The 65,657-nt window shown below is 46.0% G+C and overlaps 1 protein-coding gene, 1 long non-coding RNA gene and 1 pseudogene across 3 annotated transcripts; 2 read left to right on the forward strand and 1 right to left on the reverse strand.

Moving 5' to 3' along the window:
* Window positions 1-2,565: 2,565 nt before the first annotated feature.
* On the reverse strand, window positions 2,566-13,861 carry LOC123480490 (uncharacterized). 2 transcript variants are annotated; one of them, XR_011651473.1, is made up of 5 exons: window positions 13,581-13,861; window positions 13,094-13,248; window positions 11,254-11,425; window positions 3,839-3,934; window positions 2,566-3,030 (listed from the first exon to the last, which is right to left on the reverse strand). It is a non-coding gene; the product is annotated as an uncharacterized lncRNA (long non-coding RNA). The 2 variants fall into 2 exon arrangements; XR_011651472.1 differs by lacking the exon at window positions 13,094-13,248.
* A 345-nt stretch (window positions 13,862-14,206) lies between these two features.
* On the forward strand, window positions 14,207-46,069 carry TTC9 (tetratricopeptide repeat domain 9). The gene is made up of 3 exons (XM_053928469.1): window positions 14,207-14,807; window positions 41,737-41,919; window positions 44,150-46,069. Exons 1-3 carry the CDS (start codon window positions 14,402-14,404, stop codon window positions 44,227-44,229), a joined length of 669 nt encoding a protein of 222 aa, XP_053784444.1. The 5' UTR covers window positions 14,207-14,401; the 3' UTR covers window positions 44,230-46,069.
* A 10,410-nt stretch (window positions 46,070-56,479) lies between these two features.
* LOC112311911 (small ubiquitin-related modifier 2 pseudogene) lies at window positions 56,480-61,599 on the forward strand (annotated as a pseudogene).
* The last annotated feature ends 4,058 nt before the right edge of the window (window positions 61,600-65,657 follow it).

Here is a 65,657-nt window from a genome sequence, read left to right on the forward strand (position 1 = left end):
CAAGCAAAACTATTTGTTTTGCTTAAAGATTTCAACATGCTATCCAATGTAGTCTAATGAATCTGAATTATCCATTCTCCTTTTCTTAAAATAGTTGAATCTTGCTAGAGTGAAAAGAAAAAGTAGAATCTATGGCATGTATAATAATAATAAAAAAAAGCTCTTGTTTCAAGAGCTCAAAGCCCTTAATAGAAGAGGATTGGAACGGAATAATCTCATACCTATTTCAAAGAGAGGGAAACCAAGCAGATGTGTGCCAAGCTGCCAGGTGTTGAGGTGGTCAATTAGGATAACAAGCCAAAATGAAAGTAAACCACTTTATTCACTGACTTTGACAGTGCAGGCAAGAGAAAGAGAAAGGCACTGGCTCTCTGGTATTCCATTCTTCCCCATGGAAGAACACCAGGAAAGGATCAAATGGAAGCACAAATTGGGGGTGTCATCTCACTGCTGAGGAGCCCTGAACAAAAAGCTCCTGCTTTTTTATGGACCTGTGGGGCCACAGGAAGGAAGAGGGGGAAAAACTAGGTGTCGAAATGTAGTGAGTCAAAGTACAGAAAACTGCCTCAGCCAAGGGCCTCTGACAAGTTAACATCATTACAATTATGGTAGTGAATGGTTGTGTTGAGTTATCCAGTTTAACGAATTTTTGTCTAGCCTTAGTATTGAAAGGCAGAGCACGTCACAGATTGGCCCAGGGCCAAGTTAAGGCAGAGAAATGTATTTTTCAACCCTGAAGATGCAGGAAAGGTGCTGAATTTCAAGATCAGATATTTTACTCCCCCCACTATAAGATTATCTGGTAATGTAAGAGAAATGAGTATAAATGAAGCTATATGTTCATCTTAATTCTTTTTCTCTACCCTACCCCCTTTATGTCCAAATACCTCCATCCCAGGCCCACAACTCAATCCTGAATTTACTGACAAAGATTCTGCAGCCTGCGTGTGGGAGGGTTGGGGCAGAATGTAAGGCAAGGAAATAAATAGTGGATGATAAGCTTGGCTGGTGACAGATTGTTGCAACAGCAGCAGAATCTGCAGGTGTTTAGATGCAATTCTGCAGGTCTGAAGAGATTTTGGGTACAGGAGAGGGAAAGAAAACCTGGCTCTCTTTAGCAGCTCCATGATTATGAACCCACACTTCGCTTACCACACGGCCACGGGAGTGGTGCCACACATCTAAACATTTGTGGTGGTCAAGAGGGTGATTTGAGGCGCATGAGAACAGCCACCTGCTCAGAAAAGGCTCTCTCTCTCTCTCTCACTGGGTCTGCAATGTCCCATTCATTCATTAAAACTTGATAGTTTCTCAGTTCTAATATCATGACACCAGGGAACCATATTGTACCAGTCAGGTACTCAAATTTGACGGATTGGAGTAGGAAAGGGATTGATTGAAAGGCTATGGGGGAGAAGTGATGTCAGCCAAATGGCGGACTAAGAAGCTACAGGCCCTTCTTCCCCAGAGAGATACCAAGTTCACAAAATATGGACCAGAATACCTCTGTGAGAAATCTAGAGACCAGTCAAGAAGTACAGCACTCATTGTAAAACAAAGACAGATTGCCCCCCGGCTGGTGTGGCTCAGTGGATTGAGCACCGGCCTGTGAACTGAAAGGTACCGGTTTGATTCCCAGTCAGGGCACATGCCTGGATTGCAGGCCAGGTCCCCAGTTGCCAGAGACTTGTGAGAGGCAACCGATAGATGTATCTCTCTCACATTGATGTTTCTCTCCCTGTCTTTGTCCTTCCCTTCTCTCTAAAAATAAATAAATAAAACCTTTTTTTAAAAAAGGTTCTGGAAGCTAAAAAATACTATTAAAAGAAAAGCAGCAGAAGGGATTCCACCAAAAGAGATAGGAAAATTTGCACCATTTGCCATGCCCATCCCTGTTTTTCCCTTATGCAATATGGTGCTGAGCAACCAGGAGGAAATCCCTCATACCAGGGCTCCCCCTCAGGAAGGAAACAAAAAAAGTAGACCGTGTGTCCAACATTGTAGCTTGTTTGGGGGCTACCTGAGGGACTGGTTTCTACCTAGCCTGATTTGGACCACTGAGAGGACTGACACCAGAGTTGGGCTGCAAGTAGCATGTCAGAGCTGTAGAACCACAGGTAAACACCAGGGGGAGCAATAGATCAGAAAAGATTTGAGATGTCCCAGAATCTGTTGCTGAGCTGACTGGTGAAGGTCTTCCCTGGCACAAAGCCAGTATGTGAAGACTGGGACAGATGGTTGGTTTTTCAAATGCCCAAATCCCAGCAAAAGATTATAAGGCAAACAAAGAAACATACAAACATGGACCAAAGGTTCAAAATAAAATTCAGACGCTGACTCTAGAGAAACAGATCTATGAGTTGTCCGACAAAGAATTTAAAGTAACTGTCATAAACATGCTCGATGACCTAAAAGAGAAAAAGAATAAACAACTAAATGAAATCAGAAAAACAATGCATGAACAAAATGAGACTATCAATAAAGAGACATAAACTATAAAAATTAACCAGACAAACTCCAGAGCTTAAAAATACAGTAACACTACTGAAAACTTTATTACAGGAATCCAACGTAAGACTTCATAAGGCAGGAGAAAGAGTCGTGATCTTGAAGAAAAGACATTTGAAGTCAGTGAGACACTAGAGAAAAAGGAAAAATGAAGAAAAGCAAAGAGAATATAACGTACTGATGGGATACTATCAAGAAGACCAACATACACATTAGGGAGTCACAGACAAAAGAAAGAGAAAGGGATTGAGGGCTTACTTGAAGAAATAACGGCCCAGACTTCTAAAATCTGAGGAAAGAACTGGACACCCAGATGAAAAAATTGCAACTAGGATAAATCCAGAGAAAATCGCACGGAGACACATTACAATTAAACTGTCTAAAGCCAAAGATAAAGAATCTTGAAAGCAGCAACAGAAAAGCAATTTCTAACATGCAAGGAAACTTCCATAATATTATCAGTGGATTTCTCAGCAGATACTTTGCAGGACAGTTCAGACGTGGCATGATATACTCAAAGTGCTGAAAGGAAAAAACAGAACAAAATAAATCTGTCAAGCAAGAATACTGTATTCAGAAAAACTATCCTTCAAAAAATTAAGGAGAAATTAAGTCTTTCCCCTTAAATAAACAAAGCTGAGGAAATTTATTACTACTAGACCTGCTCTACAAGAATTTTTTAAGAGTCCTTCAAGTCACCGTTGCAAGAAAGTGAAAGCATTCTATTTTAAACTGGTAACAACTTAAGTCCAATATGTTCATGTATTTATGTTTACTAGAGAATTTTATATTTTCACACATTTTCATGTTATAAATGGACATGAACAAATACAGTAACCTGTGTTGTTGTAATTTTAGTACCTAGAATTTAAATAACAAAAACATTAAAATTAACAACGAATCTGTGTCAACAGGTATACATATATAAAAACATAATTTGCGACATCAATGGTATAAAGTGGGAAGGGTGGAACTGTAAAGGAGTTTTTAAATGCAATTGAAGTTAAATTATCAGTTTTAAATACAATGTTACCACTTTAAGGTGTTTTATGGATTGCAATGGTAACCACAAAGAAAATGTTACATGAATCATCTAGTCAAGTTTCTAAAAACCAGAAGTGGAATAGTAGGCAGCAGGGGCTGGGAGCTGGGGGTGGTGAGCTGTTTAATGGGTATTGTAATGGGTATTGAGTTTCAGATTTGCAAGATAAGCAACTTCTGGAGATCTGGTTCAACAACAAAGCATATTAACATAACTAAACACTACACTTGAACAACAATTTAAGAAAAGGCTGTGGGGGCGAGGTGAGATCCCATATTTAATGCATACCAAGTAAGTTTTGCAAGATGAAGAGAATTTGGAAGGCGGACGGTGCTGATGGCTGCGTGGTAATGTGCACATACTTCACGCCACCAAAATGTACACCTAAAAATGGTGAAGATGGTAAATTTTATTTTATGTATAGTTTACCACAATTAAAAAGAAACATTGAACCCAAAATAAGTGTGACCATGACAATGAATTCACTTCAGTCTAAATAGTGTTTCACTCTGCCTGGCATAGCACCTTCCGAATCTGCTTCATAAATATTCCCAAGGATTTGCCAACATAAAAACACAAAATACTACCAAAAAAAAAAAATGTCATGGGATAGTTCACTGAATCACCAGGGCTAGACTCAGGGCTTCACAGGCAAGAACAGTGTCCCAAATCATGCCATTGAATAACTTCGCACTGAGGGCAGCGTGCTGCCACTCCCAGGCACTGGGTGCTGCAGCCTGCACCACTATCACCGGGTTCTGTCACTGGCGACACCTGTCAAAGCAGCTGGCTACTTCCCGCAGAAGACTAAGAACGATGGACCATGAGGTAGCAACTGCTAGAATAATCTCCTGGAAATTTCCTACCAATGGAGTCACTCCGAAGCAATGTTTCAGAAGCCAATAATATTTCACCATCTTAAAAATGCATTGGAGATACTTTTAAATTTTAAAATTGGGAAGTTAAATTTACAGAAAAACAAAACAAAAAACCTAAGGAGCTTTGAGTTCTAGATTTTATTTATTTGTTTGCTTATTTATTTATTTATTTATTTTTAGAAAGAGGAAGGGAAGGAGAAAGAGAGGGGGACACAAATATCAATGTGTGGTTGCCTCTTACACACCCTGTACTGGGGACCTTGCCTGCAACCCAGGCATGTGCCCTGACTGGGAATTGAACCGGAGACCCTTTGGTTCACAGGCTGGCACTCAATCCACTGAGCCACACCAGCCAGGGCCTAAATTCCTTTCAATGCCCTAAGTTTCATCTGACCTTTGTAATAAAAACACAGGTTTTTATACACACTGTGATCCATGGTCAGCTTATTTCATTTTATTTTTCTTTTGATACTACACTAATGCCCTCTGATGCTCCAGCAGGCTATTAAGTACAATAAAAACACAATACCTACTTGTCTCTTGAGGTAGCCAGTCTCTAAAATGTCCCCCCAGTAATCCCCACCTTCTGGTATTTATACCCTGTGTTAAGCCCTACCACCTTGGACCAGGGTTAGTCTGTGTGACCGATAACTATGTCAGAAGTAATGGTATGCCAGTTTCAAGGTCAGGTTTTAAACAACGACGAACCTCTTAGCTCTCCCGCTCTGGCAGAAGTCAGGTACCGTGTCCTGAGGTTACTCTAGAAGCCTTTGGAGAGGCCTTTGGTGAGGAACTGATATCCAGCCAGCAGCCAGCAAGGAACGAAGGCCCACCAACAGCGATGGGAGCAAGCTTGGCTCTGGCATCTCCTCCAGCAAAGAGTTCAGATAACCTCAGGCTGGCCAACAGCTGGCCTGCGACCTCCTGAGAGACCTGGAGCCAGAGCGCCCAAATAAGACACTCTCACAGAAACCGTGAGGCTGCTTAAAGCCGATAAGTGATATTTTGAGCTGCTAAATTTGGGGATGATTTGTTATGCCACTGTAGATAATTAATATATCTCTTCTGAAATTCTACAGGGAAAAAAAAGATGGGGAGAGAGGGAGAGAGAGAGAAGGCTGTTAATATATTAAATGCCTAGTGATGCATACATAAAATTATGAGGAAAAAAATCCACACACAATCTCACATACCAATAGCAGAGCAATCTCAGCGCTTGGCCAAAAAGGCTACTGCCAAGCAGACAGAATTGGAGAGTTAAAAAAGGTACTGGTTAGCTCTAAATAGCTCACCACTAACTGAAAATTTTCCATTAGTAATAAATTTCATTGAGTCTTTTTGTATGTTTTTTAAACATCTCTTAGAAGAAATAACATGTTAAAATATTATTTATAATAGGATCATGACAGGAAAAAACTAGCTGTAATGGTTCATCTGAAGAGACTCTTAATACAGAGACCACGTGCCAAGAGCATGGACGTGATTATAGGAAGAATACTGAATACTGAAGCATCCAGAGACTAGCAAGGGAGGGAAGATGTCTGGGCAAAAAGCAGAAATTGTGTTACCTGGTAGACCCAGGGAGGAGTGGGCACCTAACCATAACTATCATAAAGACAGGACACAGCCACCCTGCAAATCACGGTGCCAAAGTGGGGAGGGAGAGGGAAAAATGTACATTACTCCCCACCCCCATCCTCCAATCTTCTGCTGATGCTTTCCTTGGAGCAAAGCTGACCAGCAGTAAGAGGGCAGAAGAACCCAGTTGGTTCAGGGGTCAGTCTCCCAGGGCACAAAGCCAGACAAGAAAAGGCAGAGAACAGATGGTGGGGGGCGGCCCAGTGTTAGAATACTTCCACATTCTTAAAGAATGTTAAAGATCATCTCAGACAGCCCACCAGGTCATCTGTGTAAGTCTTCTTTGTTTCATCCCCAGCAGAAGCGCCAAAAACTCCAATGGTGGCAAAAAGCATAGCCTTTGGAGTCAAGCAGGCCTGCTCCCTGCGTCCACACTGTGTGACCTTGGGCAATTTACCTGACCTCTGAAAACCTCAGGTTTCCTCTTTGTAATGTGAGCATCATAATAACCTCATGGGGTTGTGGTGAAATTAAATATACACGCAGAGGTGGGGAGACTGAGCTCCTCCCCACGGGGAGGCGTAGACTTCCTTCTGCAGCAGTGTGCGTGCAGCCTGGCTTCTCAGCTTAGTTGAGTGGTTCCTGAAACATCTGCATTACAACTTAAACATCTCACTGAGGCCTGGTGAAACACGCTCTGTTACATCCATGCAAATACCACGTAGCTATATTTTAGAAGGTGGCAGTTCTTTACATACAGAAATGTGATGATTTTCAAGATAGTATGTATAATTGAAGATGGATCGATGACAGATAACCTTTGCAGTGATGTATGAGAAACTAGTAACAGCGGCTGCCATTAGGAAGGATTCGGGAGGGTTGAGAGTAGGGTTAAAGGGAAAATTTATTTTTTATCATACACTCTTTTATGGAGAGCACTGTTTGAGTCTTTCCTGTGTTTAGCACTGTCTTTTAAAAAACTTCCTTTACACCAGAAGTCTTTCAAGTTTATGTCTTATATTCTTCTATTCATTCCACAATTATTACAAAATGCTTATCACTATAGTAGGTACTGGGGCTGCAAAAAAGAATAAGACACAATCCTTGCTTTCAAGTAGCTGTGGTCTAGTTTTAGAGACAGAAAAACAGCAGATAACCACCATGCAGCGTAATAAGTATGGCCTCCTTGATTTTCCTTATTTAACACTCAAAGACACACACACAGATATGCCCAATCCCCTTTATAGTCTCCTTTTTCATTGCATTTACCGCATTCTAAAATCCTATATAATTTATTTATTTACGATATTTATTGTTAGTCCTCCTCCACTCTGTGAAGGTGATGATTTTTGTTTGTTTTGTTCATTGATAGATCTCTAATGCCTGAAATGGTAACATTTTTCAATATATGTTTGATGAATGAATAAGTAATATGAAAGTAGGTGAAAGACGCTACCAGAACACAGCAGAAGGAATACCAACCTTTGTGAACGGAGGTCAGTATAGGTTCACAGCAGAGGTGACAGTTGCGCTAAACCTCGAAGCAAATCTGGGGGACTGTGCTGAAAGAGCGAATATTCTAAGACCAAGCAAATGAGAAACACAGAATGATGAAACACACAGGGAACCATGAGTTCAAAGGCGCAGAGATCTAGGAGAGAATATAGCACATATGGGAAATTGGACATATGGGAATAATATTGATTGCTGTTCACTGTTTCTGCTGGCTGATGAGTTCTTAAAGATTCATTATACTATCCTTTCTTTTGTGTCTGTTTCAATTTTTCCATAATACAAAATTAAGAATAAATTAATAAGTAAACTATTTTTTACTGAGTATAAAAGAAATTTTTAAATGAATGCTTTCTAGGCAGAGGGACACGGCTATAGTTATCAACCACGTGTGACATCAGCCAAACTGGCGTGGCAGCAGGGGGAGGACAAAGAAGTAAATACCTGAGAATAATATATGTCAGTAGTTTTTCAACTATAAATGATAACTCAGACTAGCTCATATATAAAAAGAAATTCATTAATTCACATACTAGGAAGTCTGAAGATGTAGCTGGCATTAAAAACTGCTGGATCTGCCCTGGCTGGTGCGGTTCAGTGGATTGAGTGCTGGCCTTCAAGCCAAAGGGTAGCTGGTTCAATTCCCAGTCAGGGCACATGTCTGGGTTGCAGGCCAGGTCCCCAGTAGGGGGCACTCAAGAGGCAATCACACATTGATATTTTTCTCCTTCTCTTTCTCCCTCCTTCCCCCTCTCTCTAAAATAAATAAATAAAATGTTTAAAGAAAAAACAAACTGCTGGATCTAAGAACTTAATTGTTACTACCACAGCTCTGTCTCTTCCTCATATCCTTTTTGTCTTTGTTCAATTTCATTTTTCGGATAGGTTCTCTCCAGGTGGGAAGCAGCACAGCCATCGTTAGTGCTCACCTCCAATCCCCCCAACTTAAAGGACTTTCCTCTCCCAATGTCCATACATAAATCTCATGGAAATTCCTCATTGTCTCTACTTAGGTCATATGTCCTCCTCTGAACAAATCACTGTGGGGTAAGGGACATGGAATAATATGACTGGCCAAGGCTGGGATAACGCTAGCAAGTGGGGGGTGGGGGCTCAGACACCATGATTGACAGCTCCACCAGGACCACGTGAATAGGGAAAGGAAGAATACCTAGAGAAGGAACCCCAGCAGATCCAAATAACTGACATCATGGCCCCCACGGAGGGCTACAATTTATACTGGAGATGGGAAGGTTGGGGGGCACAGAACAGATTGAGCAGTAGGAGAGTAGGGATAGGCAGAGAGGCCTTATTTTTCTAAATAAGGCCAGACTGAGCTGGACTCTGGAATTATAGAGAAATTTGTTGTTGGGGTAGGGGTGAGGGGTCAGATGGTGGGATGAATGGAAATACGAAACTCACAGTAGACTTATATGGTTAATGCTACATCAGGGCATGAAAGAGTTAAAAATCTTCCACTTTTCCAAAGAAGAATAATTGAAAATTGGACAGGGATAAAAACGGGTGATGGAAATTCTGTAATTTTCTCAGGTAAATTGTGGAGATGAATGAAATTAGAAAAACATCCTCAACATAGTTTTGTTTTGGTTGGCATGTGACCAAATCCTGAACAGCTTAGATTAATATTAAGGAGATTCAAATATATGTCTTTCATACGTGCTTAAGAAACTGAACTGAAGGAAGAGGAAAAGCAGCCCATGCCATCTGTTTAGGAGGTATGTAGGCCCCAGAGTGATTTTGGAAAGAAGGGGGCTTCAGTCTTTTAAGACCATTCGGCAGTGAGAGAGGCAGAGACTCAGAGAGGCAGAAACAAGGTCAAAAGCCAGGGCAGACACAGAGCCTGAGATCCATAAAGCCAGCAGGAGCACTGTGCCTTCTGCTGTGTACCACACCAAGTTCATTCCATCAAGATAACTCCACATACATCTTCTCCAAGAAATCTCCCTGCATATCTTGGCAGTAATGAGTTATTCCATTAATGGTACGATCACCCAGAGGATGAATTAATTGAGCTGTATCCTGTGCTTGCTCTTGATGAATGAAGGGCGAGGTTTTGGTGACATTGGGCCAAAGGACCACGAGTCCTAGAAACCTACTCTGGCTCAATCACCTTTCTCCCCAGTGAGGTTCATAAGCAAACAATACAGGCAAAGGCTGTCAGCAGATAAGAAATCAAAATACTACTTTATTTTCACCTGAAAAGATGCCCAGGTTTTTAGTACAGAGTTCCCTTGTAAAAACAAGGTTGGAGCAAGCAGTCTACAGTAAAGACCCACACCAGCCTCCCTCTCCCCCACGTACCGAAAGCTGCATACCCTCTGCCCTGTCACATTTGAACCAGAAATGGAAGCAATAAAAATATGCTTGTTGATGCATTTGAGGAAGAGAAAACGAGATGGCCAGCTCCCAAGAGGAGGCCTTGGCTTAGCATACTTATTCCCGCTGCATGAAGTAGAAGAGAAAGCTGCCTGCAGGTTTATACCCCTGCCCTTTAAATGTGGACGGATTAATTTCCTGGAATCTGACCAATCTAAAGAACAAGTCCTCTAGGGGAAGGCAATGGCCAGGAGAGAAGGGGGCAGATGGAATTTCTCTTTCATCTAAATACTTGCTCTTCAAAATGTGGGCCATGGACCAGCATTATCAGCATCACCTGGTAGCATGTGAAAAATGCACCATCTTGGGCCCCACCCCAGATTAATGGAACCAGGGAATGGCATGGTAATAAGATCGGGGTTCATATGCCTGGTAAAGTTTGAGGAGCACTAAGTTTCTGAATCCTAAATCCATGCCCAAATTGTCTGTCAGTTGGATCTTTGCTCATTTCCAAAAATAGTACTCTGCATATGGTCAATAGTTACCAACAGGATATTTGAGAAATTCTCTTTGGCACCTACTTAATTGCATTTGAAGGGAGGAAACAATTTCTGAGAAACCAGCACACATTTATCAACAAGTGGCTTAGACAGAGACAGAAACATACTAAAAACAAGCAAACAAAACAGTACTACACACACACACAGCTCTGCTGAGCGGGACAGATGGTCATAGTAAGTCTCCTCTCACTCCATCCCTCTGCCTATAACATTCCCTCCCTCCCTCCCTCGCGCTCTCCTTCATCCAAGCTAGTATTAAGCTCTCGTGTGGAGCTCTGTTTCACACACAGGAAAGTGCCACGTGGATTACATGTCTCTTGCAGCCCTGACCCCCAAACCAAAATCTATTTATGAGGTACTGTACCACTGAGCCAGGACAGAGCAGGAAAATGAAAAGCAACTTGGCACATCAGTATTTCTCATGTTTAAACAGGTACGATTATCATGACCCAATTTGTGTCTTAACTGATGAGAGTCGCCAAATCCCACGTCTGGATCTTTGTGCAGTGTTAATCTTCAGTGGCTCTTCCTACCTGAGTAGGAAGTTAACGATAAAAACTCACAGCACCCAATCCCCCGTGTCTTCTCTTTCCTCTACCTGACAGAATACCTTAACGGGGGTGGGGGGGGAGGAAGGGCCAGGGGTTGGCAAATATGAATTAACAGACTCTGCCATAACATTTTTATAGGATCCAGTAATGACGGGATTTAAGAGTAATGATTAAACTTACCATCTGTTCAGCATTTACCGTGTACTTCACAACAAGTCTATGAAGTAAGTAGCATCCCCGTTTAATGAGGGAGGAAATTTGAAGTTTTCAGAAGTTGAATAACTTGCCTAGAAAGCCGCAAAGATAGAATTCCAGCTCACACCGGTCTGAGCCCAGAGCCTCTCAACTGCTGGAGTAACGTGATGGCTCACGAGCCAGAAGCCACTCTGTGGACAGAGAAGCATTTTCCTCCTCTGGGGCTGAAGCGACGATGAGATGAGAGTAAAGATGTTCACGCACCTAGGAAAAGGAGGTGCCGGAACATATAAGGTGTCATTTAGTACATGAAGTCGTGTCCAGATAAAGGCCCTCAGTACTATGTAAATGCCAACTTTACATGTGAAAAATGTCCTTTCCTATAATTAAAGAGATCCTAGTTCACTCCATATAGAGTTCTCATTTACGGAGTTAGAAAATATTTTTTGAAGTTTAACCCTCAGTGTTGGCAAGGATGTTGTGAGACTAGTACATTGCTGGAGGAAGCACACGTCAGTACGACCTTTCTGGAAAGCAAAGTGACAACAAGTTTCAAGACATTTTTAAAACTGACATCAGGATTTCTTGCAAGCAAAAATAATTAGGACAAAAATGAAGTATAAATATAGTTTAGTGTAGAATCTGAAAGCAGATTGCTTGCATTGAAATCCCAGCTCCACTACTTATTAGTGATGTGAACTTGGGCAAGTCTCAGTGAGCTGCTGTTGAAAATGGGGATAATAATAATGCTATTTCACTGGGTTGTTATAAGAGTTAAATGAATTATTATATGTAAAGTGCTTAACCCAGTGCTAGGCAAAGTAAGCACTAGATAGAAACGGTATCTATTATTTTTGTTATCTCAGTATTTTATATAATAGCAAATAACTGGAATCAATTTGACCATAGAAAATGGTTCAGTACTCGATGACACAGACATGAAATGAATAGTATGAAGCCATTGAAAATGAGGCTTTAAGAGACTAATCACATACAATGTAAAATAAAAAAGATCAGGAAATTGTATTTGTTGTCTCATACCACTCATGCTTGTTAAAAGAGGTCTTGGTATCAACATAGATGTGTAGGAAACAACCCATAGGGATTTTACATCAAAACATTAACAAAGACTGTATCTGGGTGACGGAGTAGGGCCGGGGATTTCATCCACTGCGGCACTTCGCAAATCCTTTGGAGCAGTGCTTCTCACACTCAAATAGGCGCAGGAATCACCTGGTGATCTTTTTACACTGCAGCCTGTGGGTCAGCAGGTCTGGGATTTTACAAAGTCTGCCTCTCTAACAGGCTCCTGGATGGTGCTGATGCTTGGTCCAAGGCCTACACTTTATGAGCAGACAGGTTTTGGAGCAGGGGCTCTCAAACTTGTGAGTGCATCTGAACCAGCCAGGGAGTTGGTTAAAGTACAGGTGCTGGACCCCATCCCAAGTTTCTGATTTTAATAGAGCTGGAGCAGGGCCCTCGAATGCACATTTCAGACAGTTTTCCAGGTGATGCTGATGCTGCAGGTGTGGAAACCACCCTTTGAAGACCACTGCTTTAGAATGTGTGTGTGTGTGTGTGTTTCCTTAGCATCATGAAAGAGTGGGGGAAGCACTAAGAAAAGGTCAGGCTTCTCCACTGCTTACAAAACAAAACACGCTCTTCATCCAAATGCCTCTATGATCTAACCCACTCATCTCCCACTGCCTCTGTTTAGGGCACAAAATCAAACCACTCTGCCCTGGAGATTTCAAACATCAGAACTTCTGCTCTGTTTCCTCTCTCTGGCTGATATGTCAGTTCCTTCTATTTCCTCACAGCCAAAGGCTACCACCCATGCCATTTCCTCCATAAAGCCTTCTGACCCATCCCTGAAACAGCCCCCCCATCACAGCTCCACAGCACTTTTTGTTCCTCCCTGGTAATACCTACCGGACTTGACCTGGCAGAGTGGCTCTAAGGGTGGGTGCTGTCTCTCTCCAGCAGCACACTGGGAGTTAGGTAACTGAGAACAGGGCAGCCACTTGCCTATCTTTGACCTTTGGCCTCAACAAATCCCTGGCAGGCAGCTGTCACTCAAGGCTGACCTAAGGACGAGTGAAGCACCCTGGTTGGTGTGGCTCAGTGGACTGATTGGATTCACAGTCAGGGCACTTGCCTGGGTTACGGGCCAGATCCCCAGTTGGGGGCGAGCGAGAGGCAACTGATGTACAGTATCTCTCGTACATGGGTTTCTCTCCTCTTTCTCACTCCCCCTCTCTCTAAAAATAAAATTATCAAAAAAAATGAATGAAGGAAGGAATGGCATCCTGGGGAAGGGCCCGAAACCCTCCCGTAAATGGAAACTAGAACACTTGCACGCCAAGCCTGATGACCGACAGTAACAGGTGTGTTGCCGTCTCTGCTGTCTGTGACTCACTCTGCACGGCTGCCGGCGCAGCGCGGTGTCCGCACCGGCGGCTCCTGGAGTACAACGCCGGGCAGGCTGGAATGCACTGCGTTCTGGGCGCTCAGGCGGCCACACACCTCAGCAAGCACCTGGATCCACAAAAAAGAGGCCCTGCCACCTCAAAAATATTAAAGCCTTATTGAAAAGAACAAGCAGCTATGGCTTGTGCCTACGCCCCTTGGTCCTCGCCGCACCTTTTTAGTTTCTAAGAAATCTGTTGAGGGTGAGTCTGCCTGCGTTTTGTTGCTGGCGTCCCCTGTCCCTAAACACACACACACCCCTGTCCCGCCGCCCCCCTCCCCCTTCCCCTTTGGTCTCTCTCCGACTAGGCGCCTCTCCCTCCCAGGGCTGGGTTGAATGGGAAAGAACCGGGCCCCTTTGTCGCCAATCCTCCCCTCTTGCAGGCGAGCCAAGCTTCTTCCGGGTCAGGGACCATCCCCACCACCCCAATTGGGCCCTCGGTCCCCCACTCCGCTGGCCCCGAGCGCGGGAGGGCCCATCCCACCCCCCTGCAGGTTGCGGGAGGGAAGGAGGGCGAAGAGGAGGGCGGGCGGCGCGGAGTGGGGGAGGGAGGGAGAGAAGGAGGGGAAGGCAATCGGAGGAGGAGGAGAGACCGAGCAGCCTCCCGCAGCTGGCGAGGAGAATGGGAGTGCGGGGCGACAGACCGCCGCGGGGTGTCACCGCCGCGGCCGAGCTCGCCAGACGCCGGGCAGGCGCCCGCCGCTTTTAAACCCGGGAGGGCGCGGCGGCGGGCGGATCGCGGCGTGCGCGGGGCGCCAGGCGGCAGCCGAATGGAGAGGAAGGGCACGGTGGCCGGGACCAAGGGGAACCCGAGCCTGCCGGTGGCTGGCGAGGGGCAGCGGCCGCAGCCGCCACTGTGCGCCCCGGGCGGTGGCAGAGGGGCTCCAGCGCGGAGCCAGGCTGGGGCGGTGGCCCAGCCTGCCGAGTTCATCCAGCGCGCGCACGAGTTCAAGAGCCAAGGGTCGCAGTGCTACAAGGACAAGAAATTCCGCGAAGCCATTGGAAAATACCACCGGGCGTTGCTGGAGCTGAAGGGGTTGCTGCCGGCCCCCGGGGAACGGGAGCGGGACTCGCGTGCGGCCTGTCCCGCCGGGGCCCCCAACCCCGGCTGCCTGTCGGAGGAGCAGAGCAAGACCGTGGAAGCCATCGAGATCGACTGCTACAACAGCCTGGCAGGTGAGCTGCGCGGTGGTGCGGCGCCCGGCCCCTCCTCCCCGGGCCTCCCTGCCTCCAGCCCAGCGCGGGTCCCAGTTCTGCGGAGCGTGTCCCAATTCCGTGGCTGGGCCTCCTGGTCACAGCCGCCCCCTGCGGCGCGCCCGCGATGCACAGTGCTCCACTAGGACCGCGTTGCTCAGGGAGAAAGAACAGGGGTGGGGGCGCTTTGGAGAAAGTGTGACTTTTAGCATTGCACCTTTCCAAACTCATTGTCATCCCACGTCCATTCCCCCGCATCCATCGTAAATCTCACCTATAAATAACTGGACAGAGACCGATGTTACCTACTATCGCTCCCCAGCGAACCTGGGTCTAATGTGGGAAGCAGCGCCAGGGTGGGCCACCCGCGCCCACTGCATGCCCAGTGACTGCTCCCCGCGGGTACCGTTGGTGCCAGAGCTGGCCCTCACCTTCCCCCTAACTGACCGCATCCCTATGGGAGAGGTCCTTCCCCAGTTCACTTGGCCCCAGTAGCAAAGGGCAGTTTGCCAAAATGCCTTCAGCATCTTGGGCAAAATGGATTCCAAAATGCCACATTCTTCTCTCCCAGCTTTGTTGGGGCCCGGTTGCCAGGCGAAGAGAGTGATCGCAAAGGGAGCCTAGTTCATAGCTGGGCCAGAGCGGGGCTGCATTCTCGCTCCCCTCCCTGCCTTATTCTCGCTCCCTGCGGTGCTGGTCCTCACACCAGCTGGCTGCTAGGTGGGAGGAGAACGGGAGCCCTTCCCCTGGGATGAGAAGGTGAGGTGTACACTCCAGAGTTCACTTTGGGAATTGAAGTTGACCATTTGTCAACATTCAATTTCGGCACAGGAAAATTTTAAAAAATATAAAGAAGGAGGAGTGTGGGTTTTCTCAAGGCCATCCTGCGAGAAGGGGAGAGATGTTGACAGACAATGGACCTACATGTTAGAAGCATTCTCTCCTCTACTTCCACCCCATTTGGTGGGATTTGGGCATGCTCCAGCTCCTGTGAGCATGCCCAAAAACAAAAGGCCATTCATCACTCCTAGTCCCTAATCTTGAAATCGCCTGAATTAGCTGTGGACAGCTGGCGCTGAGTAGAGTTGGGAGCCTGACTGGGTGTGGCTGGGAATGTGTCCGGGGGCCCAGGCAGTTGAGGGATGAAAAAATATATATATCGACAATTCTGCTCTATTCCTAAGTGCAGATCTGTTCTGTTCCCTTTGAGGCTTCTAGTGCCAGCCTACCTCTGCTTTCCCATAATGCCATGGCCACTATCATTTTTCATCGGGCAAAACCCAGGCACTTTAAAAACTGTAGTTTACAAACTTAAAAGTAATAGTAGGAGCAGTTGTAGAAATGGTGCTGATAGCAGTAGCAGTAATAACAGCATAGATAAAGTAGTAGTGTAGCAAAGATGGAACATTTCGACCCCTCATAAGGTACAGCATAATTTCCTTTACTTCCTGTAAGTCTCTGGCATACTCATTACTGCCTGATGAATAGCTAAAGGGCAGAGTGGGTGTGGGTGGAGGAAGAGGCAGTTTGGATCACTAATGTGGTGATTTCAGAGTGGTAATGGACTCTTATATTCAGTATTATCCATGGACATTCTAGGGTTGCCCCTCACCCCATGCTTTTGGCTGCTGGCCCGTGGCTAGCCCTGCCTATCTGCCACCCCAGAAGTGGTGGTTATATTTCCATGGTGAAACCAAAGATGTGTCCTTGGTGAGGCCAGCCTAGTCAGGGTGGCGTTAAGATCTGGACAGCTCCTCCACTTCGCCCCTACCCCCCACACACACACGTTGGAAAACTTGAGTGGTGAGAGATTTCCCCTCCTCTGCCTTCTCCAGTGCTCACCGCTAATATTAATAATTTACTGTGTGCACTATGCTAGGCCTACATACATTGTCTTTTTTAATCTTTAAAACAACTTGATAAAAGATACATGATTATAGTTTTGCAGAGAAAAAAAAAAAGTCCCTGCAGTTCTAGAGCCACTCAACTCCAAAATCAATGCTCTTATCATCACACCTTTGCCGCACAAAGCCAGCATCCTCTAGACTCCCGTCTCCTAGGAGTCCAGTCTCAGGTAGGCTCCAGAGGCCTCACACTTGGATAATTCTGTTGGGAGCTCTCAGCCCTGGTTACCAGGAGAAAAAAATACAGTGTTTTGATTCATGGTTCTCATAGGGCTATTTCCAAATATTGTCAAGTATCACATAAAAAAGAAAAGAAGAGTAATTACAAGCTGAATAGTCTTGTCAAAGCTAAAATAGGTGTCCTGTATAGAAAATTCAACTGAGAGAAAGGATCCACATAGAAGTCAGCTAGAGAAGTAGAAGTGTTGGTTTTCTTTTGGACAATGCATAAAATCAGTTACTACTATTACAGAAAACCTAGCAAATAGAAAAGCATCCTTCCTTGCTGGATTATAAAAGTAATACATACCTATACAAATGTATTGTCTTTTAGAAAATACCAAAAAGTTTAAGGAAGAAAATAGAAAATTACCTTTAACCCCACCACCTAAAGGGGTCCATTGTGATATATTTTCTTCCTGTACTTTTTCTATACATAACTATAAACTGTTTGTAAAGCAAAGGACTTCTCTGGTATCCTGCTTGTATTTCCATTTACCATTATGTCAGAAGCATTTTACATCTCATTAAAATATTTCTGTGGAGATTATTTTAAATGGCAACATAAATGTTTTAGATGCATATTGACAATGATTATTTAATGGAAAGGGAAGGAAAGATGATCACTGTTACTGTTGTGAGAGTCGAAACAGTGCAGTGTGGCCCACAAGATATCCTTTCCCTCTCTCGTCTGCCAAAAGGAAGCAGACAGCACTGCAAATTCATTCTGGCAAAGAGGCAACCGACCTTTCCACTGGGGCTGCAGTACCAGCTGAGCAGCCCAGCAGGCTCCAGGCGGGAGCAGTCTGAAGATGTTCTCTCAAGGACCCGTCCTCCTGTACACAGCTGTGCATAGAGGAAGAAGTTTGGGGTTAGAAGGAATTTGGACGAACCCAGAAGTACCTGGAGGTATAGGCTATGTTGCTAAGGGCATCTTAGCACTAACAAGGCTGTTGTGAGGTGTTGGGCGGAAACCTAGGTTCAGTGGACCCTCGTACTCTGCATGGAAGGCTTCAAGACAATAGCCAGGATGCAGCTAGAATGTGCTAAGAGATGTTAGTCTAAAAAATCCACTTGGATGACTTCAGGGGACCATAGGAAGGGTAGGCAGGCAATTTGCAAAGTGCAGGTGGTTGTTGTAGTCTGTTCTGGATTGGGGTTTCTTCTGATTAGTAGGGACCTGCCAGTGGTACAAGATGCCTGGACTTGATTTTGCATATTTTATTCCCTAAGAAAATCAAGAATAGAATTGAGATGCGAAGCATCTTGTTCCTTAAGAATTTCTAATGACTTTGCTACAATGATTAGAAAGGATATTCTGACTTGCCTGGGGAGATAAAGGAATCCAATCCTTACCAAGGCTGTAGAGGAAGCATATATTGGCCTGTTGATCAACTCCTCTTGACCTTGAACAAACCAGGACTCCCCTGGGGCCTTGGAATGTTCTGTGCAGAACCTCTTGAAGGGCAGAGCCTTATGCTCTACATCTGTTCCTGTGGGGCTGTGGTGGCCCCAGCTGGGGTGCGATCAAAAGGTTACAACACATAATGACTTTGTTGGTATTTTCAAATGATGTTTGAGACTCAAATGCCAGTGGAGGTGGGTGCAGACAGGCCATGGCATTGGCTCTAAAGGCAAGATGAGAGTCAGCTTATGCCTCTATCCATGGCATGCCCTGTGACTTTGGATAAGCCTTTTACCGCATCATTTTACCTCCATTTTCCCATCCACCTAGAGCTATGTTTGGGAGACTTTTTTGTTTGTTTGTTTTTCCAAAGGAGCGGCCAATATTCATGGGTCCTAGCTGAAGCCCAGGGCAGGGCCTAGAGAAGTCACACTGGGAAAAGGCCTTGGGTGGGAACCATTTTGTCAGTGCTTGTAGACATGACTTCAAGCCATGGGACCAGCGCCAGTGGCATAATTTGTGAGGCCCAGAGCAGAATGCAGCTGTGGGGCTCCTTGTTCAAAAGCGGGGAAGAATGGTCATTACAGGTCTTAGAAGACAAAGCTTTCTTCTTTCTCTCATGTTCTCTCTCTCTCTCTCTTGACTTGTTGTGATGTTTTTATTTACTATTTAATGTCAGTATAAGAACATTAGCCCTGGCTGGTGTGGCTCAGTGGATTGAGTGCCAGCCTGTGAGGCAGAAGCTCGCCGGTTTGATTCCCAGTCAGGGCACATGCCTGGGTTGTGGGCCAGATCCCCAGTTGGGGGCCTGAGAGAGGCAGCTGATTTATGTGTCTCTCACACATCGATGTTTCTCTCCCTCTCTTTCTCTTTCTCTACCCCTCTCTCTAAAAATAAAAAAATAAAATCTCAAAAAAAAAAAAAGATAAATTGTGCTCAGATGAATGCCTGGGCTTAGCTGCTAAACAAACAAACAAAATCCCAAACATTAAAATTTTTAATTTTTGGCATGAATTTTAACGTTCATCTTTATATGGTGCAATACCACTTTTAAATGGAAATATTAGAGCACTTGTATATGGAGTCACATAAATTATACAATTCACATTTTGTAGTTTATATATGCATATGTAGTTTTTTCTTGTTAGAACAGTGGAAACGCTGACAAAACAAACTCAGCTGTTTTTATTTCACTTCTTTATATACATACTTTATGTACACACTTTCTCCCAAGCTTGGCTTTCTGATGAGTAAGAAAAGGAAAAGGAACTATAGGTTACCCTACTCTTCCTTTCTATGGCGTTATTTTCAGCCAAAGTGGCTGGCTAGTAGAGGGAAGTGACAGTAGGAAAGGATGCAGTGGGGTTCCTAGATCATTTGTGTTTCTTAGAACATTAATGCTTTCTTTCTTTATTTGAAGCAATTTCTGGATTGAATGGAAAGCATAGCCACTTGGGGCTGTCAGCATGTCTGCTTGCTTATAGAGCTAACACTCTTACCTTGTGCTTGAATTGGGTCTTACTGAACTTTCATGCCTTATGGATCCATTGGAATTCTGTGCTCATGGGGCATCGTGATTGCTCTATGAGAGTAGGGCTGCAAAGATGGTGTGCCTATCTCCTCTGCTCACAGTCATGCTCCGTTGTCCCATCAGACTTCATTTATAAAACACAATTTCAGCCCTAGCTGGTGTGGCTCAGTGGATTGAGCACCAGCCTGAGAACCAAAGGGTCATGGATTCAATTCCCAGTCAGGGCACATGCCTTGGGTTGCAGGCCAGGTCCCCAGTGAGGGGTGCACGAGAGGCAACCACACATTGATGATTCTCTCCCTCTCTTTCTCCCTCCCTTACCCTCTCTAAAAATAAATTTAAAAAATATTTTAAAAAACTCACAATTTCAAAGATAAAGTTGTTAAGAATTTTAAGAAGACAACAGCACAGCATTAAGCCAAATACAGGGTCCTTCTGTACATGGATCCTATGTGACTGCGTACGTCACCCATCCTTGAAACCAGCCCTCAAGGGGACACTGGAAGATGACTGGATGAATACAACTAAGGTGGGCAAAATTAGATATAGACTCTGAGGCAGATTCTAAGGCAAAGAGTACTCAACAGAAATTGGTGTGGAACCAAAGAACCAAGGATAAAGAGAGATCAGTTACAAATGCAAGAACTCATTGGTGAAAAGGAGGTCAAGAGCTAGAGACAAATGATAACGTGATAGCCAGAAGACGGGTTGTTGGGTTAAGAATCGGTCAAAGTAAGAGGAAAGAAGAGGCACTTCATGCTGAGATGTTCAGACAGTATCTTGCCATCTGGTTGGGAGAATTCGACTGGCCAAACCACTGTTGATCTGAGGGCATTCCTTGGGCAGCACCTTGACCAATAAATCTTAAGCCTGTAAATGTGGCTTGTAAGACCATCTTCAAAAGAAAAGGGTGTGAGAATGGAAACTTGTAAAATGCTTTCAAGGAAAGAACATTCTGAATGTAGATTTTGGGCAGAGTTTCTGACGTGGATTTATGAAGCTCCTTAGTTCTGAGCTAGAAACTCTTCGGGACATCAGACTTTCTGTAGCCAGATACAACCAAGTGCCCATCCATGGCAAGGGGGTTCAGCTACAGCGCAGACAGGAAAGCCGGGATGTTTTCTCCTTCTGTCTCTTCTCTTCCACCGCCAGGCTGTGCCTACTCCAAGCAGCTGGGATGAAAACGGAGTATTTCAACAAACCAACCAGCAATTTCCTAATTAACACAAAGGAAGTGTGACTTGGTGAACAGGGACTTGAACTATAAGTTCTGTCTCCAATGTGCTGGGTGCCTTTGGTCAAGGAATTTGACCTCTTGGGCCATGGTTTTCTGATTTATAAAAACTGAGGGTTGGATTCCAAGATCCCAATGGATCTTTCTGGCCCTTAAAAGAAAAATTCTCTCTAGATGTGAAAGCAATTTGGCAGCGACATCTGTCACCCCATTGATCGCCAGGATCGATTAGGCTGATGTGGATGGCTAGGAGTGTCCCCTTCGTCCCTCACTGCTCCTTGTGTGTCCCTCCTATAGCTGCACACTGGAGGAAGACCTCCCCGGCTAAAGGAGGGCCATTTTTCAGTCAAGGGTTTATGACTAGCCGCACTCCCCTGATAGAGCCTCCAAACAAGCTCTCAGGGTCCATTTGTAGGGACACATAGGCTGGCCAAGCTTCCAAGACTCCAGACACATCCAAATGATACGCTGCATGTGGCAGTCTGCCTTTCCTTTAAAAAAAGAAAAGAAAAAGAAAGGAAAGGAAAAATTCTCCATGCCTTTCTTTATGAATACTGTGGTCCTTACACAGAATGGGGTAGTTCTGTATGTGCTGCTGTGGGCCAGTATCCAAAATCTGTTATTATATGAAAAGGCAGAAATGCGGGACAGTGTTTAATAGGATTCCCTTTGTAAAAAAAATAAAACTGTATAAACTAGCATAAGCATGTATGATAGTACAGTGTTTGCATTTGAGACGATCTGAGCAGTGCCACCAGCTGCAGTCCCCTGGATCTGTCCCTTGCTTCAATGGTGTTTGGGTGGAAGGAACCCAGGGACACCCCTTCTTCCAGCTCCAACCACTTCCTCTTCTCCAGTCACCACTTTCCAAACCACCTCAGCCATCCTCAGCCTCCGAGAGCAGCCAGCACCATTTTTTGAGCTTACCTCCTTATTGCCGAGCAACCGTGAGCTCCCAAATTCCTCAAAATTATTCCACTGAGGTGAAGGCTGCCTGGTCGACCTGCCTCTGCTGCCGTCCTGCACCGACCTTCTCTGGGCTTCTATCTTGACTGCAATGATGTGGCTCTGGAGGGAGTGGGCCACTTCCGTGAGGGCCCCGAGCGTCTCTTAAAGATGCAAAACCAGTGTGGTGGCCACATTCTCTTCCCAAATGAGTGGGGTGAAACTCAGGGCACCAGGGAAGCTGTCACGGTCATGGAGAAGAACCTGGACCAGGCCCTTTTGCATCTCCATGCCTGGGTCCTACCTGCACAGACCCTCATGTCTGTGACTTCCTGGAAACCACTTCCTGGACGAGGAGGTGAAACTCATCAAGAGGGTGGGAGACCACCTGACTAAACTCTGCAGGCTGGTCACCCCCAGGCTGGGTTGCACTAGTGTCTTTTTGAAAGGCTCACCCCTAAGCATGACTGGGAGCCTTTGGAGCCCAGAGGCCTTTGAGGGGCCCTCTGCAACCCCCCGGCATCTGGCTTCTACCTGAGCCTCTCCCTGCAACTTTTTAAAAAGTGTGATTTTTGCCCTGGCTGGTGTGGCTCAGTGGATTGAGCGCCAACTTGTGAACCAAAAGGTTGCTGGTTCAATTCCCAGTCAGGGCACATGCCTGGCTGGGGGCCAGGTCCCCAGTTGGAAATGTGCAAGAGACAACCAATCGATGTTTCTCTCCCTTTCTTTCTCCCTCTCTTCCCCTCTTTCTAAAAGTAAATAAGTAAAATCTTAAAAAAATAAAATAGGTGGATTTTATTTTTTTTAAAAAGTGTGATTTTGACCAACCTGGTGCTTTCTCCCATGCATTGAACCAGATGGAAATAATAAAGCCTTTTGCAGCAAAAAATAAATAAATAAAAATCTAAAATCACACAAGCAAAGCTGTTAACTTCATTTGAAAAAGGGCCTGGGAAGAAGAATTGAGAAGAGAGACCAACTTTTTTATTATTAAGATTCTATTGTTTTACTTCTGGCCAAGATGGAGGCGTAGGTAGATACACTTTGCCTCCTTGCACAACCAAAAGAAGGGCAACAACAAATTTAAAAACAAAAAACAACCAGAACTGACATAAAATTGAACTGTATGGAAGTTCGACAACCAAGGAGTTAAAGAAAATACAATCATCCATACCAGTAGGAGGGGCAGAGACAGGCAGCAGGGCAGAGAGGACGCAGCAAGGCAGTGGCTTGCAGACTGGGTGGTCCCACATTCATGTGCAGGTAAACCAGAAGGAACAATTGGAGAGCGAGACAGACCGCACAACCCAGGGCTCCAGCATGGGAAATAAAGTCTCAAAGCCTCTGACTGAAAACACCTGTGAGGGTTGAGGCAGCAGTGGAAGAAACTCCCAGCCTCACAGGAGAGTTCGTTGGAGAGACCCACAGGGGCCTAGAGCGTGCACAAGCCCACCCACCCGGGAATCAGCACCAGAAGGGCCCACTTTGCTTGTGGGTAGTGGGGGAAGTGACTGAAACCAGCGGAGAGCGGAGCAAGCACCATTGTTCCCTCTCAGACCCCTCCCTGACATACAGTGTTACAATGCAGCGCAGTGGGTTGCCTGACCTCGGTAAACACCTAAGGCTCTGCCCCTTTATGTAACATGCACGCCAAGACCAAAAAAATGGCCCAAATGAAAGAACAGATCAAAGCTCCAGAAAAAATACAACTAAGCAACAAAGAGATAGCCAACCTATCAGATGCACAGTTCAAAACACTGGTTATCAGGATGCTCCAGGAACTCATGGATACTTTGACAGCATAAAAAAGACCCAGGCAACAATGAAGGTCGCATTATGTGAAATAAAGAAAAATCTACAGGGAACCAACAGTGAAGGGAAGGAAACCTGGACTCAAATCAACAGTTTGGAGCAGAAGGAAGAAAAAAACATTCAACCAGAACAGAATGAAAAAACAAGAATTCAAAAAAATGAGGAGAGGCTTAGGAACCTCCAGGACATCTTTAAACATTCCAACATCCGAATCATAGGGGTGCCAGAAGGAGAAGAGGAAGAGCAAGAAATTGAAAACTTATTTGAACAAATAATGAAGAACTTCCCCATCTGGCAAAGAAAATAGACTTTCAGGAAGTCCAGGAAGCTCAGAGAGTCCCAAAGAAGTTGGACCCAAGGAGGAACACACCAAGGCATATCATAATTACATTAGCCAAGATTAAAGATAAGGAAAGAATCTTAAAAGCAGCAAGAGAAAAGGACACAGTTACCTACAAAGGAGTTCCCATTAAGACTGTCAGCTGATTTCTCAAAAGAAACCTTACAGGCAAGAAGGGGCTGGAAAGAACTATTTGAAGCCATGAAAAGCAAGGACCTACATCCAAGATTGCTCTATCCAGCAAAGCTATCATTTACAATGCAAGGGCAGATAAAAGTGCTTCCCAGATAAGGTCAAGTTAAAGGAGTTCATTATCACCAAGCCCTTATTATATGAAATGTTAAAGGGACTTATCTAAGAAAAAGAAGATAAAAAATATGAACACTAAAATGACAACAAACTCACAGCTATTAACAACCGAACCTAAAAAAAACAAAAACAAACTAAGCAAACAAGTAGAACAGGAATAGAATCACAGAAATGGAGATCACACAGAGGGTTGTCAGTGGGGGAGTGGGACTGGGAGAGAGGGGGAAAAGGTATAGAGAATAAGTAGCATAAATGGTAGGTAGAAAATAGACAGGGGGAGGGTAAGAATAGTATAGGAAATGTAGAAGCCAAAGAACTTATATGTATGACCCATGGACATGAACTGAAGGGTAGGAATGTGGGTGGAAGGGGGTGTGCAGGGTGGAGGGGAATAAAGGGGGGAAAATGGGACAACTATAATAGCATAATCAATAAAATATATTTTAAAAGATTCCATTGTTTTAAAGCATTTTAAGATTCACAACAAAGTTGAGGAGAAGGTGCAGATATTTCTTATTTTCTTCCTGTCCCCACACATGCATAGCCTCCTGCATTATCAACATTCCTCACCAGAGTGGTACTTTCTGTTACAATTGATGAACCTACAATGACTCATAGGAATTATTCAAAGCCCATGGTTAACATTAGGCTTTCCTTTTGTGTTGTAAATTCTATAGGTTTAGACAAAACATGTGACATGTATCCATCACTGGGGTGTCATAGAGTATCTTTACTGCCCTAAAAATCCTCTGTGCTCCGTCTGTTCATCGCTCACTCCCCGCCCCTGTCCGCTGGCAAACACTGGCTTTTCTTTTCACTGTCTCCATAGTTTTGCCTTTTCCAGAATGTCATGTAGTTGGAATCGCACAGTGTGCAGTCTTTTAAGACTGGCTTCTTTCATTTAGTAACGTGCGTTTAAGCTTCCTCCATGTCTTTTTTAACTTTGTATTTTAAATCTTTCATAGTGTTTGACTTTTCTAACTATATGCAATATTGCTTTTATGTTTTAAGAAAAATGATGACAGAATTATCTGTGTAGAGAAATTATGGCTACTTTCGCTTTCTTTTTATTTTCCTGAAGAAAGCCCACTTTATAAACATAATTTTTAAAAGATTTTATTTATTTATTTTTACAGAGAGTGGAAGGGAGGGAGAAAGAAAGACATCAATGTGTGGTTGCCTCTCATGTGCCCCCGCACTGGGGACCTGGCCTGAAACCCAGGCATGTGCCCTGACTGAGAACCAAACCAGTGACCCTTTGCTTTGCAGACCAGAGCTCAATCCACTGAGCCACACCATCCAGGGTATAACCATAATTTTTAATGTTATTCTGGATATTACCTGCACCTCGTCTATCCTTGTTTGATAGTGACACCAAAGATGTTAAGCAAAATTATCCCAAGCTTTCTCTTAACATCCCATAATAGGAGTCACCCCCCTTTCTGCAGTGGCCACCACCTCAATCCACACACAGGGCTAGATCCTGGCAGCATGGTAACCCAGAGTAGGGGGACGCCCTTCTGGGCTCAGTAGCCCATTAGTGACAGCTTGAATCTGCTGGTGAGTCAGGGAAGATCGTTGGGTCAGAGCTTGTGATGTAACCTGGCCCTGACCCCTGGTCACATGCCTCTGCTGTTAGTGAAGGTTCAGGGTGGGTGCTCAACATCCAGGATTCTTGTTGGCCCCTGAGCCTAGGGAATCCTGCCCATTGGTGGCTCAGACACAGCAGCCAGAGAGCATCAGAAGGAAACTCACTCATTCGTAGAATCTTTACTGGACGCTCGCCATGGCTCTCCACAGGCCAAATCTAAATCCTTTCTGTTCTCTTCAAAACATGGCATGGGCAGTGGAACCAGGGTTCCAGCTCAGAGTCTGCTGCTAACCTGCTCTGTGACTCTGGACAAGTCCCATCGCTCCCAGCTTCCGTTCCCCGTATGTAAACAGTGCGTGTCGGGTCAGATACCCTGCAAGTCTCCCTTTAGAAGAGTTAAACTGTCTAGGGTTCGGAAGGTCGTCCAGGCCCCTCCCCTCTGGTAGCAGCCAGATTTGGGAAGGAAACAGGACCCAGCTGCCAGGGTCTAGCCCTATGTGTGGATTGGGGTGGTGGCCACTGCAGAAAGGGGGGTGAGTCCTATCATGGGATGTTAAGAGAAAGTTTGGGATAATTTTGCTCAACATCTTTGGCGTTACTATCAGACTAGGATAGACAAGGCACAGGTAATATCCAGAATGGCATTAAAAATTATGTTTATTCCAGTTTACTGGTATGTGCTGACAAATAATCATTACAAGATCTCAACTAAGATTTCCAAGGCAACCCTTGCAAATGTGAAGGTAGACCAAAATAAGGTGTCAGCCTCCTAGGGTGATAGAGGCAGACAGAGGGTCTCTGAGAGGTACCGGCGCAGGGTGAGGGAGCCTATACACATTATCTGGGTCCCAGAATTTAAATTAATGGCATCAGATACCAAATATTACCTATTGCTGCTATCTCTTCCCAGATTATTCCAAAATTCAGACTCCAATTGTGAGCAGCTAGTCATTCGCCATCAGAAACCTGGTAAGACTGGCTACATTAGACCAAGAAAGCTGGTGGCAGAAAAAAAAAGCTTTTACAAAATGGACTGGCAGGACCAAGAGGTTCAGGGAACAGTTGCTGGCTCAATTATAGCATCTCAAAGAGTTGCCACCCTTGGCCCAAGGTTGGAGATCGCTGAGGATGAGCATTTTAGGGATGTGATTCTGGGCCTATTGCTCAGGCTGAGTCAGAACTCAGCTCCTTTCTCAAATGGACCTGCACCTCCTTGTTGTGGAGGCCACTCAGTCTCGGGAACTTGTGCGGACTCTCCCCTGATGTCTATAAGAGGAGAGGACTGTATCCCCGCGTGTGCCAGTGAGCACAGGAGGGAAGAGAGAGGACACAGGAACAGACAGGCAGCAGACCTAGACCGAGGAACCCTGTGGGGCAATGTGGCCTGATGGCAAAGAACTTTGCTTCGCATAAGAGGATTTGGGTTTGAATCCTGACTTCCCATCAACTCCCTCATTAACCTCGGACAGGTCCCAACCCCTACGAGCGTCTGTTTCCGTTATGGCACAGAAGTAATAACATGTACCACACGGATTGTGATGGTGAGTGACATTAAATCATGCGTGTACACATGCCTAGCAGAGCTCCTGGCACATAACAGATGCTTAATAAATGACGGTTACATGTGAATGTGACTCCTGCTGCAGTAGGACCTGCGGCAGGAAAGCATGTGAAAGATGAGGAGAAAAGGACTTAGCAAAGGAAGTTAGGGGAGCATATGGGAAGCAAGTGAGCACACAGAGGAGGGCAAAAGAGGGCTCCTGGAAGTTTCAGCTCCCTAAGTGGCTACAGGATAGGGGTGGTGAACAAGGTGTGCACCAACAAGCTTTCCGTGTGGGTATTTCCTACCTGGTACATTCCTGGGCCCAAAAGGCTGAGAGAACAAGTGACTGACCCACAGGCTTCCCCTGATGGGCAGCTGAGCTCCAGCATAACCAAAAGCTCTTGGCCCAGGGGTCTGTGCCTACTTCCAGCTTCTCAGGATACAGGCCGGTCCAGGAAACACTTAGAAACTGCTGGGTTCTAGGCAGACACATGTCTGGCCTGAGACGGTGCAAGTGAGTCAGCCTCAGTTAGACAGCATCTGCTCCCTGCCACCTTCCCTCCGCTGCCCCCAGGGCTGTCTGACCTCTTCTTGGAACTGAACGAGCAGCAGTGAAGAACCTCAGGCTCTCTCGCAAGTCAGGCCAGTTCAGAGTCTGAGAGCAGGGAATAAGCATTTGCCGGGAAGTGATCAATTGAGTTCCCTGGGGAGCCTAACGAGCAAGAGGCTCACTGGTGAGAATGCAAGGGTGAGAGGGCAACGGAGGAAGTCAAGCCTCCGTGAAAGGGAGACTGGGTGGGAGAGGCTGCCGGGCTGGCTCTGCCTGCCCTCCTGTGCCCGCGCCAGCTTACAGAGCTCCTTCTTGGGGTCAAATGAGGAAAGCCCCTGGCGGGACCAGAGGTCCTGCACGTGGAAGCACTAGCAAGTGTGTCCCTAGGATCCTCCTTTTAATGCCCCCTTCCAGGGGCTCTTCCTCCATGCTTCGCAGCGTCCTTTCTTGAGCCTGGGTTTCCCCAGGGCAGTGCCCCATGTGAACAGGCTGTGCTTTCTGCTCAGGAAACCTTCAGAGGCATTTCCTCACCTCTCCTCCCTGTTCTCTTTGAAGACATAATGGGCAGGGGTGATTTTTTTATAACTGATTTTAGAGAGAGAAAGGAAGGGAAGGTGGGAGGGAGGGAGAGAGAGAGAAAGAGAAAGAGAAAGAGAAAGAGAGAAACATCGATTTGCTGGTCCACTTATTTATGCATTCACTGGTTGATTCTTGTATGTGCCCTGGCGCCCTGACTGGGCTTCCAATGCACAACCTTGGTGTATTGGGATGATGCTCTAACCAACTGAGCTACCTGGCCAGGGTGGGCAGGGGTGACTTTTAAAAATAGTTTTCTAATTACAGAAGTAAAACATTGTAATCGCAGAAGGTAATTGAAAATAAATGAAATTCAAAGAAGAAAATAAAACTCAACTTGTCATCCCCCATCCCAAGATGCCCACTCTTTCCTGTCTGGGGTTATTTCCTTCCCATCTTCCTCCTACGTGCATGTAAACCAAACATCGGCCAGCCCACTTCAAGGTCTACCTTTCTCCAGTTTATTTATAAAAGTAGAGGGTTTGTCTCACACGTGCTGGGAACCCCAGTCTCCTTTTTGCCCCCTTTGCCCCCACAAGATGCTGCTTGCTCCACCTGGGTGTCAACCAAGGGCCAGTTCTGCTTCCCACTGTCCCTCTTCCCTTTCATGTCCGCTGGCACCACATCCTTGGGCTGTAGAGTCCTACCTGATTGGACTGAAGGTTACAGGATACAGAAGGTGTTTACATCTCAAAACCAAATATTCGAAGTTCTTCTTCCCAAAACTCCTTTGACCATTAGACTAACAGGAATTTCTTATTGACTTCTCACCCTCTTTGGCAGGTTCCAGCGACCCACCGACCTACCTACTGTGCCTCCCCCAGGCTTTTCCCCGCTCCAGCCCCTCTGCACCTCCCAGGTGCTGCTCCTCTCAGATTCCTGCCATCTCACCTGCAGGGCAGTTTGGCCATCTTTTCATCTACCTAATTTTCCTCCGACTGATCTCAAAGCAGTTGATGAGGACGCTCTAAAAATAAGGCCATTTCTTCTCTTAAGAGGAATTCGGATGCCTGCTATTACAAATTCTTCACAGACACACACACTCATATTTCCCACAAGATTCGGGTCATACTGCACAAACTTTTACAAGCTTCACTTTTTCCACCAATATTTTTCACGGAAAATATTTTTCAGTGTTATTATAAATTTTCCTACAGCATGATTTTAATGTCTGTGTCATGTTCCATTATACCGATGTCCTGTTATTTATTTTACCAATTTCCTACTGAGGGACACCCAGGTTATTTCCAACACTTTGCTATCCCGGACAGTGCTGCCACAGAGAAGCCACAGAAGCCCTTTTTCTGCTACCCCTGTGCCTGTTAACTAGCTTGTCCCCAGAGATAGCTGGTGTCGTGATGGTTGCTCTGGTGTCATAGAGGGATGGTGGGAGGGGCCGTGGGAACAGGAGAGATGTTGCTGGGGCCACAGAGAAGTGATGGGAGAGGTGCTAGGAACAGGGGAGGCATTCCTTAAAGTTCCAACAGGGAGCAGGATGGAATTTTGGCTTCTGAGATTTTTCCCCCATCCTGGCTCAGAATTCCTGCCAATGGGCATGGCATGCGTTCCTGGCCAGAGCCAACAGGGAAAAGATTATATCAGGCAATGGATTTCTTCTGAACATTTCTGGCCATATACTCATTATTACATTCCAAATAGCCCAGCTGGCCCCTTTAGAGTCCCACTTTCAACACAAGAAAGGGGTGTTAACGAAGACTCAAACAAGAATAATCCTGTCCTACCTTCCTGCCACTCCTGTCTCTCTCCACGTGTACCGCCTCAGATCAAGAGTGCAAGGGGCCATGGATGGGATAACTTGTAAGGATGCTGCCGTAGCTCCAGGTCTGTGCCTTTCCCTATGGACAGTGCCACATGACAGGAACCAAAACACCGACTTGACCTCAGGCTTTGGCATTACAACTGTCTTGAGCAGATTCCAATATTCCTTGAAGGAGTATATCAACATAAACCTTCAGCTTTTTGAAATTTTTAGATTAGCTCTTTTACCTGACACCTTGACAGCTAAGTACTAGCCAACAAAGGGGAAATGAGAAGAATATAAAGCCATAGAAGATATCAGCATCTTTTGAATGCTTTCCATTTTCCTCCCAAAGCTCCGGGCACAGGCCATGATGAATGAATCCTTATTGAATACGTCTAGTAACAGCCTCTGCCCAGGGTTGTGCAGGGATGGTGAGAGGGGTGCAGCAGGCCTTGTTCAAGCAGCCCCGGAACACGGGTGGCATCCAAGGGAAGAATTCAAAGGGTGGGAAAACAAAGAGCAACTCAGGAGCAGTGAGGGAATGGGGAAAAGAAGAGGTCTCCAAGGACAGAGTTGCTAACTGAAACAGAGAAAACAAAAGAAACACTTGTTGGTGTTTGCCTGAATCAAGTGCAAGACGCGCTGGATCAGAAGAAATGGGTCAGAGTGAAAGTGAATGGAATAGGAGGTGCTTCGGTCCACTAGATGTAAAGCCACGCAGCCGTGGGAGAACTCTTCACCCGGGTGCCGGGCTGGGCGGGGATGGCGTGAACAAAGACGCTGCCATCCTCCTTTTGGTAGAGCTTCTTGGTGCTTCGGCTGGGAAGAGACCTTTAGAGATCGGCGAGTCCAGGTTTCCACTCTGTCACCAGCTCTGCAGGAATGGAACCACCCTGGGGCTAGGGCTTAGACAACCCTGGCTTTTCCCCTAAAGGTCAAATGGCCTCAGCACATCACTTAACTTCCCCAGGCCTCTGGAAGCTTCTGGAAGCAGGGCTAATGATAACTATTTCCCAGAGTCACTGTGAGGGTGAAGTGAGTTGTAAAACACCATGCAAATGTTAGGAATTGCTACTTTCTGAGCACACAGTGTGTGCAAAGCGCTATGATGTGGTTTCACTGGTGGGGGGGTGGGATTTAAAGATGCTCAACAGGTGCTTGCCTGGAAGGGCAAAGCAGACATGTTTCATTGATAACTGCAATGATGGGAATCCCTGATCCTAGTATGTGGCTGTGACAAATAATGTTATTCTTTGGAAAACCAAAGGGTCCACTGGTTGATCGTACCTATAGATCTGACCTCGTTAGAAAAAGACCGCCCAACATGGTCTGTGAAAGCTTTCCCATTGGGTGGGGATGTGCTAAAATCCGTAAGTAACAGAAAAATAATCATTTATCAGCAAGTTAGAAATAGAAGGGACATATCTGATCTTGATAAAGAGTATCTACAAAAAAAACTAAAGCTAACATCATACTTAATGATGAGAGACTGAACACTTTCCTTCATGACTCAGGAATTGTACTCTTGGGCATTTGTCCTAGAGAAATTAAAGCTGTCTGTGAATGTTCATAGAAGCTTTATTCATAATAACCCCAAACTGGAAAGAGACCAGACGTCCTTCCTCAGACGAGTGGTCAGACCGTGGACAGCCGACCATGGACTACTGACTACTCAGCAGTTCAAAGGAATGAACTACTGGCCCATGAAACAACTTGGATGATCTCAGGGTGATTATGCTGAGTGAAAAAATGCCAATTCCAAAAGAGCTCATACCGTATGATTCCATTTATGTAACACTTGGAAATGTCAAAATTTTAACAATGGTGCACGGATGAGAGGTTGTCAGGGGTTAAAGAGGAAGTGAGATACAGGATGGACACAGACGTCGTTATAAAAGGGCATCAGGATGGCCCTTGGGTGATGGAACTTTCTGTACCTTAACTTCGGAGGCAGAGGAACCTACCTCTGCGATGAAATAGTGTGTAACTGAACACACACTCAAGTTCAAGTAAAGCTAGGTAAATCTGAATAAGATCTGGGGACTGTGCAAGTGCCAGTATGTGTAATCCATACATGGTACTGTGGTTTTATAAGATGATACCATTGGGAGAAAACTGGGTGAAGGATACAGGGGATCTCTGTATTATTTCTCACAACTGTACGTGAAGCTACAACCACCTCGACAAAATCTTCAACTTAAAACAATATTGTGGGGGTTAGTTCACAAGTACAGGTAAGATAGGAGCCGTTTCAGGAAGAAACCTGAGACGTGTTATGTCCGCTGTATTGGGGTAACAGTAGGCTCTCAATGAAATCGGATATCTTGGTAGTTTTGGAACTTTAAAAAAATGTTGGTGAAAACTCTGCACTTGGTTTCTCTTTGAATGTAGAGAAACAAGTAGGAAAAAGGGTTCCGGAGTGTCCTATAGGAAGCTTCCAGATGAGAAGTATACATACAAAGTGAGCATAGTCTGGCACCATCAGGTCTCACACATAAGCCCCACAAGAATCAGAATTCAGGCCTCAAATCAACCGAATGAAGGAAGTGAGTTAAAATTCACTACAGGAAGTTAAGCACCTTAGGAGGGCAGTGTGCATAATGCTTAAGAGCACAGCCTTAGGTGCCAGAAGGCTTAGGTTCAAGTCCTAGCCCTGACTCTTATTAGCTTGTGGCCTTGGGCAAGTGAGACTGAACTTCATTGGGCCTCAGCTTTTCCATCTGGAAAATGGGCAAAACACTAGACCCTCAGTGCCTGGCCCATTCATGCTTAGTAAAAGTGACCTGCTCTCACTCTTATTACCCTTCTGGGAGAATGGATGGAAGCTGCCTACAGGTGCCAGGCTAGGAGCTCGCCCTGGAGCTCGTCCTGCCTTCCCATTTCCCGGGCCTGGGTTCCTCTTCTCCAGTGAGAAGTCTCCAGTCACTAAGAGGACAGCCTGACATGTCACACGTTCACTGACTGAGAACAATTGTTTGTCTGCATGTATACATTTCCCAGCTCTAGAACTTGGCCATCTGTGGCCTATTTGCCTGGTGGGTAGTCCTGGAGCTCCCCATGGCTGTCCTGGGTTCTCATAGTTTGACCAAATGGGTGATCCTTAAGAAGCATATATCCAAAATGCTAGAATGTACCAGCTCAGGAGGTAAGGTTGCCCACCTACAAGTGCCCACTGGGAACTTATTAAAAATGTGGCTTACTGGGCTTCCCCTTAACTCTTGGGAATCTGTAAATCTTCACTGCTGGGCATTGGGTATGGGAATCTCTATGTTAAATAAGCTTCCCCAGATGCTTTAATGAGAAACACTTGTCATGGGGTTCCCATCAGGTGTCAGGGTTTGGTGCTTGGGAAGCACTGACTTTTTCCATGCTGCCAATAAGCCTTCCAGGAGAAGGTAGATAGTGACCATAATTACCTTCATTTTCACCTACTTCAACATTGAGACCCTGAGAGGAGAGGTGTTTTAACTCAGGGACACGTGAGTGAATTCCAGTGCTAGGGACATCATCCTGAGTCAGCCAGCTCGGAGGCACCAAACCTGGCCAGCAACCTCTCCACTAACACATTTCCCTTTCCCTTCATAGGCTGTCTCCTGCCCTATAGACTCAGAGACAGACCTATTGATTTTCCCACCGCACTGGCTTTTAGAGCTCCTGGCTCTCTTGAATATTAGAGGAGATTCAGGGGGATATGGCTGGAGATTCTCCTGAATATTTGGACTCCAGAGGAGCCCAGCAACTGTGGGTCCATCCCCCCACCCCATCCATAAAGCTGACAGCCAGATACTGGCTGCGGGATCCACTCATCCATTTTCGGTGAGGGAAGCAAAGCGGCCGAGAGCAGGGAGTAGACAGCACGAATGTTTGGGGTGTGGAAGGGTGGCGGTAGAACCAGCTGTTGACTCAGAGGCTGTCTAATCTATGAGAAGAAAACAGGCCCAGAACCCCACCCCTTCTTTCCCTCCAGCCCCCTTTTCTGGCTGCAAAGCTGCTTTTGTAATGTTCTTTGCATGTACCCGCCCATCCCAATAGGGAAAACGCACCTTTGAAAGGAAAACTGGTACGTAAAACCAGGCATCGAGCCTAGGTTTGGGAAACATTTGTGGCAAGTGTGAGTTTATGTACATCCTACACCCTGAAACAACAATGAGAAATCAAAAGAAAAGAGTTGTCTGCAGAACTCTGGAGACCCAATCAGCACCTCCCTGGAGAGGGGGGACTGAGTGGTTGCTGTGGTCCTGGAGGTGGAGCCTCCTGAGTAAATGTTCCCGGCATTTCACCGCACGCTCTATTTTCCCATGGCTCTGCCATGCAGAGGTCTCTCAAATCCTCCCCCCCCCCGCCCCCGCAGTGTGTCCGACCTAGTCTTGACAGTTTTCTTTCAATTCAGCTGTAGCTTCATGAGTGTATCATACCTCGTGTGGAGGACTCAAAAGGGAAGTTTTCTCTGACATGAAGGTACATGTTGCTGGAGAAACCACATGTGACCGATGGCTTCCTGAAGAACTAGCATCGGTGAGAATCAGTTTGAGTGCTCAGCACTGTGTGAGACACATAACACATTAATAATTATCTCATCTTATCATCACAAGGGTTCCCACAAAGTAGGTATTATCTCCATGTAACACATGAGAAGAATGAGACCCAGGGAGATTAAGTAACATGCCCAAGGGCCTGGGCTAGTGGGTGGCAGAGCTCGGCTTCCAGCCCAGGACTGTAACTCCAGACCCACCACTGATGTCCAGCCAGGACACCCCAGGACTGGCACAACATTATGTGCCTGCTCAGTTTGGTTACAGCCTATACCAGCTGCCAAATACTCTGAGTCCCACCTCTGCCCAGTCCAACCTCCTTCTGCGTTACTACTGTGCCGTTGAAATAAATTTGAAAGTGAATCAAATAAGGTGTTAACTTCTGGGGAAACATCCCCCAGCAATGTAACAGCCACTTCTTGGTCCCACCTCCCAAAGGAATGACCAGCGAGGTGTTTCCTAACGCTGCCGTAACAAAGTGCCACTGGCTGGGTGGCCTCAAATAGCAGCAGTGTCTTGTCTGACAGTTCTGGAGGCCAGGATTCTAAGACCAAGGTGTTGACAGGGGTGGTTTTCCCGCCGGCTGTGAGGGAAAATCTGTTCCTTGCTCCTTTCCTACCTTCTGGTAACCTCGGCTGTTTCTTGGTGTGTAGATGGCTGTCTTCTCCCAGTGTCTTCTCGCATCGTCTCTCCTGTGTGTGTCTGTCTCTGTGTCCAAATGTCTCCCTGCTTATAAGGACAGCAGCCGTTTTGACTTAGGGTCCACCCTAACGACCTCATTTTGACTGATTACCTCTGTAAAGACCCTCCCACCGAACAGGTTCATATCCTGCAGACTCCAGCATGTCTTTGGGAGGATACAGTTCAACCTGCAACACTGAGGTAGCCTCGGAGAGAGGGTTCCTCCTCCTCCTGGCCCCAGGGGGGCCTCTCCTTCCCTGCCTTGTAGCCCATGCTTCCCACCTGTTCAGCAGGGAAGGGCAAACTGCAGTGAATCAGCTGAAAACCAGTGGCTACAGAACTTGTTCCTCCCCCTGTCATCCACTTTCCCTTCATCTCGTGCCAGTGCGCGGCACTTTGCCTTGGCAGTCACTGTGCCCTGCGTACCCCAGGAGGAACAGAAAACAGGTGCCAGAGCCAGGAGAAGCTGACGTGGCTTAGCCTGAGGTTTCAGTGTGGTTGCTTTGGGGAACATCAAACGATTTCCTTTGTGTGAGTGCATGAGTGTGCAGCAGGGTTCTTTAAGTCGCTGCTTCTCTACCTTTTCCTACCACAGACCCCTTAAGAAAGCCTGCCTGCCCTTGCCATAGAAACATACCCTCCCCACCCAAGATGGGCAGTGGAAGAGGAATCTCCACATGGGGGTGGTGGTTGGAGATTTACAGTCCTTATTCTTGTCCTCCAAGACTTTTCTTTCTCTGGTAAGTGGCCCTGGCCACCACTGCTGTCACCCCGCCAGGCTCAGGGAAGGCTATTTCTCTTCTAGCACTTCTTTCCAAGCATGAAGAGAAGCTTGCCTTGAATCTCCACAGCTTGGCTGATTCTAAGCTGAACCATTGATTCAATCTTGTCAAAAGGCCCAAAGACCAGAAGGCTGATGATGTTTTTTTCAAAAGAGCTTGTCTGGGAGCCCAGGTCTATCTTCACGTGTCCACTGCAGGTGTGTCTCCCCTCCCTGCACCCCTTCTGTGGCTGAAGGACCGCATCTTCAAGTCCAAGTATATACTTAGAGTCAAGGCCATAGACGGGAACAAGTTCCCTCTCCATTCAGCCTGAGATCTGCCTTCCCAAGTCCATAGCCTCCTCTGCTGGGACTGATTCACGTGTGGTGCTTACTCCCTTCGGGGAAGATCCTGTGGGAAGACCACATCAGAACATAATCCAATCTCTACGCAAAAAAAAAAAAAAACAAAAAAAAACCTCTCTGCATAGCAGGAGAATTGTCTTAATATTCAAAGCCTTTGGATGACTGTTCTGCCAGTTCTGACTGTCATTTCCAACAGAAGGTGCCTCCCCATGAGTAACAGGGAGAACAGAATTCCTTCTGAAGGAAGGGAAGAAATTGTTTAGTGAAAGATAGGCCCCTCGTTATCTAGATAGGAAACTGAGGCCCCGGCAGGAAACGCGGTTTTCCGAATGCTGCCTACGTGGCAGAGCTGGGGCTCTGATCCCAGCCCACTCCTCTTCAGAACACTGACCCACGCTGCACAGCGGGGGACAGAGACTGTCCTTCTATAAACTTTAGTTCAAATAGACAGCAGGTTACAGCAACGGATGCACAGTCCTGGATCACCAGCAAACCCACAATGACAATCCTGGAGGAAGGGCGCTAGCCACATGATGTAACAACAGAGGGAAACCTTTCAGGGTTCCCCAACGCTCACCAGTTCCATCTCCCAAACGGCACTTAAGTTAATCCCTATGTCCCGCCTCTGCTTGAGTCGACCTACTCACCACCATTTCATCATCCGAATCCACTCCTGCCCTAAGAATAAAGTCTCAGGCCCTCAACGGGACCGTAAGAGTCTATGCCTTAGTTTCATCTTGCTTTTCCAGCTTCTCCTGGCTCTGCCTAGAAACCTTTCTCCCCTGCCCACCTACATCAGTGGTTCCCAGACTGGTGTGATTTTACCCCTTAGGAAACATTTGACAATATCTGGAGACATTTCTTTGGTTGTCACAGTGGCATTTAGTGGGTAGAAGCCAGGGACGTTGCTAAACATCCTACCATGCACGGGACATCTCCCCATAACAAAAATCATCCAGCCTTAAATGTTTATAGCTGAGATTGAGAAACAATCTCTGGAACTCAATTTAAATACCACTTCTTCCAGGAAGCCCTCCCCTGCTACTGTATACTGGCTGAGGGCTCTTCCCGCCACATATCCCTGCTCCTTCACAGCTCTTGGCACATGACTATCTACAATAATGACGTGACATTTGCCTTCCTCCCCCCCAGTCCATCAGCTCCAGGATGGAGTATTTGGTTCATCACCTGATCCCAGTGCCCTGTAAGGTGCCCAGTACAGTTTGGGATCACTTTTTGCCTTGATGACTGTGGAACACAGACAAAGGCAGTTTGTACAGGTGGCCTGTCCTCTACCATGGTCATGTGGACTTCCAAAGGCTCCAAATGCAGACCCACAGGTACTCATGGTCAAGAGCACAGTCTTGGGAGCCTGGCAGAAGCGGGTGGATCTCCTAATTCTACCACCTCCTAGCTGAGTAATCTTTAGCAGGTTACTTAATTTCTATGGAACTGGGTTTCATCATCTGTAAAACAAACAAACATAAAAATAGAACCTGTTTCATGGAGTTCCCGTGAAGATTAAGACACAGCGCATGTAAGGTATCGAGTGCCACCTCGGACATAGGGTAAGGGATTAAAGCTAAGATGAAGGCGCCGCAGTGGCACAGCCTGGCCTGTTCTGAGTGGCCACTGCAGCCCCCAGACCCTGGTAATGGGCACGGGGACAGGGAAGGAATGTCACAAGACTGCTGGTCAACCTCTGCTTCTTAACTCTCTCAGCTCTAAAGTGTGCCTTGAAAATACCCGTTTATCTATCCTGTGGGCTTGTCAGATGGACCCCAGAGAGCTCCCCAGCCACACTAGAGTGGTGCCTAAAATTGCCTGTATGTAGGGCTGGGGGTAACTTTCCAGATTCTCTCTTACCCCCTCCACTCCAGACCCCCTTAAGAGCTCTGGCCTGGCACCTCTGGCACCCCTGGCACCCCCAGTTTCTTAGCTGGATGGCAGCCCATTTGGACCCCAGCAAACTCTAGATTTCTCCATCTTCCTGGGCTCTGCCCCTGGTGCCAGCAGGGACTCCACACCCTGGAACTTGCCTGGCCCCACCTCCCACCGGGTCTGAACCCTGGACCACAGCCAAGTATCACAGTTCCCACCAGATCTGTAGAGGAATTCGAGACATTTTCACCAAATGAGTCCCAGAAATTGATTGCTATCCCAGAAATTGATTGCTGTCTGTTCCTTTTGCCCTGGGGGAGGAGGGATCTTTTCCATTTCCAGGCCGCTTTGCTCCCCCAGCCCCCACAATTTTAGATGTCCAAAACCTATTTTTTAAAAAAACCCCGAAGGGCCATATCCTAGACTGCTAAAGTCAGCAAACAGAAGTGTCTGTTTGTAGGTGGAGGGCTGGACGGGAAGAGGCTGAGATCACATCAGGGGAGCATGGGGAAGCTACAGACAGGAAATCCTCTAGTTCTGGGAACACTTTTGAAGCCCAGTCCCTCACAGGTAGCAGCCAGAGGTTCACACGCAGGAACCTCATGACGGAAACCCCTCCCAGCCTGCAGAGCTCTCTAAGCACCTGGGCAAACTGATGGGGGAAGAGGGAGCAGGAGTGAGGGGGCTGGCGGCAACAGCAACAGCTCCACAGGGATAGTCCCCTGGCCTGTCAGCAGATAGAGATGTCTGTGCCTACAGCCACCCACGCCCAGGCCCCCAGGGGTTAGTTGCTTCAGTCACTTTGGTCGACTTGTTTGGCTCTCTGCCCTGTGGCCAGTGAAACCTGACAGGTCAGTTTCTAGATCTGGGCCCATTCTCTTCCACTTCCTGGTTCTCACACCTGCATCTGGAAAAACTGTGGTTCGCCTCCCCCTCACACTGAAAAAGGATGTGGTTTTGTTGTTTGGTTTGGTTTGGTCCACAATGCCAAATGAAAGGCCTGGTCTCCTAATTAGCCATTCTGATCCCTGGGAAGTTATTTAAGAGATCACAACAGCTGAAGTTAAACCCCTGAAGATGAAAATCAGTGGCACAGGGGGCCCTGGGCAAAGAAGAGCAGCACCAGCCCTTTCCCCCACCCCACCCAGCCAGGTCTTGGCAGGAATGAGTCATTTCGCCTCCTAAATCTGTTCTTATTCGCTTAGGAGAAGCCAACCTGTGCCTCCAACACAGTCCACGCTCTTAGTCCACGATCTAAGTCCATGCCTCCTCGATATCTGAGAGATCGAGTGGAGGTGGAGGTAGGTCAGCAGGGCTGGGGTGAGGGTGAGGCGAGTGAGGCTAGTAGGGCTCCAAGTTTTGGGAGGCGCTCCCTCTCGAGGCTCATACAAGCTCCCCCACCCTGGTCCCTGTCCTGTGGCTGATCAGTGAGAGAAAGCTTCCAAGGGACGTGGCTGACTGGAACAGAAAGGAGCGCCCCCATAGGTACCTGCCAGCCTTAGCTTCCTCATGTCCGCAGGGGTGCCCTGTATGGGGCCGGCCACTAGCCTATCAGGAGGCCCCTGCTCCCAGGAACTACAGAGACAGTCGTCCCTGCAGGGGTGCTGGGGCTGAAGAGAATTATAATAATATTAAATAACACTTTGGGTGCTTACTATGTGCCAAGTCCTGTGTTAAATACTTTATGACCATTATTTTATATAATCCTCTCAACAAGTCAATAAAGAACTTGGCTCTGGAGTCTGACAGCATGGATTTAAATCTCAGCCATGCCGCTTTCCTGACGTGTGACCTTGGGTAGTCACTCAACCTCTCTGAGCCTCAGCTTCCTCTTCTGACAAATGGGAATAATAATAGGACCTCCACCATAGTCGTCCAAGGATTATGTCAGGTAATGCAAGTAAAGCAATGAGACAAGCATCTGGCACAAGGTAAGCACTAGACAAGTATTAGGATTGTGGTTGCCTCGTACAGCTTATTCCTAGGGTTGCCACAGCAAATGTCTCGCAAATTGGTGACTTAAACAATAGAAATGTATTGCCTCACACTTCCGGAAGGTAGGAGTCCAAGATCAGGTGTTGGTAGGGCTGGCTCCCTTCTGTGAGCTATGAGGGAGAATGTATCCCATTCTTCTCTCCTAGTTTCTGGAGTTTGTTGGCTTGTAGATGTCTCCCTATGCCTTTCCTCTGTGTGCCTGTCTCTGTGTCCAAACTTCCTTTTGTCTTAGTCCATTTCGGCTGCTATAACAGAAATATCATAGACTGTGGGGCTCAAACAACAGCCCCTTATTTATCACAGCTCTGGAAACTGAGAAGTCCAAGGTCAAGACACAGATAGCAGACTTGGTATCTGGTGAGGATACCTGCTTCCTGGGTCTAAGACGCCGTCTTCTCGCCATGTCCTCACAAGGCAGAAGGGGTGAAGGAGCTCTCTGAGGTCTCTTTTATAAGAGCACTAATCCCAATTACAAAAACCCCACCATCATGCCTTAGTCACCTCCCAAAGGCCCCACCTCCAAGTTGGGAATTAGTTTTCAACTAATGAGTTTGGGGGTGGGGACATAAACTTTTAGCCTATGGCATCCTTTTTATAAGGACATCAGTAATATTGCATTAGAACCCACTCTAATGGCCTCTTTAACTCGATTACTTTTGTAAAGACCCTATTTCCAAATTCGGTCACATTCTGAGGTCCTGGGGGTTCAGAATCCAACATATCTTGTTGGGTGGGGAGGCACAATTCAACCCATAAGACTAAGTAACTTGTTCAAGCTTATGCAGCTTGTCGCTGATGAAACTGGGTCCTAGAACCCAGGATTATTTGATGACATAATTCATGGCACGAACCCCCATGTAAAGCCCCAACACTCCTAACTCTTCTCCGGATGGGGAGAAAGAACCAAAGAGAGGCATTCAGAGCCTACTGTTGTGTGTTGATGGCATTTTCCCTTCTTTCTCTCTTCTTCTATAGCCTGCCTGCTCCAGGCTGAACTGGTGAACTATGAACGAGTCAAGGAGTATTGCCTCAAAGTCCTGAAGAAGGAAGGGGAGAACTTCAAAGCCCTTTATCGGTCTGGCGTGGCCTTCTACCACCTCGGGGACTACGACAAAGCACTCTACTACCTGAAAGAAGCGAGGACCCGACAGCCAACAGGTAAGGCAGAAATTGAGGTTCTCTAATCGTTAGCCCCCTCTGGCAGCTCCAGGGGCTTTCTCATTGAGACGGACAGCTTTCATGGTGTAGGGCCAGGCAGGTGCAGAAATGGCAAATTAGGGCTCAGGTGGGTGCTAGGACCTGGGAAGAGGAGAGCAAACAGCCCATGCACTTGCCTGGGGTCTGGGTTCCAGGGAGCTTGGGCGCTGCTTCTCTTCCAATACAATATGGAAAAGACAAAGGTGTCTTTTCCAACCCAGAATCCAGCTTTCTTCACTTGTTCAATAAATCCATATTGAATTCTTACAGAGTGCCAAGATTTGTGCCAGGCACCAGGGGTGTGGATGAGAAAACAGGGCCCCTGCTTTTGAGGAGCTCACAGAGTTGGCAAGACATAATGCAAAGGAATGATTTTGGTGCTAAGCCCAGTGTCTTCCAGGAAGCATGCTCTGGCTTCCCCAGTCAGATCCCGTTCCTTAGAGCACCCATTAACTGTACCATCTGCTAAATTCCCATCCACTAGCTCAGCCATTCATTCACTCCACAGATACTCATTAAGCAGTTACAATGGCCCAGAGCTACTCTACGTGCTGGGTAGATAGCAGTGAACAAAACAAAGTTGCTACCTTCAAGGCGTTTATGTTATAATGGAGGAAGGTAGACGGTAAGCAAATGGACAAATAGATAATGTAATATTTAGTAGTGTTAAGTGCTATGAAGGAAATAAAGCAGAGTAAAAGGATCAAGAGTAAATGGGGTGCTATTGTAGCCCAGGAGCTCTCTCAAGAGGCAACATTTCAACAACGACGTTGACTTAATGTTGCCATTGTTGTTCATATGGCAGATTTTTTTTAATGTGCTTCTCCTTCCTAGAAGTATTTAAGGACTTTAGGATCAATTTGCAAATATCCAACCATAACACTTTTTTCTTTAGTTTTGTCAGAACACCAATATCTTTATTTTGTTAAATATTTTATTTATTTATTTTTATGGGAGGAGGAGGGAGAAAGAGAAGGAGAGAAACTCTGATGGTTGCCTCTCACGCACCTCCAGCTGGGGACCTGGCCCACGACCCAGGCATGTGCCCTGACTGGGAGGCAAACCAGCGACCTTTCAGTTTGCAGGCTGGCACTCAATCCGCTGAGCCACACCAGCCAGGCCTATTTTTATGTATTGATTAGTTTTCTATATATTGATTGTGTTTCCCCAACTGTACTGAAACCCACTGGAGGATTAAGAACTGGATTCATTCAACAGAATTTTCTTGAACATCTACTGTGTGCCAGCACTGTTTCGGATGCCATGTCCCTGGCATTTTTCGTGTGCCCTACAGCATTCATTTCTACTTTGGGAAGTAAGCGTCTCGGGCAGCCCTGTCACTTGTCCACGCTGGTACGTGCAGCGCAAAGCGGCTATTTCATATCACACCCTGCTCCCTAATTTAAGAACTGGGATTGGGGGAGAATTCCCCGGTTTGAGGTGAGGTGGTCAACTCCTCCACTTATGAGGACAAAAATAAGACAATGAAGAAAACTCTTTTTAAACGATTCAATTTAAAACATTACATTCAGCTAATATTTATTCATCATTAGCTTAAGCACTTTCCGCTGAACCGACTTTGGTCCTCGCAGCCATTTCATGAGAACGGTATCATGACCCCAGGAGAGGCAGGCTTTGCAGTCAGATGCACGACATACCGTGCGTCTCCGTGGGTGACTTACGTAGCCTCTCCAAGGCCCAGTTTTCCCTTTTGTCACAGTGAGGGTGATGCCACACACCTTGTAGGATTATGAGGGTTAAACAACATAATGAAGGTTAAAAACATGGCGCATAGTAGGCATTCAAAAATGGAAGCTGTTTCTTGCAGACAAGACACGAGGCTCAGAGAAGTCGGTGACGTGCCTGGGGTTAAACTCTACACACAGAGCCCCACCTGACCGTGCTGACTCAGGACCACTGGGACATGCTGTTTCGTAGAAATAGAGGGAGAAATCCCTCCTCTTCTCCTCTCCTTGCCATCCGTCCCTGGGCCAGGGCGACTTGTCCACACTTGCCGGGGGAGGCCGTGTCAGGAATGCCGACATCCTGGTTGCCCTCTGAGCCACTGAGGGCCTTTCGCTGAGTGAGTGTGGCCCGTCCATAGTCTGCAGACACAGCTGTGGACGGGTTTCGTGTAGACCCAGGGTTTCCCTCACAAAGTGTCCCCTAAGGAGTGTTTCTCTCTTCGCAGACACCAATGTGATTCGGTATATCCAGCTGACAGAGATGAAGCTCAGCAGATGCTCCCAGAGAGAGAAGGAAGCCGTGTAACGACAGTACCTGTCTAGAGTTGCCCCTGCGCCGAACCTGGACTTCCAGGCATCCCCTGGTGGAGAGCCCCTCCCTGGCTTCTGGTCCTTTCTCCCCACTTCTTCCGTCAGTCCCCCCTCCCACCTCTTCCTCTTGTTGCCCCTCAACTCGCCGTCTACTCCCAGTGTGAAAAAAGGAGGTGCAAATTTGGAATCGAGTGGGTTTCCCTGATCGTGGAGATATCCTCTTCTATAGTAAGTCAGCCACTGAGAGGGACCTAACTTCTGCAGGGACAGCTGGGGAGGACTCTCACGGGCCAGGAATGCCTGTGCTTCTGATAGAGACAGAGTCTGGCAGGTGTACCATTCCAAAGGCAGCAGGCACGGAGCCCAGAGCTGGACCCTCCGCACCTCTCTGACAGACCAGAGCATCTCAAGGCAACTGTGACAAATCCAGGGATGAGACAAACACCAGAAGCATTGACTAAGCCAGGCGAGACCGGGAATGTGTACACTGGATTTCCCCACCCCCACCCACAGTAACCTCAGCCCCTGCCTCCCTCCTTCCCTTGTTGTCTTGGCTTGTGCTTTCTTCTCTCCCCCTAGGGATCTGAGACTCTGCCAGGATTCACATGCCATTGAAGCCCACTCTCAGTGCCCTCTGGTGACTACACATACCATTCTCCCATCCCCCCACTCCAGCTGGCAGCCATGACAGCAGAAGGGCAGGGCAAAGGGGGCCAAGGGTTGACCCCACAGGTGATGGGGGGAGGGAGAGAGGACGTCTAAGGGAGAGAGCATTGTATAGACTGGGGGACTGAACTGTGGACTAATTAAGTGTAAATAAAAATAAATTAACAGGCAGTAGTTCCTGTCATTTCTGTTGGAAGCAGCCCACTCCCCCACTTTCACTCCCTCCCCCAACTCACTCAGAGTTACTTACAGCTACGCAGGATGGGGCCTCCCCCAAAGCAATGGACCGTTTGTCCAGCAGTGTACAATGTTGGCTGCCGCCTTTGTGCTTTTAGCGTAGGCTGGGGATGGGGAGACTGCCCAGGGACTTGGCTTTGTGGGACTTCATGGGACTTATACAGCCTCTTTTTGATGACATTAGCTGGACTCAATATCTAGCCCAGAGAATGTGTTCAACAAATATTTGTTGAATGAATAAGTGATGACTGCAGACTGGCTCTCCTGCCTTAAACTAATCTTATCCCAGCCTAGTCTCCTGATAGCTATGCTCTTTATGCCATGTTGCTTCAGTCAACTAAGAAACATTTTCTGAGGGCTCATCGCTTGCCTGTCGTTGTGCAATATGCTGGGGGACACGGGATATCGTCCCAGTCTTAAAGGAGACAGAGGAGTTGAGAAAGACTCGTGTGAGATGATTACCAATGACACCTTTAATTTATATGATGCTTTAAATTTTTCAAAGCACTTTCATGTATTTTTTGTGTGATTAGTGAAAGAGACAGTATTGTACAATTAAAATACATACAGATGCAATAATGTTAATAAGTTAGCATTTATTAAATGCACTATCCTCAGATCTTTACATGTATAATCTCGTTTCTTTCATGCAGTTCTCCTGTGAGATAGCATTTCTATTTGATGGATAAGAAAACTGAAAACCAGAAGAATTAAAACTCTCCCAAGGTTGCATGGCCTTAGGTGGAATAGCTAGGGTTTGAACCAGGTCTGTCTGACTCCAGAGCTCTAGCTGTGAACTATTCTATAGCTGCTCTCCGAAGTATGTTGAGCAGTTACAACCATTCAAGAGCAGAACCATGTGTATTAAGTTGAAAAGCCTTGACTATGTCAATGGTGGTGCCTGAGCTGCCTCTTGTATTTAAAATGCCCAAGGCAAAAAAAAAAAAAAAAAGGCCCCTAACACTAGACTCCCTAGTGGACAGAGAAGTGACAGGCCAGGAAAAGATAGCTGAGACCCAGCAGTTATTTCTGTGTATTGTTCATTCTACTTGCTGATGGGTAGAATCCAAACAATCCACCTAGCTTTCCCCACCCCATCCCCAGCACTGGGGAAGAGTCACAATTATAGGCAGAGATGGAAAGGAAACACAAAGTTAATTACGGGTTATTTGTTTAATCAGAGGCTCCACCACTGCAGGATCTAATCCCTGCCGAGGGGCCCAGAAGCTAGCAACACAAGTTATGTTCATATAGCTCCTCAAAGGCTTCCAATGGGGACTGTAAGAAAGTGCTAGAAATGTCCAAGGGCCCACAGCTGCTTGCCGATAGCTCAGCCTCTGGGGACAAAGCAAAGGAAAAAGCTGTTACAGCTGCCACATTCTACCCCGCCTCTACCACATCCTTCTCTCTGCCTCTTCCTCCAAAATGGTTTCACATGGCCCCAATTTGAAACCACCCTGCAGGATACACAGCAGAGGCAAACGTGCCAACCCCCCTGCTCCCCAGCCTCCAGCCCAGAAAGCCTGTGAGCTGGCAAACTGCTTATTAGAGCCTGAAGGACAAGAGGAGGTCAGAGGGGGCCTGTCGGGGCAGTTCAGACTGGCAGGGTCTTCCTTTGGTCTTGCATTCAGGAAGGACTGAGAGTAACTACTCCCAGCATGGGCCAGGAGAGAGGACTTGCCTCGGAGAGTGAGTTGCGGCAGGGCCCGACACATGGGGATAAGACTGTTGCCATCCTTCCAAAGAGAAAGGTTGAAAACCAGAAGTAGGTGAGGATAACCTCGTGGGACCTCCCAGTACAAGTGGACAGGCTGTCTGCTTGTCTGGTGACTTAGATACACATGCTTCCTGGGACTGCACTCACTGTGACCTAAGTTAAATGATCTCAAAGGAAAAGGCTGCCTGGGGGTACTAGTTCATGTTTGGGGCGAGTGGTGAATTTTCTGTTCATTGGTTCGACAGAGACTGCAGAGAGCTGTTCAGCAGAATCAGGTGTGTTCACCTTCAGCTTCCTTCTCCCCGGGCCTCCCCAAACCAGGGACCAGCATTTAATTACACACTTCATTTGCAGATGTCGCTGATGAACTCTACCTGGCGCACTAAACTGGACCCAACCTGCTCGGTCATCTCCTGCTTGGACTTTTGCGATAGACTCTTCGGGGAGAAAATTACACTTTTCTTGTAATTATTCTGGAAGCGTCACATGTGTATTGTAGAATTTTAGGGGGGGGAAAGACAGAATCCAACCCATAATCCTACCACCCAAGACAAACATTATAATCCTTTGGAACTTACTTAGTTTGCCTCTTTTTGGGTCAAACGTACACATACAGTTTGTTTTTAAGTAAAAGATCACACAGTATCCCTATCTATACTCTGCAATAACGTACTTTTCAAAATGTGTGTTTATATTTTAGAATACGTAATACATACACAGACACAAAATTTAAAAATTACAAAAATCTATAGTAAGAAGTAAATCTCCCTCCACCCCATCTGCCAGCATCCATTGTCCTCCTGTTACCCACGTCCTTCCAGAGACACTGAAGCATTTTCAAACACATGTATATATTCTTTTGTCACACACAAGTGGTAGCATATGGACACTTCATTTACTATATCATGAACGTAACCTTTTTTGCATGTCTCTCATACTTTCTCAACAGCTTCCCCATTACACAGATGGGTCCTCATTTAGTAACCAATCTCCTCATAGTGATTATTTCCTTTGTTCCCAATCTTCATTGTAGATAAGATTGCAATAGACATTCTTGTAGCTACATTCTGCACATATCTATAACTCTTTCCTTAGGATAAAAAAAAAAATCCAAGGAAGAAATTGCTTGGCTACCTTTAAGAATTTTGATATATGTTGCCAACTGCCCTCCAGAAAGTTCGAACCAAAGCGTTCTCTAATCTGCAGTCTCGAGAGCTCCCCATTTTCTGCACCCTCACTAATGATGGGGATTAGCACTTATCAGATCTTCTCCAATTTGACAGGAAAACAACAGGATATCAATGTTATTTGAACTTGCATTTCTTTGATTATTACTGATTAACAGCTTCCTATGCTTGTCCTCATTTGTACTTCTTTCTTTGTGAATTTTCTATTTATTTGATTTTGTATGTTTACCTTTATTATCAACATGTAATTTTATTAAGAATATTATTTTTGTGAAGAAACACTGCGAATAAGCTTTCCAAGTGCTTTGCTTCCTAATTTTGTTTATGGTGCTTTTTGAACATACATAAATTCTTAATTCTGCAATTAGTTTGTTCCTCTGTTGCCAGCTTCTTCTGCCTATCGCTCCCTCTCCCATTTCTGTCAGTGCCCCTTCGATCAATCGATGGAATGACCATCGATTATGTCATTCCATAGCCTAAAAATCTATAGTGGCTGCTCATCACTTTAAAAAGGCCAAACTCCTTAGCATAACACACCAAGTCTTTCACGTGATTTTTCCCACTGACTCTTGCAGGCTCCCCTACTGGTCTTCTCCAGGTACCCTGCATTCCAGTGCTGCACAGCTTCCTGTCATGCCCTGAACCCACTGTTCCGGGTGTCTGGGCCTTTCCACGCTGTTCCCCCTGCCTAGCTGCCCATGCCTTACTCCTCCAATTCCCTCTTGGCCTTCCTAACTCCTTTAGAACTTTAAGCATCACAACTTGAAAGCCTTCCCTGACCTCTTAGTCTGCACTCCTAACTAACACGGGCCTGTCGCTAGCTAGCATTTGCTCCAGTAAAGTGGAATTTCCTATTTACATTTGTCTCCCTCACTACCTGGGTATTCAAGGCTGCACTGTGGTTCACTCATTGTTGCAGCCAGAATGTCTAGCACAGTGCCTGTACATAGTAAGTGCTCAATAAATGTTGAGCATTGAGCCTGGAATGAATGAATAATGGCTTCAGTGGCAAATGTTACTTGAGGTAAATGCAGGGCTGGACTGGGTCTGTGCTTCTGAGAACTGAAGAAATCCTAGGAGACTTGGGTTATAAGAGAAGCCATGTGCTCCACTGCTGTGCTTTCCAAAACATCAGAATCATTTGAAGTAGCTATTTAAAAATGCATAATCTCAGGCTCTGCCTTCAACCCACTGAATCAGACTCACAGGGAATAATGCTCAAGATACTCTAGTTGGGTTTTTTTTTGTTTTTTTTTTTTAAAGCCCTGAAGTGTTTCTGATGACAACCAGGTTAAAAAGCTGCTGGTGAGCTAGACCAGCAGACAAATCAGAGCCCCCAGCTCCACTGTTTGAAACTGTGTGATCTTTGGAGTGGATAGAGGGAGTTTTATTTGAAATCCAGCTTTAACATTTACTGGCTGTGTGACCTTGGAGCAGTTTTGACTTTTCAGATCCTCATTAGCCTCACTATGAGGACAATATTATATTTCCCTTAAAAGGATGTTGGGAGGATTAAGAAATGCCTGCCTCCTAGCTCAGTGCCTAGCACACAGTCAACATGAAATAAACCTTCATTCCTCTTTCACCACCCTCAGCCTCTGTTTCCTCATTTATAGTGTGGCTGCTAGTACCTGCCTGTTAGTCTCCCATAGCCCCACACTGAACTGTAGAAGGAGGAGAGCTTCCAACAGGCCCTTGGAATGCTCTGATCAGACAGCACCACTGCTTGGGTGACACAGCGGGCAGAGGAAGCCCCCATTCCACAGCATGCTCTCTCCAAGCATATCAGAGGATTTATAACAATCAGGTGGAACAATTCTGATGCTTTTCAGAACCAGTTGTCTTTTAGCCACACCCAAAAATCAACACAGTTTTCCTCCTCGGGTTCTGCCCAGAGGCCAGTGGCTTTTGAGCTTCAAGGTGAAGGCGACTGTCAGAAAAGAGAGTAGTCCTCGCCTGCTCTCCTTCTAATGCCTTGGGATCCTCATCTCACAACTCACGGTTAGAAAGGCAAGACTGGATGTGAGGTCAAAATAGCTCATCTGCAGCCACTTTAATTAAGATGCTTTCCACTCCCAGTGCCTACATGCTCCCCCTCCCCAACTCCAACCCCAGGGCCTGCAGCAGAGACTGGGAAAATGCAGTCAGTCCCTCAGGCCTGACAGAGTTCAAATTACCAAGTCAGCATGAAAAGTCCCAATCTAAATGGACTGAAATTGGATTCTATTAAAAACCACACTCACTGAGGCCCTTGGCTATTAATATTTGCTGAGACATGGAGGAGGGGGAGGAGGCAGAGGCCCCTGCAAAATGTTGGAGATTGCAGCTGTGCTGTTGAATTGCGTTTCTGGAAGTGAGCCTACATTGAAAAGCTAGATTTGCCCCGTTTTTAACATTTCACAATGTTAAGGAATCCTACAGCTCTCTGATCTTATAGATGAGGGCTGAAGTTCAGAGAAGGTAGTGACTTGTTCAAGGTCACATAGCTAGTAAATAACAAAGCCCAGAACTGGAATTCATATTGCTTTTCTGACAACAAACTTAATGCTCTGTCCACTGAACTAACACACACTTACAAAGCACCTCTCTTTTTTTAATATAATGCTGTAAAATTATTCTCTTCCAAAGAAATGTTAACTAAAAATAGAGACCAAAGTAAGAGGCAACCGCATTCATTTGAGATCAGAAAAGAATAGCTATTCAGGAAGCACTGATTCAGACAGAAACCCAAACTCAGATTTGGGCAGAAACCCAAATCCAAAATCCTCAGATTAGGAGACAAAGGCAAGCGTTATGCATGAGAAAGGGACGGAGAACAATTATCTGTTGAAGGCATTTTTATTGGTGCAGATAAGCTTACATAGTGACACAAATTCAAACCAATGTTTTTAATTTTCAGTACAGTTGTCATCAGTCCAGGAGTCATATCTGCTTTCTTGTTTTCCTTGCAAACAGTTTTGTGGAACACAATGTTGCCTTAGGTCCAGTCCAAAGGTTATTTTGCCGTTTTAACATTCCAAAGGTTTGAGACATAAGACATGCAAGACAGTTCCTCTGGTATGGCAGCTGCAATTCCATTTTAAACTGGATATATATATATGAAAGAAGGGAGGTAGTAGTCATTCGTTCATTCCTTCACTCAATATTTATCATTCCAATCCCTTCTGTATAGATGGTTCAATGGTTAACAAGTTATTTTCTCTGCTTGACAAGTTTACAGTCTATAGGGAAGGAAGGAAAGTAAGCCAGCAACTCCAAATCTGTGTAACAAAAACACCAAGGGCACACGTAGAGGTAGCATCGATACCAATTCTGAAGGACCAGGGAAGGTTTTCCTGACAGGGTGCCAATCGGCAGAGCAGAAGTGGTGAGAGATGGGTCAGCTTCAGTCCAGGGCTGACGGCAATGGTCTGCTATTCCTTTTCCTAGTTGTAATGTGAAAAGATTTGAAATCTTGAGATCAAGAGCTGTCTTTTCTTATCTTTTTTTCTGGTTTTTCATGCCTGAGCTCAGGTAATGTCACTTTTACTACCCTGTAGTCCCAAGGGCTAAGAAGTCATTGTGGACTCTAAGGTCACATCTGATTAAATTCCCTCTGTGTAGAACAGGGACGAGTGGCTACACATGCTGTTTCTGAGTGCTATCAGAAGCTCTCCAAGAATTGGGATTTCCATAGTAAGCAAAACTTCTAGACCAGGTGTCACAAACATAGTGCCAGAGTCATAATTCCATGAGCATCCTGAATATCTCCTATTGTTCTATGTTCCTTGTTTTCTCTAATCTCAGCTTTGCTATTCTAGAACAGCACCTGTCCAGTAGAAATATAATGTGAGCCACCTATGTAATTTTAAATTTTCTAGTAGCCACATTTACAAGGTAAAAATAAACAAAATTACTTTAATAATATATTCTAAACAAAAATAAAAGAGGAAAAACAATAAAAGAACAAAATACTGTGGAATAAATTTAGCAAAAGAAGGGAAAAACTTATACTCTGAAGAATACAAAAACACGGTAGAAAGAAATTGAAGAAGACCTAAATTAATGAAAAGATAGCCAGCATTCATGAAATAGACAATATTGTTAAGATAGCGATACAGATGTGACACAGTCTCTATATCCCAACTGATTCAATATCCCAACTGATTGCCTTGTAGAAACTTACAAACTGATCTTAAACCTCCTGCGAAAATTCAAGGGACCCAGAGTAGCCAAAACGATCTTGAAAAAGAAGAGCAAAGTTGGAGGACTGACACTTCTTGATTTTAAAACATAATACAAAGCTGCAGTAATCAAGACAGTATGGTACTGGCATGAAGATAGACAACAAATCAATGGAACAGAAATGTAATCCAGAAGTAAACCCTCAGATTTATGGTAAACTGATTTTTGACATGAATACTAAGGGAATTCAGTGGGGGAAAGAGTCTTTTCAACACACTTGCTCAGACAACTGGATAGCCACATGAAAAAAATGAAGTTGGACCACTACCTCACACCATATACAAAAATTTACTCAAAATGGATTAAAGACCTAAATAGAAGAGCTAAAACTATAAAACCCTTAGAATGTACATGTGTAAATCTTTGTGATCTTGGTAGGTGATAGATGCCTGGATATGACACCAAAAATATAAGCACCAAAAGAAAAAAATAGATAACCTGGATTTTTTTTCTGTTAAAGTTTAAAACTTTTGTTTTTCAAAGGACACTGACAAGAAAGCAAAACGACAAGTCACAGAATGGGGGAAAATTTGCAATCATATATCTCATATTTGTATCTAGAATATATAAAGAATTATTATAACTCACTAAGAAAAGACAAATAAGCCACTTTAAAAATGAGCAGACTGTGAATAAATATTTTTCCCAAGAAGATAGCAAATGGTCACTAAACACATTAACAGAGGCTCAATGTCCTTAGCCACTAAAGAAATGCAAATCAGAAACCACAACGAGATACCACTTAGGCCCCAGTACAGTGGCTTTCAACAAAAAGACAGATAACAGGTGTTGGTGAGGATGGAGAGAAATTGGAACCTCATACACTCCTGGTGGAATGCAGTCTGGCAGTTCCCCAAATGGTTAAACATGGAAGTACCTTATGACACACGAGATTTAGAATTATGTGCTATACTATGCACAGAGCTCCAAAGTCAGGGGATAAGTCCCCAAAATGAACACGCTCCTGCAGCCAACTCGACAGTCACAACACAGAGCATTTTCTCGCCCCACAGTTTCCTCAGGCCCCTTTCCAGCCAGTCTCCGCCGTGGAGTCCGAGAGCCAACTACCGTTCTGACTTCTAGCTCTGCAGAATAGTTTTACAAAAACAATTTTGTAAAAATTGTCTGAGAGTCGCGTGCATAGACCTAAGCACTGAGGGAGAGGGAGGGGGAGAGCTCCTAAGGGGAAGAACTGAGGACCGCTTAGTCACACAAAGTTAGAAGGTCATCAAGGTTTCCAAGGTCATCACAGGAGTCCTGAGCTATAGTTATTGTTTGGTCTGGTTTTATGTTTTGTTTTGCTTGTTTTGACAAGTCCTGAATGAAGTCTGGCAGCTTAGATGGAAAATTATTTGCTTAGATTTAGAAAGTACTGAAATTGTTAAAATCATGGAGGGCTCTTAGCTCTCCCCTCACTCCCCCAACCTCAAAACAGCGAGCTTTTGGTGAAAGGCTGAGTGCAGGCTGAGGGGTGGGGCTGGGGATGAGGGTGTTTGCAACAAGTTGGGGTCAGCTCTGGTAAGGTAAAGCTCACCTTATCAAAATGTTCCTTAAATTTTTACTTTGGATTCAGTATCATGGGGCTTCTGTTTCTCTGACACACACGTGGGCTTAGAAATGCAGATAAGCACATGATCTATGACTGAGTAAACCCGAACCACGATGTGCTGTTGTCCGTTGGACCCAGAACCTGTGGCAGGTCTCATTGACCTTGGCCTCATCTATACATGGGTGAAAGCCAGTCCAAAGTCTGCCTGGGTATCAGAGCCACAGTTGGTGGGGATCTGGAAACTGCATTTATTTAGAAGCTAAGTTCTGATACTGGTTCACAGACTGGTATTCAAAAATTACTAAACTACTGGTAAGGTCTCTTACAGTTCTAATCTTCTATAATATGTGGTAGGATATCTTAGCTGACGCCAAACAGAACTGGTCCTTTCTGGTCCATGCATTGATTTCACTTATCTGCATGAATTCATATGCATACTGGTCAAACCGGAGAAAGTTTTGTTGTTGTTGGGGGTTTTTTGGTTTTGTTTTTGTTTTTTTGTTTTTGTTTTTGTTTTCTTGCAGAGCAGCTTTAGAGAAGATAGAGGGACAGAAATAAAGACAATGGGGATGGAGTGTCTGACCATCTAGTATGGTTATGAGTTCATGGTAGACTGACATTTAATGTCAACTTCTACAATAAGGAAATACAAAGATTAAAAAGACATGCCAGTGCCCCGGTTGGCACACACTTCAGGGTAAGAAGGTACTGACACCTCATCCCCAGTGGATCAAACTGTGTAACCTTCAAGCAGGAGGTCAACAGGGCTCTTAGGTGCCATTGGAGCTGTCACTGAGCTTGTAGAAAGGCTAAATTCTCCAGCTTCCTCCTTTCCCCATCTGCTCCTTGCAACCAAGAGCTGACGAATGCAGTCACATTCTGCACAGTCACCTTCCTAAGGCCTGTCCCTTCGGAGCTACTTTCCCCATCCAGGCCCATCTCACCTCAGGGATCCTCTCACCAAGTCTAGTGAACCTTATCTGGAATAAGAGCAATTGCCCACAAGTGACAGCACTTACTATGCATCAGCCACTATGTCAAATACTCTCCATAGAGTATTTTATTTATTCTTGTGAGGTAGGTAACAGGATTCCATTTTCACATGGGCAAACTGAAGCTTAGGGATGTACTGAACACCTGATTGGGGGATTCCCCACTCTTGCCCCTTCTCTGAGAACCTGCCACCCCGCCACCAAAGTGGGTTGTTACTGGCATGTTGGTACCAAGCACATACCACTCAGGCCAGGGTAGGAACTTGACCCCAGTGCAATTTCCTCTTCCTGGAAATGTAGATTTTGATATAGAGACATTTGTCCTCACTGCTAGGCCCTCCGTAAAGGTGGGGCTGTAACACCAGCGTGTAGCCACGTGTACCATGAAGGCCGACTAAGAAAGGAGAAAGAATCAGGTGTGCTGAGTAAAAGCAGGAGCAGAGAACTTTGCAACTGCAGAGAAGAGGAAGAAAGAGGCCTTACCATGGTCCACTGAGACCTTCTTACCAGCTCCCAGGTTTCCTGAGAATCCCTCTTATTCTTCAAATCAAGTACTCTATTTTGATTAAGATAAATTGAGTGGCTTTCAATTATTGGTAAACAGAAGGATCTGACTCAGAGAAGTTAAGTAACTTACCTGACGCTGCATAGCTCTGGAGGGACGGGGCAGGAGCTGAAAAGCCCACACAGGTTTGTAACTGCCAAACCGCTCAGACCTTGTCTCCCTCCCAGGGGCTGGCAGGGCCAGTGGACGGCATTCCCTACCAGATCACACTGTCTCCTTGTCCCTTCTTTCACACCCAGCACATTTTCCCAAAGAACCCCCAGCGCAGCAGCAAATGGGAAAAGAAGTTGCTTAATGATGAGACTGTCTAGGAAGAGAGAAGGGTAGCACCACTTTGGTGGGCAGGAGTGGGGCATCATGAGGCAAATTCCTGCCTTTACCAAGTCTCAGGTCTTTGCAGGAGCAAGTGGAGCCATCTCCTTTCCCCATGAGACCCAGCTAAGCAGATGGCTAGGGTGAGGAGGGGTGGGGCAGGATGGAATGGGGACAGCTTAGCCTTTGGAGTAGGGACTTGGACCATGAGGCCTCCAGGCCCAAGTCCCTCAAGGGAACTGCACTCAGATTTGCCCCAAATGTGCAGTCAAGCCAGGTGAAGCCCGAAGAAAAGTGGGTCAAGCCTTCTCTGGGCAGAGCCATGAGAGGTGTCTGCTCCCTCGGAGCCACTTGAAGTCTGCAGCTCCTGGAGCTCCATTTATTGACTCTGTTTATTTATCTAATTTGTCAAGTACTGTCTGCAAGCTCGAGCTGGCCTCCTCCTAAGTGCTCAGCTTCTATCCCGCCTTGCAGGCTTCACCAATTTGATTAGCATACTCTGCACTCCATCTTTGCAGTCATTAATGAAAACACTGATGAATACTGGGCATAAGTCAGATCCCTGGGAGGCCTCTCCTCCGCTACAACCTCTTCTTGCCTGGCTAACAACCTAGCAGGGATGACCCTTCTTTTCAGACCATTTTTGCCCCTTGTTCAAGAGTTCGTGTCCCCTTTTTTCATCCACACATTTATTCAATCACTCATTCATTCATTGTGCTAGCGTGAGGGACTTGCCACAATTCCTGGCAAATGCAAATTCGTGAAAAATGCTTAACAACTGCAAGCTATTACTACCATGCAGTGCTGTGGGGAAACAAAGATGCACAGGACAGACTCCAGCCCTCAGCAGCAAGAACAGGGATAAGAATAGCAGCTTCCAGCAGACCTGAAACCTCTTTTGTGAAGTGGCAGCTGAGGAGACTCTGGTGCTCACCTTGGCCGACAAAAAGCCCAAGGAAGGAGTCAAGACTGAGATCACGTTAATTTGAAGGCGGCGGAGCACATGGTTCTGTGGTGCGGGTTTAAGATTAAGAGGCATACACCGCTTAGTAAACTAATGAAAGCCTATTGTGAACGACAGGGTTTGTCAATGAGGCGGATCAGATTCCGAATTGACGGGGAGCCAATCAATGAAACAGACACACCTGCCCAGTTGGAAATAGAGGATGCACAGTTGAGGTGTTCCAGCAGCAGACGGGAGGTGTCTGCTAAAAAGGGAACCTGCTACTTCACTTCAGAACTCCCTTCCTCCAGACCAAGAAGACATTCTCAGTTAGAAAACTGCAACTTGGTTCCACCACACCTTGGTTACTACAATACAGTGTCCTCTATGTTTTCATTTTCCCTTTCCCCATTCCTTTATTGTACGTAAAGTAACTGATGTATGTGCACAAGCATTTGCATTTTTTAACTAAATGGCCAATGGTGTGTTTTGATTGACATCACATGGAGATGGGGTAGGGAAAAATACTGGTTCTCTGAAGATACCCCCTTCTCCATCAGTGGCATGCTCATTCAGCTCTTATTTTTATATTCCAGTAAGTTATTTTGTTCTCGCTGTTAAAAAAAAGAACAACATAAAAATCCTTGCATACCTTGTTTGATTGGAGAATTTTAATGTTTTTTATTTATCATTGTAAGACAAAGACAATTCTATAACTTTTTTGTATGTAGCTGTAGGGCAATCTGTCTTTAAGTAGGAATAAATTACTCTAAAGAAATGACTCCTACGTAGTATTCCCTTCAAGTTAAGCATCTGGTTGTTTAAATAAACTTGTTGTTTAAAATGGAAAAAAAAATTAGCAGCTTCTACTTGCCTGTACTGGGCTAAGTATTAAACAGATACTGTCCAGTATGTGTTGGAGATTATCCACCCTAGGGAGGCAACTGTTGGTAATGATTAAGACTAAGAATTTTGGGAGCTCCTGCCAGGTTGGAGGCATAGGTAGGTACGCTTTTCTTCCTCACACAACCAAAAGAAGGATAACAACCAATTTAAAAACTAACACAACCAGAACTGCCAGAAAAATCAAACTGTATGGAAATTCAACAACCAGGGAGTTAAAAAAGAAAGATTCATCCAGACCAGTGCGCTGAGACAAAGAAATATGCCCAAATGAAAGAACAGATCAAAAATCCAGAAATAGAACTAAGCAAGGAGATAGCCAACCTATCAGATGCAGAGTTCAAAACACTGGTAATATGGGTGCTCACAGAAATGGTTGAGTCTGGTCACAAAACAAAGGAAGAAATGAAGGCTACCCAATGTCAAATAAAGAAAAATATTCAGGGAACCAACAGTGAAGGGAAGGAAACTGGGGCTCAAATCAACAACTTGGAACAAAAGGAAGAAATTAACATTCAACTGTAACAGAATGAAGAAACAAAAATTCAAAGAAATGAGGAGAGGCTGTGGGACCTCTGGGACAACTTTAAATTTCCAACATTGGAATCATAGGGGTGCCAGACTGAGAAGAGGAAGGGTAAGAAATTGAAAACTTATTTGAACAAATAATGAAGGAAAATTTCCCCAATCTGGTGAAGGAAATAGACATGCAAGTCCAGGACACTCAGAGAGTTCCAAAGAAGTTGGGTCCAAAAAGAAACATAGGAAGGCACATCATAATTAAATTACCCAAGATTAAAGGTAAGGAGAGAATCTTAGAAGCAGCAAGAGAAAAGGACACAGTTACCTACAAAGGAGTTCCCATAAGACTGTCAGCTGATTTCTCAAAAGAGACCTTGCAGGCATGAAGGGTCTGGAAAGAACTATTTGAAGCCATGAAAAGCAAGGACCTACATCCAAGATTACTCTATCCAGCAAAGCTATCATTTAGAATGAAAGGGAAGATAAAGTGCTTCCCAGATAAGGTCAAGTCAAAGGAGTTCATCATCACCAAGCCCTTATTATATGAATGTTAAAGGGACTTAACTAAGAAAAAGAAAATCAAATATATGAACAGTAATATAACAACAAACTCATAACTATCAACAACTGAACCTAAAACAAAAACAAAAACAAACTAAGCAAACAAGTAGAACAGGAACAGAATCACAGAAATGGAGATCACTTGGAGGGTTATCATTGGGGAGGACAAGGGGGGAGAATGGGGGAAAAGATACAGGGAATAAGAAGCATAAATGGTAGGTACAAAATAGGGGGGTGTTAAGAATAGTAGGGGAAATGGAGAAGCCAAAGAACTTACATGTATGACCCATGGACATGAACTAAGGGTGGAGGGGAATGCTGGAGGGAGGGGGGTGCAGGGCGGTGGGGGATAAAGGGGAGAAAAAGTGGGACAAATGTAATAGCATAATCAATAAAACATACTTAAAAAAGAGTAAGAATTCTGAAGTTTTTATTCTGGCTTTTCCACTTATTGGCTAAAACTTCTTTGCATTATAGTCTCCCTTTGTAAACTTACCTCCTAGGGTTGTTATAAGGGTTTAAATTATTATGGTAAATAAGGTAATAAAGAAGAAGTAGCTGGAGTATCGCTCAGCATGTAATAGGTTCAGTAAATGCAGTAGTATTCCGTAGTAGTATATACTACCACCACCACCACCACTACTACTACTCAGTAGTAGTAAATACTACCACCACTACTCTTACTACTACTCGGTAGTCGTAAATACTAGCTATTACTATTACTTCATGCAATACAACAACATGACATGAGGTATTACTATCTGTGTTTTATCAGCAAGAAAGCTGAGGTTTAACAGGACATGTAATTTGCCCAGAAGGCTTTTCAGCCAATAATGGAACTAGGGTCCAAACCCATGTCTGTTTGATGTCAAATCTCGGTTTTTATTATCATGACCTAGAAAGAAGAAAAACAGGCATAAGTAACTATTTTACAAGATAGTAATGCAAATGAGCCTGTAAAGTGCATACTATTTTCATAACACAGAGTAGATTCTCGATAAATACTACCAAACGATGATGATGGTGACGACAAAAGTATAAGCACCGTACTGAAGTTTTAGAAAAAAGCGTTTTAGCGTGTCAGAGGAAAGAGAGATAGTTTCTGAAGAGGGGAATAGTTGGAGACTTTCATGGGGAAGGTGCAGTTTGAGTAGGTCTGAGCAGCTGAATGTGAGTTGGACTCAAAGAGAAAAGAGTGTGAACCCTGAGAGGCAATACATCTGTCAAAGTGAACTTCTTGTAACGAACTGGCCCCAAATTCGTAGCCAGTATCTAGTGGCCACTGCTGACAGAGGCTGTCGCACACTCTGCAGTCCAGGAAGAGCCACAGACTGAGCTTTCAACCTCCTGTAGTGTGCTCCTGCCATCTGAGTCAACCATGACAAGACAGTGTCTGATTTTGTCATTTGACCAACGGGCTGACACCTGCCCTGTCCAATCAGAAGTACACAATTTTGCATCTAAACTGACCAGTCAGAACTGCTCTATAACAACCAATTAGAACACACAATACTGACCAATCAGAACTGAACAATTCGGACCAATCCGAACTGTACAAATTTGGAAACATCATTTGCATAAAATTGAACCAATCAGGAACCTGGGTGGAACTTTCTCTATAAAAGGGGGCCTCCCTGTGGTCTTGGTGAAATGCATTTTTTGTTGCTATTGGAGACTGTGTTTCCCCAGTTTGCAAACTGCTCACCTGGATAGTTTCTCCTTTTTCCACATCTCTTCGGGAATTTTTGTCGACAAAAGAAGGCACTCCTTACAGAGGAAAGTGCATGAGCCAAGGCATGAAGATGGGAATGTTTAGGGTGTGTTTTTAAAAAAATAACAAGATATTCCATTTAGGTAGTATGTGGTATACTGAAGGAAATAGTTGGGAAGGAACTAGAAAGTATTGGTTAATGAGCGCTTGGCCAAACACTGACCAAAGTAGAAAGATTTCCCATGCTCCCAAAGTCTGCTAAACGCACTGGGGAAAGAGCCATAATAAGGGTTTGGGGATGAGGAAGGAGATTTCTTTAATATTCAAGCAAGAATAATTTCCACAACTGTGCAACAGAGCTTAAGTTTGAGGTGGAAGGCAACACAGGGCTGACATTTAGCCAATGCAAGTGTGCAAACATGAGCTGTGAAAACACTAAAGTGTTTTGAACCTCAGGGACATAATGCTGAGTGAAACAAGCCAGTCACAAAAGGACAGCCATTGCATGCTTCCACTCACATGAAGTATCTAGAGTAGTCAAAATCATAGACACAGAAAGTGGAAAGGCTGGTGCCGAGGGCTGAGGGGAGAAAGAAGGGAGACTTAGGGTTTAGTGGGTACAGAGTTTCAGTTTTGCAAGATGGAAAAGTTCTAGAGACCTGTTGCCCAACAATGTAAATATACTTAACACTACTGAAGCAAGCCCTTAGAAATGGTTAAGGTGCTCAACTTAATGTTATGTGTTTTTTATAATAAGGTAAAGAAAAAGTGAATCCCCCCTCCAACATATTAAAGTGCTTTCCATCCAGCTGGCCGTGCCCTGAGCCACCCAAGGCCCCTTGTCCTGGACCCTGGACCTCCTTGGCATCCTGCTATAAAAGCATTAATGTCTGGCACTATTTTGAAGATCACCCCCTGGGGCTAAAGGACTTGCTGGAAGACGAGTTTGCATAGCATTTTTCTGAAGACGGAAAAGCACAACAATTGTATCAATGTATGGGGGAGGCAGGCAGAGCGGCTACTGAAGAGTGTTAAAAAAGCAAACAGACCCAACCGCTGCACTCTGGCCTCAGCTACTTCTCAGGCAAGATCCTTGCAGAAGAGAGTAAGCATTGCCTGGAACTCTCTTCCTGCTGAGTCACTGGGGTGTCAGCCCTGCCCAGCCAGGAGACTAAATGTGGGAGTCTGGAGGTACAGACCTGGAGACGGTCCCTTTCTGGGCCCAGGGAGACCGCAAGAGTCCCTATCAGGACACCGGGCACTGCCACCACGCTAGGCACACATCTGACTGTCTACCTAGGGGACACCTGGTTTTCCCGTTGCTCCCAGCATTAGATACCCTGATCCCTCCATTAGCTTGACAATGCTGTGGAAGATGCCAGAAAAAAACAATCCTAATGGGTTGGCTCTTGGCAGCTTTGGCTCAGTCATTTCTCTTCCTAATGAACCAGCAGAGCGCTGGATCTATGGGTACAGGATCACTCCTGCCCAGCTCCCAATTCATCTGTGAGATGGCACAGCTCCCTCCGTGGTGACAGGAGGAAAGAGGAGGCAATGCTTGGGTCCTGCTGTCCTTCGGCTGCAGGCTTCTGCTCCTGCCTCAAGCACTGGTCTCACGCTCAGCCCCTGCATTTCAACCCAACTACTCCCACTCCTCACAGTCACCTCCCTCCTACCCCCAGCCCTTCACAAAAGACAGCCAAGAATGGGGAGGAAGGGATCCTGAGGCAGGGTCCCCGGTTAGGGGGGCGAGGTCCACGGGCAACTGCAGAGCGTAGAGGTCCGATGTGAGCAGCGCCCCGGGAGGAATGGAGACCCATGCTCTGAGTGCCAGGCGCTGCCTGCAGTGTGCTGCTCCTCACTTGGGAAGACAGACCCACCCTGGAGCCAGGGAGCAGAAAGAAGGAGGTGCTCTGGACTCTACCATCTGCCCTCTTGCTGGGTGAGATAACGTTTCTTTAATAAAAGTCGGGGCCTTCTATCCCTCCCATGTGGGGAAAACTTAGAAGGCATCTAAGAGACCTTAACTCTTTCACCCTTGGTGTGGCTGCTGGCAGAGACTTTTCCAAGGGGTCTCTCCTGGGAGGGAAAAGGGTCCCCATGAATGGCCCTGAGGGCCTGAAGAGGGGAGAAAGGGTGAGGAAATGTGGAGGATGGGTTTTGACAATTTAAATGGCCTCGGTTGGCATGTCAGCCCTCCACACGCAGTGAGCGGGTCCCACCTACTTGTCCTCAGTAGGTTCCTAGGACGCATACGTGTTGCTCATCTTGGCGTCCAAACCTTCCCTGCAACAGCATGTGCTCTCCTTCCTCCCACCCGCCCTGGCCTGATGCTCACCCAGAGTCTGGGGAGTGCCGGAGTGACCCCACCTTCCGTGTGGAACCCACCTTCCATTCCCTGCCTCAACTCCTCTTCTCTACAGCGGCTCTCAAGCCTCAAGCTGACTTGTGTTGGTTTGGGAACTTGTTTTAGCCTTTCCTGGGCATCACCAACATTGGCCCGGCCACCCCCATAGCCTGGTCACCCCACGATGGCCTTTTAGTCCGCTTGCCATGGCTGAAAGGGGCCCTGTCCTACGTGCAGAAGAGCTCTTAGTTACACTCCATCGGTTCATACTTGCATGGGTAACAACACCTAATTTTTGTAAAACTTCTCAAGTGTCAGGCACTGTCCAAAGTGTTCACGTGCCTTGCTCATTTAATCCTCACAGTTCCGCGAGGTCTACACGACTGTCAGCCCTGACTGACAGACTGAGGAAACTGGAGCATGAACAGTGGGTGGCGCACCCAACGCTGTGTGTAAGACACACAGCCCAGATCCCACCCCAAGCTATTAAACTCCAGAGCACAGGCCTTTCCCAGAACGTCAGCATGGGGCCACCTGAGGTACACAGGACTGATACCCAGTCCTGTCCTCAGCTCAGGTGGTGATGGGCGGAGAATCACACACGGAGGAGGCAGGAACCTGAAAGAGGGAGAGGAAAGAACACAGAAAGGGGACTGGAGCCAAAGGCCCCAGAGGACCTGGGACTTGCTCTCCAAGGTCTCTAAGAGCTGGTTCTCATGAAGCGTGCGGTGCGCATGGGAGTGAGGAAAGGAGGGAACTAAGGAAGTGGGAAGACAATAGGTGAGCAGAGGGGCAGAGAGGCAAGGAATGCAGCTGGTGGAACTGAGAGAAGTGGTGAGGTAGATGCGCACATCAAGGAAGCACAATGGGAGGGGAGGAGGAGCAGGGAACCAGAACCGGGGAGGTGCGGACCCCAGGTCTGGATGGCTGACTCAGGGCCCACCCAGGCAGTAATCAGCTTTGACTCTAAGGCCTGAAAGCAATCAGTTCATCACTGCTAGCTGCTTCTTGCCAAGTTTTTCCAAAGGCATGAGATGCCGGTGGCCTCTCCACAGGGTGCCCCAGGTTCTGCAAAGAGGGGGCCAGGGAGGCCAAAAGGGAGACCAGACACTACCTACTGCTTCTGCCGGTAGGGTCAGAGCATGTGTGGCGATGCTGGCCCCTGGCCCTGAAGCGGTCCACAGGCGGCCAGGACAGGCACAGGCCAGGGGCGAGGAGAGGGAGGAAGGCCACCGCAGGGTGGCCTTGTCAGCGGGCCAGGTCCTTTGGAAACACTCCAGATAAAGCTGAGGCAGTGAGACAAAGGGTTTCCTTCCTCCCCTGGCATGTCATAAATTCCCTCAGGGCTCTCCCGGGAGCCATGGGTCTGTCTTTATGAAAATCCAAGTCCAAGTTTCTAATCCACCCTGCAAACAGGAAACGGAGAAGGAACCAAGTTGGAAAAGCTGTGTCAGAGTCTGTCGCTGTTGCTGTGGCCTTCCAAGCAGGATGGACTACGTTACTGAGCAGAGTAGGGTCAAGGCCACCGCCCTGTGGGGTCCTCCCACTGTCTGAGGGCCCATAGAGCTGGGAGAGACCTCAGCACTCATCACACTAGCAGAACGTGGGGTCCAGGGAGAGGAAGTGATTGCCCAAGATCACACGGTAAGTTACAAGCAAAGGGGGTGTCAGAACCAAAGTCTCCCAGGGATCAAACCACCCATCTCACTGCTAGATACACCCACTGACTCCTGAGGACAGGACACGCTTCCAAATCGCCAGGCGTCAGTGGGGGGGACAGGCTCACACGAGAGAAGGGGTCAACAGGCCACAAGGGCCTTGCGCTGTGTGACCCGGAGAGGCCCTGGCACAGCTGTGGCTGCAGGCGCTGAGCGCTGCATTGTCGGGGTTCAGAGAGCCGCCTCTGGGCTCAAACAAATACAGACTTGAATTTTGTGTGGCCCTGGATAGGTGACTCAATGTGTCTAAGCCTCAGGTTCCTTTTCTGTAAAATGAAGATAAAAAGAATACCACATAGGATTTGGGAGAGGATTTAAAAAAATAATAATCCAGGTAAAGCTCTTAGAACATTTGAAAACTGGCACTGAATAAGCCCTTGATCTATGTTGGCCCTCATTTTTATCTACAGCAGTCGTCTGGTTTAATTCCTTTTGAGAGAGGGAGGACATAGGCTCAGAGAGGTGAGCTCCTTGCTCAAATTCATGTATCCATTCAGATTCCTTAAACTCGTGCCAAGAGCCGGGCACACTGCTCTGGACACAGGGATACAGCAGTGAGCAGAGCCGGCAAAGTCCCTGCCCTTGTGGTACTTCCACTGCACTTGGGGAAGACAGGTAATGAACAAAATATGTGAGCTGTATAATATGCTAGAGGAGTGATTTTCCACCTTTTCCACCTCATGGCTTACATGAACTTATTAGTAAAATACTGCAGTGCACCAAAAAAATATATTTTTTGCCAATCTGACAAAAAAAATAAGTATTATTTTGATGCATTCACCCCGGATGGCTATTGTGGTGTTGGCTGTTGTCATTGTGTTTATGTGACAATCCGAGGGAAAGGAGGTCAGTGCCCCTGACTAAGTAGTCGGGTAGCACATGTTTTAAAAATCCTTGCGGCACCCTGGTTGAAAATCGCTGTGCTGGAGGGGAATGGGGGCTGTGCAGAACCAGAGCAAGGAAGGAGATGGTGTGAGGGTGTGGAGGACTACGATGTCGAGAGGGGCCATGGAAGGCTTGAAGAAGGCAGGGGTGCAGGCATGTGGGGGGACAGCATTCCAGAGGAAGGGAAGCATAGGTGCGAGGCCCTGAGGTGGGCTCCAGGTATGAGAGAGACAACCTGGAGGCTAGGGCTAGAAGCAGAGGCACGCGGGGAGGAGCAGCTGATGAAGTTAGAAAATGCTATAAATCATGGCAATGCTGAAACAGACATTTGAACCCAGAACTGATTCCCGAACCCACGCTCACACACTCACACACTCACTCACA

The sequence above is a fragment of the Desmodus rotundus genome, chromosome 7 (genome assembly GCF_022682495.2).
Source record: "Desmodus rotundus isolate HL8 chromosome 7, HLdesRot8A.1, whole genome shotgun sequence".
NCBI lineage: Eukaryota > Metazoa > Chordata > Mammalia > Chiroptera > Phyllostomidae > Desmodus > Desmodus rotundus.

Coding starts and splice junctions, on each gene's coding strand:
- TTC9 (XM_053928469.1), top strand. CDS start 14,402: ATGGAGAGGAAGGGCACGGTGGCCGGGACCAAGGGGAACCCGAGCCTG. Junction 14,808..41,736: donor CTGCTACAACAGCCTGGCAG/GTGAGCTGCGCG, acceptor CTTCTTCTATAG/CCTGCCTGCTCCAGGCTGAA. Junction 41,920..44,149: donor GAGGACCCGACAGCCAACAG/GTAAGGCAGAAA, acceptor CTCTCTTCGCAG/ACACCAATGTGATTCGGTAT.